This window comes from Miscanthus floridulus, chromosome 3 (assembly GCF_019320115.1).
Source record: "Miscanthus floridulus cultivar M001 chromosome 3, ASM1932011v1, whole genome shotgun sequence".
Lineage (NCBI taxonomy): Eukaryota > Viridiplantae > Streptophyta > Magnoliopsida > Poales > Poaceae > Miscanthus > Miscanthus floridulus.
The window spans coordinates 104,799,920-104,872,008 of NC_089582.1; the positions used below are offsets into that span (position 1 = coordinate 104,799,920).

Genomic DNA, 72,089 nt, shown 5'->3' on the forward strand with positions numbered 1-72,089 from the left:
GCAGCCTGATTTATTAAAGAAGTGTATCATCCTGAGTGGCTGGCAAACCTAGTGTTGATGCAAAAGTGATCTGCAAACACAAAGGGCTAATACCCGAATCGATATCCAAAGCGTGCCAGTCGATTTGACCTGCTAATCGACAAGGATGAAGACACGAACACTTTGGTCCTGACAACAGCGATACGCCCGGAAGTCACGGCCAAGAGGTGCTCACACGGAACTCGAGAATCGCCGAAGGTCGCACTGAAGCGATGCAGCTCGCCGAATCAATGAGAACTCGTAAAAAGGAAAAATATGCAAATTGACGAAGTCGCCGAAAAATAGGTAGATGCAAATAGGAGTAAAAAGTTGGTTTTGATATTGATTGATATTGTCTATTACATTGCCCCTTACTCCATATTTATACCCTGATCTAAAGAGACACAACCAAACACAACTAGGACACCAATCCCATATCTAAGGAAACACGTGACTCTTAAACGAATCATAACCTAACAAATATAGAAAAGGAAATCAACTCCTATCTATTTCCCTGTCCGCCTCAATTACGATGGAAATCTCACTGTCCTCCTTCCCATCGGCATATTCCCTGCTTCATCGGCAGTAGTCTTCAAGTCTTCCTTCATCGGCATACTCCCTGTTTCATCGGCAGTAGTCTTTAAGTCTTCCTTCATCGGCATACTCTCTGTTTCATCGGCAGTAGTCGTCAAGTCTTCCTTCATCGGCATCGACAACAACTCCTCCAACCTCATCGGCAACGCCCGAGTCCAAATCAACCTTTCCATCGATCATCACCAACTATCGGCAACCATTTTTACAAACTGGCTTTCATTGGCTATCAAAGTATTCAATAACTTTCCCCTTGCCGATTGGTCCACTCCGATTATTTTGACACGTGCAAAAAACGGTGTCAACACATGCCCCCCAATTTCGGAGTATAAAACCATTAATGCTCCGAAATTTACTCCAGATAACGCTTGCCTTTGCCCAATTACCGTAACTCATTCCCCAAGCCAAAACTTGATTTGTTATCAAATCCAATCAAATCTAATCTTGATCCACGCACTTCAGTAAATATCGCACAATCGCCAACCACTCTTGCCTCGATTGAGATACCAAAACAACAACCCATTGGCAAGATCTTAACATGATAATGCTGCCATTTTATGAATTAAAATATCATGTATCAATATCCCTTCCAAGTCATGATTACTTGTTATCAACTCATCTGTACAATCCCCTGATTATCGCGCGAATAGTTACCATATCCCCCTGCACCGCCTTGACCTATATGCGCGCGTCATAGAGATAAGTCCAAAATACCCTTATTCTGGCCGGCTTATAAATAGATTTCTCCGGAACCCTCATTCTCTATCTTCAGCCTCCAATCCTTGGCATTCTCTCTCTCCGGCGGCGACTCCGACGAACAACCGCGCGACCTCAACCAACAAGAACCCTTCTCCGGCGCTAACTTCAAGTTCTCGGCTCGTATCTCCACCTTCCTCAAGACAATGGCCATCAACTTCGACGTCCCCGCGGTTCGCTCCACTTCCACTACCTTTTACTTTGATCTTTTTGCAAATTTATTCAGTTGGTGATTTTTCCTTTCTTCTGTCTTCTGGATTCCATAACCTTAGGAACTGCGCAACAAATTAATTATCCCAACCGATCAGCCACACGTCCAATGCCTTGGACCAATGGGCAACCCAGATCCAACCGATCTGATCAACGCAGAGGTTAACAGAATCCCCTTCAGAGCCCAAAATTTCTCTCTGAACTTGTGGAAAGACACATTCCGATCTTGGCCCAAAACCACCAAAGGGTGGAAAGATTGGTATTTGAGGGTTAATAGATCGATGCAAGTATACTGGGCAGAACGAAAGTTAGACCAATGTATCAGGCTCTCTATTGCCGATATGCAGAAAAATGAATCAATGATAATTGCAGCTGCTTATTTCTGGTCAGATACGACCAATACTTTTATGTTTGGACATGGCCCAGCTACCCCTACCCTTGCCGATGTCCACATGCTTACTGGCTTGGACATCTCAACTGCCGATGAAGGCTCCATCTATGGTAGAAAGCCTGAATATAGAGTGAATACCCGTAACATCGGCGGTTGGACAGGATATATTCAAGAATACCAGAAAACCGGGACACCTAGCCAGAGGGAACATGCCACATTCCTGAATATGTGGTTAGAAAAATTTATCTTCTGTGGTCGATCAGTAGGACCAACCAACGCCTTCCTCCCTGCAGCTGAACTTCTGGCTAATGGCGTAAGGTTTCCTCTTGGCCGATACCTTCTGAGCTCCACTTATCATCTCCTTCACCAAGTGTCTCAGAAACTTCTGCTTGGCGAACCCATCGGCAACCTGGGAGGCCCGTGGTGGTTCATCAACATGTGGCTGAATGCCCATATGCACAAACGTTTGCAATGGGACTTTTTTGCTCAACAATTCCCACGAGAAATTGCCGAAGATTATGTGCTCGGGGATGATGAATCGGCAACACGCTCACCCCTCAATTTTGGTGAAGCCATAATTGTCCTTCCTGGAACAGAAGCCAACGAAGACCAAATCGGCAGATTCTTTCAAAGCTTCTATAATGGTCTTTCTCGTGATCATAGGGCCTGGGTGCCTTATATCGACGAAGAAAACAGATTCCCCCTTCTTTTCAACTTTGCCGATGACACTCTGAATCAAGATAATGAGCTCATGATGGCTATCATCACTCCCAGGGCAATTCCAGTAAACACATTCGGCAGCGGGAAAAACACCAACATTACATATGAATTTTACAACCCATCGGCAGTATCCCGCCAATTGGCTTTTGGGCAACTGCCAATCAAACTCTGCTTTGCCGATGTGATCAAACCCAGGGAAACAATCACCTGCGGAACAGACTGGAACAAGGTAGTACAACTTTCTCCTGATGCCGATACCATAGATGTTGATATATCCACCTGGACACCAATATCTTTCATCACCGAGTCATACAAGCAATGGTGGCGAGAGTGGAAAGAGCAACTGTTCGCGACTTCTGCTCACACATATCGGCACATGATCGATTCTGAATATGCTATCCCTGACGACGCGGTAAGTTTCTTTGAACTCCCTTCTGCTTTTCCTTTCATTTATCAATAACTGACTCCCTTGTAACAGGTTAACCACCCAGCACCATCGGTGAGCAAAAGTGGGAAACCCTTCAACCTCCGGCCTATTTCCCCAACATCGCCGATCGGCTACAACGCTCCCACCTTAGCCGCTTTGACCCACCAGAAGATTCGTACCAAGACCATCACTTCTAAGTCCAAATTGGCTATATCCAGGGCTACTCCATCGGCCGCTGCTACAACCTTGGTCAAAGCCTTTAAGGTAACAACCTTGTTTATTTTCACTTATGCCAATCACAAACTATATTAACCTTAATCATCAGGGGGTAAGAGCTGCTACTGGATCATCATCGGCAATTCCGCCGATATCAAGCACCACTCCTTCAGAGGTAGCTTCTTGACTTTACATTTTATCTGTTAAATATCATATCTCACACTTGTTTTACAGCAACAATTGGGTACATCGGCAAACGTACCAGATGCCCAAGCTTCACAACCAACAAGTGTCGATGCCCCCCAGCCGATCGTTGCCGATGTCCAAGCAAAGCGCAAAGCTTCAACAGATACTGAAGCACAGCCAAAACGACAAAGGTCTATGCCGATCCCTACATCTGCCCCAATGTCATCGGTCATCATACCTCAAGAGCCTACCACCGATGAAGTCACAGAGGATATCCCATCGGCAAGCTCAGTCGATCCACACGACATACTCCAGGTTGCTTCCTCCAGTCAAGCACAGGAAATTGCCTTGAAACAGGTAAACCGATCAACCTATCTGATTTTACAATACTCATACTTACCCCTGATTGATCTCCTTGTCTTTCTTTCAGGAACAAGATTCCCCGAACAGCCTATTTTCCTTTGCCATTGACATTTCTGACGACGATGGAGAGGAAACAAGTTCTTCCCTTGCACTGGGAACAATATCGGCAGAAACTAAATCCAAGTTGGAAACCCTCCTGAACTTGCTACAGCAAAGTACCGCCCAACTGGTAGATGACTCGGACCCCGCAAAGGCAATCTTCAAAACAATTCGTGGCCAGGTCCCTGCCGATGTTGAAGAAATACTCTTCCCAGCAGCTCATTTAGAAAGCCGTCAACTGCAATATCAACGGGCTGCTCAGCGCATTGCCGATAGAGCAGCTCAAGCTCAACTTAAAGGAGAGATGCTACAACTGAAACAAATCGCTGATGAGAAGCACAAGGGCATCGTCAACTTGCAGACTTCGGGTGCTGCACTTAAGCAGAAAATCTTGGATCTATCGGCAAGGAAGGCAGCTCTATTGGCTGAATTGAAAGAAATTGATGCAGCCTTAACTCATGCTCAACAAGAAGAAAGCCAGCTACCCAATGCCGTCAAAGCCCTTCAGCAAGAAAGAGATATCCAAGCTCGCAAAGCTTTAGCCATGAAGAAGAAACTCAAGCCTGTGGAGGGTGCTGCCGATGACGATATCAAAGAAATGGAAGAAGCCGACCAGATTCGCCTGCGTGCGATATTAGCTATTCAATCCTTGCTGAACGTGTAATCTTATTTATTGTATCGGCACTTTATGAGACATTGATACCCTTGCATAATTCTTAGCCGATAGTACTGTTATCGGCACTTATACTTTTATGCATCTGTCTAGATACTAGGGTAATATTTCTTTAAATATTTTCCATTTAACGCTCTGGGAAACACAACCCCTTCAAGGGTTTCTAAAATATATGCATTACCAGGAATAGACTGATTTATCCGATATGGACCTTCCCAATTAGGAGACCACTTTCCAAACTTTGAACTTTTAGTCCCAATCGGTAAAATCAATTTCCAGACCAGATCTCCATCGGCAAACTCTTTTACTTTCACCTTCTTGTCATACCATCTAGCTACTCTTTTCTTATTTTCTTCAATACTAACTAAAGCCCTTAACCGATGACCCGCCACATCTTCCAACTCATCTTTCATAAGAGTATTATACTCATCGGCTGTCAGCTGATTTTGAGAACGTATTCGTCTAGAGCCAACCTTAATTTCCCAAGGCAACACTGCGTCGTGTCCATATACTAACTGATAAGGCGTTACTTTGGTTGCACCATGGCATGACATCCGATATGACCACAAGGCTTCATTTAATACTGTATGCCACCTCCTAGGATTTTCTTCAATTTTGCGCTTAATGAGTTTGATGATCCCTTTGTTAGAAGCCTCAGCTTGACCATTAGCTTGAGCATAATATGGAGAAGAATTTAAAATTTTAATTCCCATACCTACAGCAAACTCATCAAATTCTCCTGATGTAAACATAGTACCCTGATCGGTAGTGATAGTCTGAGGAATACCAAATCGGTAAACAATATGCTCTTTCACAAAATCAATCATATTGACCGATGTCACCTTCTTTAAAGGAATTGCCTCAACCCACTTTGTGAAATAATCGGTAGCAACCAGAATAAATTTATGTCCTTTACTCGATGGCGGATAGATCTGACCAATGAGATCAATAGCCCATCCCCGGAACGGCCATGGTTTGATTATAGGATTCATAGCCGATGCAGGCGCTCTTTGAATATTACCAAACTTTTGACACCCCTGGCATCCCTTAAAATATTTAAAACAATCTTCAAGAATAGTCGGCCAATAGTACCCATTCCTTCTGATCATCCATTTCATCTTAAAAGCCGATTGATGTGCCCCACATACTCCTTCATGAATTTCACCCATCAAGCTTTTCGATTCATCATTGCTAACACATCTGAGTAAAACTCCATCTATAGTTCGATAATATAATTCATCATCGAGGAGCACATATTTGGTAGCTTGGAACCTTATACGTCTCTCGACCTTTCTACATGGATCCTTTAAATAATCGACAATCTCTTTCCTCCAGTCATCGGTATCAACTGCCGATGTTAGCACCTCCTGAATAGGCTGATACCCTGAAGCATGCTGAGCTAGTCGATTAGCTTCCTCATTATGCAATCGAGAGATATGTTCAAGACGAAAATCTCTAAACCCTTTCAACAATTGCAAACATCTTTCATAATACGGAATCAAAGCTTCACTTCGGCATTCATAAATCCCATCTAATTGATTTATAACTAGCATAGAATCGCCAAAGATTTCAACAACATCGGCACGTATCTCCTTCAGCAATTCTAACCCCTTTATCAAGGCTTGGTATTCAGCTTGATTATTTGTCGCTGTAGCAACAATCGGCAATGAAAACTCATACTTCTTTCCTTGAGGTGAAATTAACACAATGCCGATACCTGCTCCTTCACCACATGTGGACCCATCGAAGAAAAGTGTCCAGGGAGCAATCCCCAAAGAATCCACCGTATTACAATGCTGAGTGACAAAATCAGCCATCACTTGCCCTTTAACTGCCTTAGTTGATTTGTAGCGTAGCTCAAATTCTGATAATGCTAAAATCCATTTGCCGATTCTACCACTTAATATCGGCATCGACAGCATATACTTGACCACATCGTCTTTGCATATGACCATACACTCGGCAGATAACAAATAATGCCTTAATTTGACACAAGAAAAGTATAAGCACAGACACAATTTCTCGATAGCCGAATACCTCGTCTCAGCATCCACTAATCTTCTGCTCAAATAATAAACAACACGCTCCTTCCCTTCAAATTCTTGAATAAGAGCTGAACCGATAACTGTATCATCAGCTGACAAATACAACCTGAAAGGCTTCCCATGTTGAGGTGGAACTAGCACTGGAGGATTTGATAAATATTTCTTAATTTCATCAAGGGCTAATTGCTGTTCAACTCCCCATACAAATTCCTGATCAGCTTTTAATTTAAGTAGTGGGCTGAAAGCCTTGATCTTACCCGACAGATTAGATATGAATCTTCTAATGAAATTAATCTTACCGATCAAAGATTGCAATTCAATCTTATTGGCAGGAGCAATCACCTTGTTAATTGCATCAATAGACTTCCCACTGATTTCAATGCCCCGTTGATGCACCATAAAACCCAAGAATTGTCCTGCCGATACACCGAATGCACATTTATTAGGATTCATCTTCAATCCATGCCTCCTTGTGCACTCCAGTATCTTTCGCAGATCGGCTAAATGTGCTGTGATATCTCTAGACTTAATCACTACATCATCAATGTAGATCTCCACTAATGTGCCGATGTACTCATGAAAAATAAAGTTCATAGCCCTTTGATAAGTAGCACCGGCATTTTTCAAACCAAACGTCATGACTATCCACTCGAACAACCCCACATATCCTGGACATCTGAAAGCAGTCTTGGGAATATCCTCCTCAGCCATGAATATTTGATTGTAACCTGCATTACCATCCATGAAGCTAATAATTTGATGTCCAGCCGCAGCATCAATCAACAAATCAGCAATCGGCATTGGATAGCCATCCATCGGTGTGGCTTTGTTGAGATTCCTGAAATCAATACAAACACGAAGTTTTCCATTTTTCTTATAAACAGGAACCACATTAGAGATCCACTCTGCGTATCGACATTGCCGAATAAACTTTGCTTCAATTAATTTAGTTATTTCGGCCTTAATGTCAGGAAGTACATTAGGGTTGCATCGGCGCGCTGGCTGCTGATGTGGCCGAAATCCAGATTTGATAGGTAACCGATGTTCAACTATCGATCGGTCTAACCCAGGCATCTCAGTATAATCCCAAGCAAAACAATCTTTATATTCTTTTAACAAATCTGTTATTCGCTGCTTACACTTAGAATCTAACTTAGCACTAATAAAAGTAGGCCTTGACCTATCACCATCACCGATATCTACTTCTACTAAATCATCTGCCGATGTGAACCCTTGGCCTAATTTTCCATCATCGGCAAACCTATCCATTAAAACTCCTCTTCAGAACCGACTGCTTGGATCGGTGGAATTTCATAATCAGCAACTCTAAGGAACTCTTTTTCCCAAGCTTCTCCCGATATGCATTTAGTTCGCTCATAAGTATCTGATTCTGCCGATGCGATGATATAAGAAGAATCACCAGGGACGACCTCAATCTTATCCCCAATCCACTGTACGAGGCATTGATGCATTGTAGAAGGAACACAACAATTAGCATGAATCCAATCCCTCCCTAGAAGCAGATTATATGCACCCTTGCCGTTAATAACAAAGAACGTCGTTGGCAAGGTTTTGCTGCCGATGGTCAATTCAACGCACACTGCCCCTTTAGCCGGTGACACATTGCCTTCAAAATCTTTCAACATCATATCGGTTTTGGTCAAGTCTTGCTCTCCCCTACCAAGTTTCCGATACATCACGTAAGGCATAATATTAATCGCAGCCCCTCCATCAATAAGTACCTTAGACACAGGCTGCCCATCAACTCTGCCCTTCACAAATAAAGCTTTAAGATGCTGTCTCTCGTCATCGGTAGGTTTCTCAAAAACAGCCATCATTGGATCTAGTGTTAGCTGAGCCACTTGATTAGAGAGAACAACTTCTTCCTCATTATCAGATATTGCCAGAAACTCCATCGGCAACATGAATACCATATTAACATCTGCCGATGGACCCTTATTTTTGTGTTTTACCTGCCACTGCTGATGACCAGGCCTTTCATTGGAGGAATTTTCCTCCTGGTATAAATCCTCCTGACGCTCACGTTGCATCCTCCTTCTCTGCGTCTTTGTCAGACCCTCTGGGCACCATCGAGGAAACTTGGTCTTCCAAACCGGCTGATAACAAGTCCTAGTTGGTTCTACGCGACGTATATTAGGGTCCCTATAGAATTTTTCCTCATCGGGAACTCTTGCGTTTGCCATCTCCTCAAGCTCCTCTTGATTCCTTGGAAAATATCCAGCGCGTTTACCAAGCCTCTCATGTACACTAAGTCTGCCCCCCAGCCGATCATGCACTGATGCTCTGCCTCTGATCGGCTCGTTGATAGACAAACCCTGATTACCACGTTGAAACCTCCTTTCTGAACGATTGACTCCGTAATAACCATTACACTCAGGGCAATTTTCAACAGTTGGCAATTTAATACCTTCTTCCCAGCAATGGATGAAGAACGGACATCTCCAATGATCTTTATGTCGATTCCACTCTTCCTGACGTCTCATTTCTTGCTGTTGCCGATATCGGTCATTACGTTGATGCCAACCCTCCTGCTGCCTTCGATGAGTAATCACAATGCCAGGTCGAGGAGGTTTTTTGGAACTACTGCTTTCTCCTAGCAAACCCTTACTTTTTGCATCATCGGTAGTTATCCGATGTTGGGGGTCTACTGACGCGTTTTTCTCAGCAGCCTCTGACGTCAATACCTTGGTCTTTCCTTTGGCATCCAACATATTTGCTGGAAAAGGGTGTTGATCAATTTTCATCGGCTTCTGGGTCTTGGAAGTACCAAACTTAATTCTCCCAGATTCAATAGCCGATTGTAACTGTTGCCTGAATACCTTGCACTCATTTGTACTGTGTGAAGTTGCATTGTGCCATTTGCAGTACAAAATCTTCTTCAACTCTTCTGCCGATGGGATCACGTGATTAGGTGACAGCTTAATTTGGCCCTCTTGAAGCAGAAGATCAAATATTTTATCGGCCTTGGTGATATCAAAGGTAAACTTTTCTGGCTCTTTTTGACCAAAGGGACATGATATCGGCTTTTTATTCTTAACCCACTCAGCTAAGCCGATAACTGGTTCTTCATCAGAGTCAAAATCTCCTACTTCTTCAACAAATGATACCTTTTTACTCCAGTTCTTTTTAGGTTCAAAAACCCTAGTATCTTGATCAGAGATCCTTTGCACAAGATGACTGAGGCTTTCAAATTCCTGAGAAGCATATCTGTCCTTAAGATGTGGCAATAACCCCTGGAAAGCTAAATCGGCAAGCTGCCGATCATCCAGCACCAGGCTGTAGCACTTATTCTTTACATCTCGTAGCCTTTGTACAAAGCTCTCTACCGATTCATCATTACGCTGTCTCAATCTTACTAAATCGGTAAGCTTCTTTTCATGGATTCCAGCAAAGAAATACTTGTGGAATTGTTTTTCTAGATCAACCCAAGTAATAATAGAATTTGGTGGCAATGAAATGAACCATGTAAATGCTGATCCAGACAAAGATGATGAAAATAATCGAACTCTTAATTCATCTCTGTTAGCTGCCTCTCCACATTGAATAATGAAGCGATTGACATGTTCCATTGTTGATGTATCATCTTGCCCAGAGAATTTAGTGAAATCCGGTACCTTGTACCGATTTGGGAGAGGAATTAAATCGTATGCAGGAGGGTATGGAGTCCGATAAGAATAAGTATTGACCTTGGGCTTTATTCCAAACTGATCCTTCATAATCTCTGCTATCTTATCGGCCCAAAAAGCATCAGCCTCCTGCTGACGAACTGGTTGAATTTCTACAGGAGGTGCCTGCTGACATCCTTCCACATATCTTTGTGGCCCACGATCTCCAGCAATCGGCATATTTGCCGCTACTTGTGGTCCATTAACCTGTTGGAAAGGATTCATCGGCTGGGCTGCCGATGCTTGATTCTGGAAACCAGCTTGCATATGACCTTGTTGAATCCCTGCAACCTGCTGATTTCGCTGAACAGGTAACTGTCCTGACCAATCATTATTAGAACTCATCGGCACAAAACTTACCGATGGCTGGTAATTTGCTGATATTGTTGGATAATTATAACTGGTTTGAGGCATGAACTGAACCCCAGTTTGACTCATAGCAGGGGCTTTCTGCTGCATCGGCAGTACGCTCGCCGATGGACTTGAATTGAATGTTTGAATCATAGGCATCTGGAAACCTCCTGGAGTTGGTTGTACAGAAGTAGTTGCGGCATATTGAGGCACTTGAGCCATCGGCGAAACGGCCGATGATATAGGCGCTCTTCCTGCTGTATCAAATACTTGAGGTAATCTAGGATTGAAAGCAGACGACTCTGGAGGCATGCCATATCCCCACCAATTAGTAGGAATCTGGTTATTCTGAGACACAGGGCCTGACATAGCTGATGCCGATAGATCTGTATTAAGCTGAACTCGCCCTCCTAGTAACACCTGATCTGATTGTATCGGTGTAGATTGTATATTAGGTGAGCCTGCCAATACTGGAGGGGAAGTAACTTCTGTACCCACAACGGCCGAAGGAGCCGATGGAGTTTTGACAGATGCCGGCTCTGGTTGATGATAGGCAGGCCCAACGTAATGTGGTGCCGCTTGTCCTTCTTTGAGAGTTCGAACCACAGCATTATGAACAGTATTGGACAGCACATTGGAATGATTAATCAAAGCATGATTTACTGCAGAATTAACCATCTCTTGAAGTTTACCAGGATTGGAGTCAAAGGTAACCTGCCGAGGTAACGGCAAATCTTGCTTCTGGATGACTTGTCCACTCTTGTTCAAGCTAAACGACCTCAGACAAAGCTGCTTGTATTCTTCTACAGCCTTTTCCATAGCCTGCCTCTGTTCTTCCTTGAGATCTTCTTCTGATACTGCGATGATGTTCCCTGGATCGATCTCGGAATTGAACATATTGATTGATTTGTCCCACCGGGCGTGCCAAAAGATGTGTTGATGCAAAAGTGATCTGCAAACACAAAGGGCTAATACCCGAATCGATATCCAAAGCGTGCCAGTCGATTTGACCTGCTAATCGACAAGGATGAAGACACGAACACTTTGGTCCTGACAACAGCGATACGCCCGGAAGTCACGGCCAAGAGGTGCTCACACGGAACTCGAGAATCGCCGAAGGTCGCACTGAAGCGATGTAGCTCGCCGAATCAATGAGAACTCGTAAAAAGGAAAAATATGCAAATTGACGAAGTCGCCGAAAAATAGGTAGATGCAAATAGGAGTAAAAAGTTGGTTTTGATATTGATTGATATTGTCTATTACATTGCCCCTTACTCCATATTTATACCCTGATCTAAAGAGACACAACCAAACACAACTAGGACACCAATCCCATATCTAAGGAAACACGTGACTCTTAAACGAATCATAACCTAACAAATATAGAAAAGGAAATCAACTCCTATCTATTTCCCTGTCCGCCTCAATTACGATGGAAATCTCACTGTCCTCCTTCCCATCGGCATATTCCCTGCTTCATCGGCAGTAGTCTTCAAGTCTTCCTTCATCGGCATACTCCCTGTTTCATCGGCAGTAGTCTTTAAGTCTTCCTTCATCGGCATACTCCCTGTTTCATCGGCAGTAGTCGTCAAGTCTTCCTTCATCGGCATCGACAACAACTCCTCCAACCTCATCGGCAACGCCCGAGTCCAAATCAACCTTTCCATCGATCATCACCAACTATCGGCAACCATTTTTACAAACTGGCTTTCATTGGCTATCAAAGTATTCAATAACTTTCCCCTTGCCGATTGGTCCACTCCGATTATTTTGACACGTGCAAAAAACGGTGTCAACACCTAGTTCTTGTTCAAAAAAGAATAAAGAATGGAGAATGTGTGTTGATTACACTGATCTCAACAAACACTACCCTAAAGACCCCTTCGGTCCACCTCGGATAGACGAGGTTGTAGACTCCACCGCCGGCTGCGAACTCCTCTCCTTCCTCGACTATTACTCCGGCTATCACCAGATATCCCTCAAAGAGGATGACCCGGTCAAAACATCGTTCATCACGCCTTTTGGTGCGTATTGCTATACCACCATGTCTTTTGAACTCAAAAACATCGGGGCGACCTACCAAAGGGCCATCCAGATGTGCCTTGACCAACAAATAGGTTGTAACATCAAAGCTTACATCGACGATGTGTTTGTCAAATCCAAAACCACCGACAGTCTCATCGCCGACCTCAAAGAAACATTCGCCAACCTAAAAAGATACCGATGAAAGTTGAACCCTTCAAAGTGCATCTTTGGAGTTCCATCCGGCATACTCCTAGGCTACATTGTCAGCGCCCGTGGCATTGAACCCAACCCCGACAAGGTCTTTGTCATTACCAATATGAAATGGCCGACCTACGTAAAGGATATACAGAAGCTCACAGGGTTCATGGCTAGTCTCAGCCGCTTTACATCACACCTTGGCAAAAAGGGACTACCATTCTTCAAACTACTCAAGGCCTCTGAGCGCTTCTCCTGGTTGGAGGAAGCTGATACAGCCTTTGAGTAGCTCAAGTTGTTTTTAACGAAGCCCCCGATCATGACGACGCCTCAACTAGACGAAACCCTATTGATCTACATTGCCGCCACTTCTTGCGTCGTTAGCACAACTATCATCATCGAGCGCGAGGAAGTTGGACGCGCCTATAACTTACAACGTCTGGTCTACTTCATCAGTGAGGTTCTTAATGAGTCCAAAACTCGTTACCCTCATGTTTAGAAGTTGTTATACGCCATTTTGGTCATATCGCGCAAGCTCCGCCATTACTTCGAGTACTATAGGATCGCCGTGGTCACCGAATTCCCACTGGGGGACATCCTCCGTAAAAAAGAGGCCAATGGCCACATCATCAAGTGGGCAGTCGAGCTTGGCACTTATTCCATAGAATTCAGAAGCCGGCCTACCATTAAGTCGCAAGCACTGGCTGACTTCATCGTTGAGTGGACTGGGATCCAAGAGCCCATCCCCGCTGCTTGCCCTGAGCACTAGGTGATGTATTTCAATGGTGCCCTCAACCTCAATGGTGTTGGTGTTGGCATTTTATTCATTACTCCAATTAAGGACAAGCCCCGTTACGTCCTCTGAAATCATTTTCTAGCTTCCAACAAAGCCGCGGAGTATGAAGCATGTCTCCATGGACTTCGTATACCTGTCGAGCTTGGCGTCAAATGCCTCATGGTATATGGAGACTCCGTGCTGGTCATCAACCAAGTCAACAAAGATTGGTCCTGTTCTAGTAAGAAGATGGACGCATACTGTGCCAAGATCAGAAAACTCGAAGGAAAGTTCTACGGTATCGAGTACCACCACGTGGTATGAGACCAAAATCAGCTCGCCGACCACCTATCTAACATAGGCTCTTCTCGCACCATGATTCCGCCTGGGGTCTTCGTTCAAGACCTCTTTACACCATCTATTAAGGAAGAGAAGTAAGTTCAAGAAGTCCCCCCCCCGCCGAGCAGCTGGTACTTACAATACCTTTGCCGGTCATAGATTGGAGGGAACAGTTCATCAAGTTCCTCACCAGCATTGACGTACCCACCGATAAGACCAAAACTAAATGTCTCATCCGTCGCAGCAAGCATTACGTGCTTGTAGATAGGAAGTTGATGAGGAAAAGCGCCAAGGAAGGGATACTACAGAAATGCATCACCCAAGAAGAGGGTGCAAAATTCCTCCTTGAAATTCACTCTAGTTCCTGTGGCAATCACGTGGCCTCCAGAAACTTGGTCGATAAAGCTTTTCGAGCTAGTTTTTATTGGCCCATGGCCATCGCCGATGCAAAAGACCTCGTCCGACATTGTGAAGGATGTCAATTTTTTGCCAAGCAAATACATGTGCCGGTGCAGGAATTGCAAAATATCCTAGCTTCTTGGCCTTTTACATGCTGGGGACTGGACATGATTGGGCCTTTCAAGCCTATACCAGGTGGTTTTCGGTACGTATACGTCGCCATTGACAAGTTCTCCAAGTGGATTGAATACAAGCCGCTCATTTCGGCCACTGCAAAGAAGGCAGTTGAGCTCTTCAAAGATATCATCCATAGATTCTGTCTCCCGAATAGTATTATCACCGACCTCAGAACTACATTCACTGGTCACTATTTTTGGGACTTCTATGAAGACTGATGCATCTCTGTCAAATACATATCTGTTGCCCATCCTAGAGCCAATGGCCAGGTCGAACGGGCGAACGGCATGATCCTCGATGCCCTCAAAAAGAGACTATACCAGAAAGAGGAAAAGCATCTGGGCAGATGACTCAAAGAGCTCCCTCTATAGTTTGGGGACTATACACTTAAGCTAGTCGCAATACCGATGTATCTCCATATTTTTTGGTCTACGGCTCAGAGGCCATACTTCCTGTGGACATTGCCTTTCAAGCACCTAGGGTGGAGCATTATAATGAAGAGCAAGCCATAGCTGTTCAGACAGAGGACATCGATAGAGCTGAAGAGGAATGCCTGATCACTTGCATCTGCATAGCCAAATATCTAGAAGGCCTAAGAAGATACTACAATCGTAATATCAAATGTCATTCATTTGCGGTCGGCGACGTCGTTCTCCATAGAAAGTAGAAAACTAAAGGGATGCACAAGCTCTCCTCCCCCTGGGAAAGGCCTTACGTGGTCAAAGAGGTTACCCGACCAGGGTCTTACCGGCTATGTGACATGGAGGGAATCGATATCCCCAATTCATGGCACATCGAGCACCTTATATGTTTCTATCCTTGAAATGCACTAGATATGTACTCTTCACTCCATAATGAATAAAGTTTTTATCGCTATAATTTGTCTCCTTTATTTCTCCACTCTAGTTTAATCTCGGTTTACGATCACCAGCTCCAAGCTACACCTCAATAAACTCCAGCAATTATACGTGATCTCCATAAACGCTTTGCCCCGCTTCTCCATACTAAAATATCTTTAAGATATTCCGCCAACCATCGAGCAGCAAACGTTCAGCTCTATGTTCCTTGGAGAAAACCCTATCTATGATCTCTCTCTACACGTGCCATGGGCTCCAGCGCTCTATGTTATGGGTGGTCGGCAACGGTTCCTCGATCACGTCTATCTCTCCTACACGTGCATAGGCTCTAGCGCTCGACGTTATGGAATATAGGCTAGCCAAGGCCAAGAGCTCAGTAATGAACTAATTGCTCAGACGCTACTTATACCATGTATAAACACGTTAGGGTTAACAACATGTCGCTTTTTCATCACAAACGCTAGCAAGCCGCCTGAACATGCATATGTCATCTACTTACAACATTTATACAAATACACAAATGTTTGCTTAGGCCCTCATGCATCTAACTCCCCTTTCCAGTTGTTCCACACAGGTTCCACCCCACTTCGGCTATTGAGCTTGGCCATCACCATCTACCTTGCCGAATAGATTGACATCACCGGCCAGCCTCTTCGCCACGTCCTTCACCTCATCTTTCAGCTGCTCCTCCTTCGTTGCACTTGTCCCTCTGGCGAATTCGGCCCCTATCGCTCGAAGATTGATTGCAGGGTAGTGAGGCTAGACCATCGCCAGGGCATGCATCATGATGGAGATAGTGGTGTCTCGGTTGAAGCCTTTGAAGTTCTCCCACACCGCCTTGCACCTATCAATGATGGCATCCGGATAGGGCGGCCTATCGTTGGGCTAAGGAGCTACCTCCATATCGATACAGTCGAGCATCGGCCTGACTCCGGCCACCACGGCATCAAATTTTCCCCTCTAGATTTTTGCCTCCAACTCTAGCGCGTCGAACTACGCCTTGGTTTTTTGACGGTATTCTACAGACACCAAAAGGATTCATCAAACAAAGAAATCATATCATCAACACCCCAACCATGAAGGACTCACCTTCCAGATCCTCGGCCCATTTCTCTGCTTGCCTAGATTCTTTTTCCTTCTCCTCTTGGAGTTGACCGATGACTTGATGCAACCGGCCGAGCTCCACATCTTGCTCTACAAATGTAATGGTCGACGGCAACATCAAGACTGTTCAGCAATGCAAAGCAAATTCACCGATCCACAATGCCTTTCTTCTGTTTGGAGATGCTTTTTAGCTACTCGAAGGTGCGCTCCAGCTGCTCGGAGACGGACTTCAACTACTCGAATAAGGTGCCCTTTTGGTACTCTAGGTCCTTGGTGTTTGATTCAGCAAGATCCCTTTTGCACTAGGCCCTCTGGACGTTCTTCTCCATCAGTTTCATTACCTCCCTCAGTTTCTCGTTCTCCTCGACAAGGGGCTCCATCCTTTTGCATCAACTGCTGCCATTGTATGGTAGTCCGCGCTATGCCCTACAAAGCACCAAGATTATAAAAGACCATAGTCTCCAATGCCAAAGATAGACATCGCTGATGCAACACTAACCTCAATTTGCTTCATAGCTGTGCAAAGGGTGGACCGTAGCCTCTTCACCTTCTTGGTGGTGACCTCCTCTTCTATGACCACAATTTCCTCCCCTCGCTTGCGGAAGATGTGGACGGTCTAAGGTCATGATCCTCCACCCTCGATCTCCTTGGCCCCTCCTCTTCCTCCATAGCCGATGGGGCTCCCTGGGGGGCTCAGTGGCCGCACAGGGCGACCGACCACGCCCTGCGGCATCTTAGGGTGCGTCGCTTGCTCCTCCGACGCTACCGACCCCTGTGCCCCTAATTCCAGCGTAGCTCCCACTTCCACCTTCAAAGACTCGGTGGCTTTCACTATTGCTCCTGACATCTCTGTCGAATCACCCATCATTATCATCGATCATTCTCTGCCTCCAACTCCATCAGCAGTGGTGGTCAAATCCTCTACAAACCGACGAGCGCCCGTGGACTCTAGGACGGAGTCTGTCCGTAATGTTTCCATGCTGGGACTAGCCCCTGGCTACTCGCTAGTCTGTCCTGAAGGATTCAGATCCTCCATGTGCCCTGTTCTGCATCAGATTAGCTCATCGATCACCACCACTATAAAGATTGGATAGCCACCGATCCCAAAGCAAAGATACTTACACGTCAGCTTCCTGATGGATGATTCTAAATCGGCGCTGCCTCCCCGAGCTCCTAGGCCCTACTCTAGGGTGGACCTATGTGTCTTGGGCTGGTGGTCTTGTGGCCCCTGCCGTCGGTGTCTTCTCCGTTGTCTACCTCTTGGGGACTCAACGTTGGGCATCTGCTCCTCCCTTCGATCATACCTCTACGTGTGTTCTGTGCGATGACGTTTTGGTGCTTAGAGGGGGAGCTACCAGCGCCTCATCATCGTCCGACCACTCGGATATCACCGCACTCTATGTTTGAGCGGTCTGACTGCCACCAAATGAGATGTTGGCCAGCTCATGGGGGGCTACATCCGTCGTTCTCCTTTTCTTTCAAGCTAGCTCATTTTCTGCCGCCCTTTTCCCTTGAACTTTCTCCGATACCGGGGGGAACTCCGCTTTTGACCAGCACCTTCGCCTCCGTATTTAGACGAGGTGTTGATGGCACCTTTCTCCTGTTGAGTGGTTGGCCTGGCATCCACTGCCTCTGGCCATTCGCTCCTCGGCACACCCAAGAAATACACTGCCTGTTCCTGCCAATTGATTTTTCCACAAGCGAATTATTCTACTACTCAGCGCCGGCACAGGATAAGAAGCACCAGGAACAACAGTTGAGATTTTTACCTGAGGAGGTGAGTTTGTGCAGTTGAAGGGTTTTGGCTGCCCCAGCACGGTGTACGACACGTTTGGAGCAAATAGTGCAGTGGCCTGGTGTAGCACAACCTCCTTCGTAAGGTTCTTCGTCCTCTCTTAGGTGCCGTCAGTATCTCCTTTGAAGTCAAAGTCCACATGAGCCCTCTCCTTGCAGGGCTAGACGTGGCACAGTATGAAGTTCACCACCACCACCACTCTACTCATCTTCATGTCCCTCATTAGATTGAGGAGCTCCTTCACCTGTTCCATATCGGCATAGGTCGGTTTCTCTGACCAGCTCCTTTGATTCTCCGAAATCTAGTCGATATCACATTGGACGGTAGAATCAGTTTGCTTCATATAGAACCACCTGGCATTCCACCCCTTTAGCGAGGTATTCAGTGGCACATGAATGTATTCGCTTTCCATCCCATCATGGAGCTGTAGATACACACCGCCGACAACTTTGGAACCGCCCCCTCCTTTCTTCTTGAGCCAGAAAAAGTGTCGGAAGAGATTGAAATTGGGAAGAATACCAAGATAAACCTCACATAAGTGGATAAACACATAAATGTGCAAAATAGTGTTTAGATGAAGATTACATAAGCTCACTCCCCAATACTCCAACAGATCTCACAAGAAAGGGTGTACCAGAAGCCGTAATCCATGCCAGAAGTAATCTTTGAATACAACGAGTTCGTCGGTATGTGGCATCGGATAGGGCTCACCGTCGGCCGGATGTTATCCGGTAGTGACACGATCAGGAAGAACGCCCGCCTCCACCATCTCATTGAGCTTCGTATCCCCCATGAGTGACGGTACCCATTCCTTGTCACGGCTCAGATCTGGATCGGAACTAGTCCCTTTACGTAAGCTTTTTAGCCCTAGTGGCGGAGTGCGTGTGAATGCGAATGGGGGAGCGCGAGGGCGAGGAGGAAGATGAAGTGACGGAGTGACAAAGGTGGGAGCGTGGAGTATGGCGATGTAGTTATAAAGACACCCTCCTGACTTTTTGCATTCTAAGGGTTTTTGGGAAACCGCACCATGTTGATTTGCGCCCTTCGGAATTCCCCAAAGCGACGTGCTGGGCCATTATTTGGGCTTCCACGCAATTACGGCCCATATCTCCCTTTTTTGATGCAACTTGGTACTGCACATCGAATATTCTCCGACCTCTCTATAATACCATCAAGGCTCAGTAATTTCTACTATACAGTCATTACTCCGATTTTTCTCCACGATTTGAGTAATCGACACTTCTTGATTTATCCGAGATTCTCACTTGTGGCTCGGGGACTATGTCATCATTATGATTCGGTTTCTCATCATACTGGGGACTTTTTTCTGGTTACTGTTGTTTCTGACCCTGGCACCACGTGACCACGTCACCTACTGTTAGGCTCGGGTACTAAGTGGGCACACTTCACCTTGCGGTGAATGTGCGCTTTTTATTTTAAGGCTCAGCCCGTGGAGTGGTTGCCTATTTGGCTGGTCTTCTGTTTTTCTTCTACTTTCTGGACCCTGGCACCACGTGACCACATCGCCTACTGTTAGGCTTGGGGACTAAGTGGGCGCACTTCACCTTGCGGTGAGTCTATTTTTCTTTAATCTATTCATTGGAAGACTATGAGCCTGTGCCTCCCGAAGTTGAAGAAGATTATCTTCCTTTCTCGTGGTCGGACTCTAAGTGGGCACACTTGGTTCACGACAAGGAAATTTTCGATTTTGAACTTGAGCTCCTTACATCCTTCTGGCAAGCCTTACTTGGGTAAGCCCGGGCTCGGCCGAACAGTTAAGCTGGTCGGTTACGGTCCACAACTGCTCGATGACTCATTAGGGTGGTCGGACTATGAGTCTGACTACTCGACTTTGTTTACACCTGCTCGGATAAGCTCAAGACGGTGTTGCACAACGGATACAAGGCGCTCGGGGACTAGCTGTGGGGGGTATGACCCCGGATACCCACGGCGGACTACATGGGTTGTGCGGCCAGGGGTGGTCCAACCCACAAGATGAAGACTTACGGTGCACAGTGCTGCTCGACGTGTACCGTGAGACATCAAGGGCGATATCCTGAAGATACTACAAGATCTATTAGGATATGGCCGATCCCGTGATTCCTGTAATATGTTATTACTTACCGGTTATCTCCTAGATCTAACCGACTTGTAACCCTACTCCTCAGCTATATAAGGCGGGTAGGGGACTCCTAAAAACACACATAATATCATACGATAGCCAATACAAACCAACAGACTATAGGAGTAGGGTATTACGTCGTGCAGATGACTCGAACCTGTCTAACTCTTGTGTCTCTGTTGCCTTCTTGTCCTTGATTACGTGCACCTCTGCCGATTAATTTACCTTCGTGGGATACCCCTCGGAAGACTGCCGATGATATTCTGTCGACACTAGGACCTCTATAAATACCCCCTCTGACATGTACCGTACGATCATGAAATGAATACAACTTTATGTTTGTGTTCAACTTGATGCTTGTGTGAATAAGTTTCGCCCAACAATACTATTCCCTCTATTCTAAATTATAAAACGTTTTGGTTTTTCTAGATATCTAGATTTTGCTATGCACTTGATATACACTATGTCTAAATATATAGTAAAATCAATAAATCAAGAAAAAACAAAACACCATTTAATTTGGAAAGGAAGAAGTATTTAGGCCATGTTTGGATCCATAGAGTTAATAGTTTGCTGTTAATAATTAATTCCTTGGATTCAAACACGAATAGTTAAGCTAAGTGTTAGTTGAATGTCCAACTAACAACAATTTCACTAGTTGAACGAAACTAGCTAATAGCAGCTAATATTAGGTATGAACTATTAGCTAACTAAATATTAGCAGCTAACGGATCCAAATAGGACCTAGCAGCATCTAGCCAACAAAAGCTACAACCTATTATCCTGTTTAGATCCATAAAGTTAATAGTTAGCTGCTAATAATTAGCTACTTGATTTAAACAAGACTAGCTAATTGTTAGCTAAATACCTGATTAATAACTATTTCACTAAACTAAACTAGCTAATAACAACTAATATTAGGTATGAACTATTAGCTAACTAATTATTAGCTGCTAATGAATCTAAACATGGTCTTAATAGCAGCACCCATTGTTTAACAGCTGGCCAACACAAGCCTTCAGCAGCAAACAGCCGATGCCCTGTGCTATGCGGATGCAGCCAAGCCGCCGTATGTTTGCACCGCCCACAAAAGGCCATATTAAATGTTTCTTTTGCTTCGAAAAAAGATTCCTCTGCACACACAAACACACAAGTTTCTTAACCCGCCGGACGCGCCTACTGAATTTCACGCGGAATGCTCGTGAACTGATGCAACGAGAACAAGCAAAAGCCACACCTATGAATCCTTACCGACTTGGCTCGTGCTAAACCCCTCAGGATGCAACGATATCGTGAGTTCATCACGTCCACAGCTACTTAGAGAAACCCTTTGCCCCGTCGTTTGGCTGATAAACCATGACTAAAAATAATATTGACTGATTTATTATGAGAAAAAAATATTATTCGTTGATTAAAAAAATATGGCTTATAAGCCAGGCCAACGGTGCTTATCTAGGCCTTGTTTAGATGTCATCCAAATTCCAAGTTTTTTCACTCTCTCTCTATCACATCAATTTTTAGCCGCTTGCATGGAGTATTAAATATAGGTAAAAAAATAACTAATTGCACAGTTTAGTTCAAAATCACGAGATGAATCTTTTGAGCCTAGTTGGTCCACGATTAAACAATATTTATCAAATAAGACGAAAATACTACTATTCATCGGTTTGAAATTTTTTCGCAATCTAAACCAGGCCCTACATTGCGATCCTTCTTCCATCCATGCATCCCGTCCCGCGACAATAGAGCACCACCAGCCCGAGGCAAAAACCCTCCAACCTCTCTCCTATACCAATCTGAAAAACCCCGACGTTTTCGGATGCCGCACATTGCTACGCATCGCAACACCTGATTATAGTTCTGGGGTTGTGATTTCTGAAAACCCCCTGAAGTTTCGGATTAAGCGCGGTATTAAGCTTTCGCGTTCTTTTTTCTCCTTATTAAACTAGTTATATTTTGCGGAGAAAAGATAGCAGAATCTTGATCCACTATTGGGGAGCTGTGACATGGATCTGCGTGCCCCACTAACCAATTATCCCAAAACTTTATCTTCCATTATCCTATGGCGTCGTCGTCCTGACGCGGGGGCGGCGAGGAGGAGGCCGGAGTCATCAATAAACAATTGCGCCAGCCGGAGGCTCTCCCGTTCTATCGCATCGCCTCCACGAGCCTCATCAGTCCACGACCATCACCATCATCACCACCGCTCGCTGCAGCGGCCCACCGCACTCGGCCGCGACTCCGTCGTCGCGAGATCTAGCGCCGTCGTCGCGCCGCCAACGCCGCCGCCGACGCTGCTGCCTGAGATGCCGAGCCCGACGATCCGGAGGCTGGACGTGGCCTCGCCGGTGCCGGCGGACATCGACATCGCCAACTCCGTCGAGCCGCTCCCGATCGCCGATATCGCGGCGGAGCTCGGGCTCCGGCCCGAGCACTACGACCTCTACGGCAAGTACAAGGCCAAGGTACGTTCCTGATTGGGTCCCGACGGCCGGGTGTGGTTCGGTCGGATCTTGAGCGACCTTTCCTCTCTCATGTTCGCAGGTCTTGCTGTCGGTTTTGGATGAGCTCAAGGCGCAGCAGGACGGGTACTACGTCGTGGTGGGCGGCATCACGCCGACTCCCCTCGGGGAGGGCAAGTCCACCACCACCGTCGGGCTGTGTCAGGCTCTCGGCGCTTTCCTTGATAAAAAGGTGAGATGCTTACTGCTAATTTGCTTGACGGAGTCGTTTCACCAATGAGAAGATTAGCATTTTATTATGGGAGAAAATTTGTTACTGTACTGAATTGCTGTCTCAGTGCCGCCCTTAGCTGATGAATTCAGCCTTGAGGCGTGATGACCTGTTTTGATCCGTGGGTCTTGTAAGAAACTGAAACTGTTTGATGTAATTCTGGGCTGATTGTAGAATGCAATCTTGTTTGTTGCCACTTGTGCAGTGATTTTTGCCTTTACATTGGTTATGCTAGTACTAGGTACCTATTTCTCTGTTGCAATTAGGATGGAGTAGCATTCAGTAAGATTGATGTTATGCAAATGGTGTGATTTCGTTGAGTATGCTTTGTCGAAACAATTGGAACAATCTATTCATCTTGATCTGGATAGGATTTTGTTACTCTTTGAAATTTATTAAGGGAATATATGGCATCAAGTTGCATCAAGATCAGTACAGGTACTTTCGGAGAAAATATTAATTAAATATGCTCTTCTAAGTTCTCTGTATTTCATGGGGTTGTAAAAATTTCCAGAGCTTATATAGTATAATGACACCTTATGTATATGTATTTGCTTGCATGAGTTATATTCACTGATTTTCGCCGAACCTATTTGATGTGTTGAGTCCTTCAAGAAAACCCGTATCTTCAAAAAAATCATTTTCTTTGTATTATCTATCATTTACATTCCCTCCTTCCCGAAAAGAAGCTTGTTAGGAATGGCCATTGATTCCCTTGCTTTGGCCAGGTCCTATATTCGTTCCCCATCCCAAGGGCCTGAGGCAGGTTCGGAATAATAGCAACATGAATACTCGAGCGCCGGAGAATTAGACGGCCTACCCGAACCGACTTTTTATTTAGTGGGGAACATCGATGAAGCTAGCACGAAAGCTATAAACTTAGAAGAGGAGATCAAATTGAAGAAATGAAATTAAATCTTTATGTACTGACTCCTAAACGAATTATTTGGCATTGTGACCGCTTCTTAGTGAAAGGTAGGTTGTTAATGATACCGCTTAGTCAATATAGGTTAAATGCAACGACCAATTGACATATAGTACTAATAAAGAAGAGAAGGGGTTGTGCCAAACACGCCCCACCCAATAGGTGAATCTTTCAAAGTGTGGGAAATCTCCCCTTTCTTCAATCCTAGAATCGATGCCTAAGAAAAAGGGTATATCTATGATTCCGTCGAAAATCGATTTTACGGTATAGGCGCGCCTCCCCCTCTATGCCTTGCGGTAATTTATCCATTTTTACTTTTTTATGCTAATGTTGGTGACTGGAGATAACTTTCTTCAATTATTCCTGGGATGGGAGGGAGTAGGTCTTGCTTCATATTTGTTAATTCAAAACATAGGCCAACACGAATCATCACAGAGCATTGCATTGTCTAAGGGAGTAGGGTGAGTAAGCAGCGCCTACCAAGGCGTTCGAGCGACAAGAATTCTTTTCGTAGCCTTCCCTTCAATCAATGTTCAAGAAGGCGCTAGGCGGTTTCTAGGCGACGACCCACGGCCTAGAGCCTAAGCGAGCCTAGGCTAGCCTAGGCGTTTCAAGGCGTTTTTCTAGGCGTTTTCCTAATTTTGCATTCAGCATGTAAACTAACAAGTGAGTAAGTGACAGCTAACTAGCTGAGCTATGCATTCAGTCAATAGCTAACTAGCTAAGCTATACATTCAGTCCATCAGTCATTCAGTCAATCAGCTATACATTCAGAATTCAGGCAATCACAGATACATACATGTAGCCATCAAAGGATTCAGTCAAATAACAGAGGAGAGGAGCAGGCTTTAGATTCAGTCATTCAGAGGCTTCAGATTCAGTCATTCAGACCACTTCAAAGTTCAAAGAAAACAGAGGAGGAGAGCAGGGGAGGACAGACTGACCTGCTGGCTGCTGCCGCTTAGGGAGGAGACCAGCAGGGAGGGGACTGACCGGCGGGAGGGGCGCGTTCGGCGGGGAGGGGAGCGCCCGGCGGGAGGGGGCGTCCGGCGGGGAGGAGCGCGCCCGACGGGGAGGCGGGCGTCCGGCGGGGAGGAGTGCGCCCGACGGGGAGGCGGGCGCCCGGCGGGGAGGAGGGCATTCGGCGGGAGGAGCTCGTCCGGCGGGGAGGAGCTCATCCGGCGGGGATGGGAGCGCCTAGGGGTCCGCCTACCCCCATAGGCCAGGCGGGACCCCATCGCCCAGCGATTAGGCGCGCCTAGGCGGGGAGGAGGCGTCGCCTTTTTGATCCTTGCCTTCAATATGCCATCTTGTCTTGCGGCGCTCTATCCTTCCAAGTGAGCCCACTTCTAGTTTGGGGCTAAATCAAATTTTCTTAAGTTTGACTAAGTTTAAAGAAAATAGTATAAACACTCATGTCTCCAAATAGGTTTACTATGAAAATATATTCCATGATTAATCTAATGGAACTTATTCGATATCATAAATGTTAGTACTTTTCTGTATAGATTTAGCCAAACTTGAAATTGTTTGTCTTTTTTTAAAACGAGGGGTGCACTCTTTTTGTGACAGAGGGAGTAAGCAATAAGTATATAATAAAATACTGTTTGGCTTGCTTATCTGTCTTGTGTAAGCCTTTGAATCTTTTATTTACAATTCATGCAACCGATAAGCTGCAACTTTCTTTTGTGCTTCCATTATACTTCTAGTATTAAAAGACAATCATATGTGTGATAAAATAACTTCAGACTGTCTTGCAAGTTTCTGCTCCAAATCATGCGGAAGTAGTTTCATGTATCAATGTATTGTTTTTGTTGTAGGTTGTCACTTGCCTCCGTCAACCATCACAAGGGCCTACCTTTGGAATTAAGGGAGGTGCAGCTGGAGGTGGCTACAGCCAAGTTATACCCATGGATGAGTTCAATCTTCATCTGACAGGCGATATCCATGCAATTACGGCCGCAAACAATCTTCTTGCTGCTGCTATTGATACAAGGATCTTCCATGAAAATTCTCAGTCAGATAAAGGACTGTTCAACAGATTGTGTCCGGCAAACAAGGAAGGCAAGAGGCACTTTGCTGACGTAATGCTCAGACGTCTGATTAAGATGGGCATTTCAAAGACAGACCCCAATGAGCTTACACCAGATGAAATCAGGCGTTTTGCAAGGCTTGATATCGACCCTGAGTCCATTACATGGAGACGGGTGATGGATGTCAATGATCGTTTCCTGAGAAAAATCACTATTGGACAGGGCCCTGAAGAAAAAGGTATGTTGAGAGAAACAGGCTTTGACATATCAGTAGCTAGTGAGATAATGGCTGTATTAGCTCTTACAACTTCCCTCGCTGACATGAGAGAAAGGCTTGGAAGAATGGTTATAGGGAACAGCAAGTCAGGTGAGCCGATAACTGCTGATGATCTTGGTGTTGGAGGTGCGTTGACTGTCCTAATGAAAGATGCTATTCATCCCACCCTCATGCAAACTCTTGAAGGCACACCAGTTTTGGTACATGCTGGACCGTTTGCTAACATTGCTCATGGAAACTCTTCAATTGTTGCTGATAAGATTGCTTTGAAGTTGGTTGGGAAGGGTGGCTTTGTTGTTACAGAGGCAGGTTTTGGTGCTGATATTGGAACTGAGAAGTTCATGGACATCAAATGTAGGTATAGTGGATTGGTGCCGCAGTGTGCTATTATTGTGGCCACAATTAGAGCTCTTAAAATGCATGGAGGGGGGCCTGAGGTGGTGGCTGGAAAGCCCTTGGATCATGCATATGTGAGTGAAAATGTGGCCCTTGTTGAAGCTGGATGTGTAAATCTTGCTAAACATATATCAAACACGAGGAGTTATGGAGTTAATGTTGTAGTTGCAATCAACAAATTTGCATCAGATACTGAAGCAGAAATGAATGCGGTGCGTAATGCAGCTATGGCTGCTGGTGCTTTTGACGCTGTCGTCTGCACACACCATGCCCATGGTGGTAAAGGAGCGGTTAGTTCTCTTTCCCTACAATTTTTTTTAATTTAGTCAAGTATAGGTTAGTGGGAAGACATTTTGGCTTTTTATATACATAGCTTTTGCTATGCAACTATGTCTATATGCATAGTAAAATCAATGTATCCAGACTAGAAAAGCCAAAACGTCTTATAATTTGAAACGGAGATAGTATCTTTTGTAGCAACATAGCGCATATGATTGTTTCCTAAACAGGGACATATTTATAGCTCTTATTGTTTATGAAATATGTTACTGTATTTGTTATAATTATCCCTTCTAGTTCACTGTTGCCTAGAAAGTTATTCATTTTTTTTCTCACATGAACTCTTTATTTATTTCTTCAGTGCTAGAACAAGAACAGTTTGCATAACATAGTTGTAAGAATATAACCTGATCCTATTATACCATTTAATTTATTTTCAGGTCGAGCTTGGACTTGCTGTTCAACGAGCATGCGAAAGCCAGGCAGAACCTCTGAAGTTTTTGTATCCTATGGAATCTAGCATAAAGGAGAAGATTGAGTCAATTGCTAAGTTCTATGGTGCTAGTGGCGTTGAATACTCCGAACAGGTACTTTCTTGTAATCATGCTGTGTGTTTAATCTTTTTTTTTCTTTTTGGTGGTTATCGCATCACCTATATAAGATAAAGCAATCACGAGCCAAGATTAGCAGACACCTAGTTTATGATTTGAATCATGTCAACGTTCACCTGAGAGGCTGAGTTACATTCCAAGGAAAGCATAATCTAAAACAAAACTAAAAATCTTCTATAAAATTTTCCCCATTACTTTCTGCATCTAGAAAGATTATATGCACAGTGCACAAAGAATAGAACATTGCTTCACTCTGCTGACTTTTCTTCACCTCCCAACAGGCTGAGAAACAGATTGAGATGTACACCAAGCAAGGGTTCTCCAACCTCCCCATCTGCATGGCGAAGACCCAATACTCGTTCTCACACGTCCCATCCATGAAGGGCGCCCCGACCGGCTTTGTTCTACCCATAAGAGACGTGAGGGCCAGCATCGGAGCCGGGTTCATCTACCCGCTCGTCGGCACCATGAGCACGATGCCTGGCCTTCCCACAAGGCCCTGCTTCTACGAGATCGATGTCGACACCGCCACCGGGAAGGTCATGGGCCTGTCATGAACTGAATTCAAGTTCTGATGGTGCCGTTCGTATACCAGATTTGTTGCACATTCGTTGGAGCGTCATTGTGTAGTCATTCGGGGCAGTCCTGGAGTTGAATAATAATAGGGATAGCGATAGTGATAATAATAGCCGTTCCTGGCTTCCTGCAAGTGCAGTGCCGCTTCATGTTGCTTTGCTTTTGTAACCCGGAGACTGTAAATGTGGTCGAACCGTGCTGTTTAGACTCCCATGCCTCAAATCCTGCGTTCAGTTAATTGTAGTAGTTGTATTTTCGAAGGATTGTCTTTGAACCGATTGGTTAGTGATTGATAAAGTCAGTTCTGAGATTGCTGCCTGTTCAACCAAATCAGCACGCCAAGTGTTTTTTTTTTTTTTTTTTGAATGGCGCCAAGTGTTCGTTGGCCCAAGGACATAGGACTCTGCCTGCAGTGCGGCCCATAAATAAATAAAATAGCCAGCCAAATCGAGTTCATAGCGCGGCCCAGCATTTCCACTTGAGTCTAGGTCGCCGGTGTGGACCTTGTATTCATGGCAGGCCTCTTGGCCCATCTCGTTAGTTTGGTCCTCTGCGTTCAAATTTGTAGACAGAAATCTATATTCCACAGAAAAATCCAGGCATTTAGATTTCTGTCTAACATATATGCACATCATATTTTTTGCTCAAAAAAATATGCACGTCATGACCCTGTTCGCTGGTCTAAAATTTGGCTGAAACTAGCTGAAAAACACTGTTCCGACTGATTCCGGTTGAAAAAAAAACCGAATAAGCCAAATATGGGCTAAGCCGAACAGAGCCATTACAATTCAAATTCACATGTATTTTTATAGAAAAATCCACCATCAGATAATCGCTTGTAATTCTGCAGTCAGTAACACTGGTCACGGGCAGCAACGACCGCGGGGAATGGATAGTCCAGCACGGAAAAGCACCCTCCACAAGCCCTTGTAGGTACTGTACTACTCCGACGCGACAAGTCAACGAGCGAGTCGCCGACGCGGCACGGAACGAACGAACCACGGGAGCGGCTGGAGTCCGGCAAGAGAGTCAAGCCCTCGCCGCGAGGGCACCGGCAGCGCCTTTCCCTTCCCCCGGGGGAATTGACCTGAGCTCACATCACGTGGCTGCTGCTTGCCCTGTTTCCTCGAAGGAGAACAAACAGGTCTCACGTCTCAGTAGCTGTCACGAGCAGGATCGTGTTGCTGTCAATCCTACATGGAATTAGGAATGCCGGGGAGACGCTTTTCCCTCCACGACAGGTCGGTGCGTCCGGTGAGGGATCACCTGACTAGTCCAGCAGCTATGCAACGAAATTATTGGGCAGTCCACTGGAAAAAAAAAAAAAGGGGTACTAGCTTTTCCTGGAAGTTGAATCCGTCAGACAATGCCACTGTCAGGCAGTACTGTTCCATTTATGACGAAAGGTAATACTCTAGCGACTATTTGTTACTCCCTCTATTTCAAATTATAAATTAATTTGATTTTTTTTTGGCTGGTTCATAGCTTTTGCAACGCACCTATATAATCATTATATGATACATAAAAAATACATAATGACTCAATTTGAAACCGAGGAAGTAGATGAATTTAGTGCAGCATGAGGCAATCACCAACGGTAGTAGTAGTAGTAGTATTCAGATATCAAGAGGAGATAGAGAGGACATCAGTTACTTGACTGATCCAATCTCCTCTCACCTTTTCCACTGCGCTAAACTGATTCATCATACGTCGTGCATCTCAAATACTCCTGTAGGCAGTACTAGTTCAAAATAACCACTCTGAACCTGTTTAAAAACAATTTTATGGTCTTGCTTACCTGCACACACCGCAGTGGGCCAATGAGTAAGCATGCATCCCTAGTACTCATCAGACGACCGTGAGTACCTGTTGGAGCAGCAGCTGCTGCGTCGATATAAATAAACAAGAACTGCCGCGCCATCAGGCAAATCACCAATGGCAAACAGCTACAGCATGACAGCAAAATGTTTCAGTTTCAGATCTCATGCGCGGGCCGCCATCGATCATTGCTTGACGCGACGTGAATCCCTGAAGCACCGCCTGCCTTTCCGTCGCGCTGATGCGTTGGACCTACCATAACCCTGTGCTTCGCGCGCGGGTGTCGCGTGCCTAGCGATCTCCTGAATACCTGATGCTGCACTGCACGTACTGGGGACTGGTGGATGCATGGGCCAACCAGGTCGCCATTTTTCTGTGCATGGCAATGAGTGGACGCTCGCATGCTTTGCACTGGCATCATCACCGTCATCATTTTCAGTGATCCATCTATCTCGCTGCTCGTCGATCAACCACTGCTCTGTCACGTAGTACTTGTGTTTGGCGACTTGGCGTCATCATGCCGGTTGCCGGAGCACATTTTCCTTCAGAACGTTCCATTTGAACGGCGACGAAGTTTTGTCAAGCAACGGCACGTGTGGTTTCGTTCGATCTCTCCCTCGGCGAGTACTTTGACGTTCAATTTTCGGATGTCTAGAAACGGCGCTTACACGCCAAAGTTGACTGTCTGGCCACAAACGTGTTCCCCGTGTTGCAACGGAACCTAATAATGCTATAGAAATTAGATCAGACTCCATATCGTCGCTAGATGCAAGTTGTTCTAACTCGTATGTGTGTGCGTCATGAGTTCCGGTCACATACGAGATACACTAGACGCGACCCAATATGTATTGGGATCGGACTACGTATTCATCATACTCAGACACGAGTTATCCTAACTCGTATGAGTATTAGTCGTTAGTCTGGGTCGCATACGAGACACATAGGGCATGAGTGCGGTTTAGGAAGTATAAAAAAAAGCGGGAAGAAAGAAACTCCCCATTATCAGGATAGTTATGCGAGAGAGGTGCAAAAAAATGAACGAAGAGAAATTTTTGTAATATTATATAGGTATTGTCTGGGTTATAACTCCGGGGTGTCTCAATGCACCGATTAGTTAGCAGGCCACGAGGCCTGCAATGCGCTAGCTGGTGAAGGCCCGAATGGCCGAGGTCCAGGCAAGCCGAGCAAGCCAGGCTGGACGCTAGGACCGGGGTCGGGCACGACCTCTTCCTCCTGCCTTAGCCGCACGGTGTCCGAAAAGCATGACCTCACTGCCTTCACGGCCCCTGAAAGGGACGGGAAGAGGTCGAGCCTCGCCAGGTACATCTACTGTGGCAAGAGCATAGGCACGCATCACTGACCCCGCGACAACCGAGCGGACAGCAATCACCTCGGTCTGGTCAGATGCCAGCCCTGCGCCACAAAGATCGGACAAGACAACACCGCCTCGAGGCGGTGATGACAGGCACGATGACCATCGGCCAGATACGGGCCAACAAGACACATGAACGATCTCACCCACTACGAGATGGGAACCATGGCGGAGGCCTTGACTTAAAGGCCACCCGGGCCGACGAGAGCCACGACCCCAACGATCGAGATCGTGGCCCTCAGCCCCATGAAGCGACCAGGCGATCGACGACCTGGGGCGGCTACCAACTCCTGTACGATGCCCGGGGAAACCAGGTGATGGCAACGAAGGCCGTGATGGATACTGCGTCGCACCGGACAGCTGATGAGCCACCACCGTGTCTATAGTGTCGCCACGGCCAGCACAGTAGCACCACGTCACACCCTGCCGCGACGTGGCCTTAAGACCATGACGATAGCCACGACCGGACATGCACCACAAGATGGCATAGCTTGCAAGCCAAGTTAGCTAGGACTTCCTCAGGCTCATGATCGTTCGGTCGGGAGAACCTCCTGCTTTATGACTCCAAACGCTATATAAGGGCAAACAGGGTACCCTCTCCAGATATTCTGAATCCTCTACCATTCCAATCATTCACCATTATAGTATGGCTCCTGGAGCTTCTCTTCGGACAGCCTTTCGCCTAGCATAGGTCCTTCCACCTCTTCCAGCATTCTTACACTCCACAATGTAAGAACTTAAGAGCATTCAAGCGAGGAACACTGTCGGGTTCATAAACCCGGGGTCCCTCGCGGACCGGCTTCCCCGTAAGGGTGAAAGGTCCTAATGGCTAGAGGGGGGGTGAATAGCCTAATAAAATTTCTACAACAACACTTAACAAAATGGTTAGACAATTATGAGACAAAGCAAGTGTTGCACTAGCCTACTCAAAATACAAGCCACCTACCATAATTCTAGTTAGATAGTATCTATCCACACAATAGCTATGATACTACCCTATGTTAGTGTGCTCTCAAATGCTAACTAAAGAGCCACACCAATCAAGCAAATAAGCTCTCACGACTAGCTACACTAAAGAGCTTGACAACTAGTTTGCGGTAAATGTAAAGAGAGTGATCAAGAGGGTTATACCGCCTTGTCGAGGAAGAAACCAATCAATCACAAGGATGAATAACAATGAAGACCAATTACCTCAAAATCAAATGATGAACACAACAATTTTTTCCTGAGGTTCACTTGCTTGCCGGTAAGCTAGTCCTCGTTGTGGCGATTCACTCACTTAGAGGTTCACGCGCTAATTGGCTTCACACGCCAAACCCTCAATAGAGTGCCGCACAACCAACACAAGATGAGGATCACACAAGTCACGAGCAATCCACTAGAGTACCTTTTGGCTCTCCGCCGAGGAAAGGTCAAGAACCCCTCAGAATCACCACGATCGGAGCTGGAGACAATCACCACCCTCCGCTCAACGATCCTCGCTGCTCTAAGCCGTCTAGGTGGCAGCAACCACCAAGAGTAACAAACAAAATTTGTAGCGAAACACGAACACCAAGTGCCTCTAGATGCAATCACTCAAGCAATGCACTTGGATTCACTCCCAATCTCACAAAGATGATGAATCAATGATGGAGATGAGTGGGAGGGCTTTGGCTAAGCTCACAAGGTTGCTATGTCAAAGTAAAATGGCCAAAAGTAGAGCTTCAACCGGCCATGGGGCTTAAATAGAAGCCCCCACGAAATAGAGCCGTTGTACCCCTTCATTGGGCACAACGTGGGGTGACCGGACGCTCCGGTCGGATTGACTGGACGTTGGCCCTCATCGTCCGGTCACGTGATTCACGCCACGTGTCCCCTGCTTCAAATACTATTCGTCAGATTTCAACGGTCATCTACTGACCGGACGCTGCGCACAAACTGACCGAACATTGAGCCTCCAGCGTCTGGTCGTTTCCAGTAAGATTCCAGAAACGATATTTCACAACCGGACGTGTCCGGTCATGCTCGACCGGACACAGCCAGCGTTCGGTCACTCGTTGACTTCATTCTGCGCTGTCCATCAACACTACCGGACGCTGGACCTCAGCGTCCGGTTAGTCTGAGACCAACATCCGGTCGATGACCGATGCTAGTGTCTATGTTGCCACACTTGACCGGACGCGCTGGTCCCTCTAAGACCAGCGTCCGGTCACTCAGTGACCAACAAGACTAACTCCTTTTCACCTCTAACTTCTTCACCCTTGCTCAAATGTGCCAACCACCAAGTGTATCACCTTATGCACATGTGTTAGCATATTTTCACAAACATTTTCAAGGGTGTTAGCACTCCACTAGATCCTAAATGCAAATGCAATGAGTTAGAGCATCTAATGGCACTTTGACAACCGCATTTCGATACAAGTTTCACCCCTCTTAATAGTACGGCTATCAATCCTAAATGTGATTACACTCTCTAAGTGTCTTGATCACCAAAACAAAATAACTCCTATAAATTATACCTTTGCCTTGAGCTTTTTGTTTTTCTCTTTCTTCTTTCCAAGTCCAAGCACTTGATCATCGCCATGGCATCATCTTCATCATGCTATGATCTTCATTTGCTTCACGACTTGGAGTGTGCTACCTATCTCATGATCACTTGATAAACTAGGTTAGCACTTAGGGTTTCATCAATTCACCAAAACCAAACTAGAGCTTTCAATCTCCCCCTTTTTGGTAATTGATGACAACCCTTATACAAAGATATGAATTAAAATTCAATTGAATCCATGTTGCTTGTCTAAGCATATTTACCATGTGTAAAAGGATATGGACAAGTTTCATGAACTCCATATGGTAGCAATTGCTCCCCCTATATATGTGCTAAGAGTTTGGATTATAGCTTGCACATATGTTTAGATAGAAAATATAGGAGTCAATGTCTACCAAATGATGCTAAGGTATAAAAGATGGACCTTTGAAGCGTGATACCAATCAGAGTGCACCATTATACCATCCTAGCATCATGGTTAGCTAGATACCACTTGAAACTTTGATAGCTAGAAACCACTTGTAAAACTTTAAATATTTTGAAAAGATACCACTTGATATAAAGATACCACTTGGTAATATTTGGAAATGATACCACTTGTGAATAAACCTATGCATGCTAGATTTTCATTTCATCATTCAATCTTGCAATTAGCATACATCACACAAGCATGGATATTTTAAATTTAAAACTTGTGACATGCAAGCAAAACATATGAAATGCACATTCAAATGCACCATACAAGTTCATAAGCTTGCTCCCTCTACTTGTGTACTTAAGATTTTAATTGATCCTTTCCCTTTGTCATATCTTTTGTCATATCTTTATATCTTAGTTTTTCTCCCCCTATGTGAAGTACTCCCCCTTTCACTTATCTTTTCTCCCCTTTCACTATCTTTGTACAATATTCTCTCTCCCTTTGTCATTAATGACCACAAAGGTTTAAAATGTAGAAAGTACCACTTGTAGGGTTGAGATTATCAATGTCAATCAATGGGGTGAGGATTATATTCTTAAATTTGGTTCAAACTAGAATTATTTGCCAAAGATATTTAACTCGGTTTGATCCAAGGACAAGCTTCTTCACACCTCTAATTAAGGGTTATCTTGTACCATGTTGAGTTAAACACTTAAAGCTCATTTTCTAAATTAAACACTAGGTTTGCAAGCCCACAAACATGTCATATGCTACCACTAGATCAAGTCAAGTATAGAAGCAATAGTGGTACCATACAATCATCAAATTCATTTGATTTTCATGAATGAGCCTAATAAAATGTGAGAAATGACTAGATGCACTAATCATGTCCTTAGCAAGGATGTATGTCATTCCAATCAACTTTTATCTTAGATAGCTCGAAGGAGAGGCATGTCATAGTTGGGGGGTGCATCAACACATATTTGAGAAATCCAATATGTTCAACTTATTCCTTAGCTTGCAAAACCTTTTCTCATCCAATGGCTTGGTGAATATAACGGCAAGTTGATCTTCGATGCCCACACTCTCAATGCAAATGTCCCCTTTTTGTTGGTGATCTCTTATGAAATGGTGGTGGACATCTATATGCTTTATTCTTGCATGTTGAACCAGATTGTTGGTCAACTTGATTACACTCTTATTGTCACATAGCAATGGCACTTTCTTGAACTTGATTCCAAAGTCACTCAAAGTGGTCTTCATCCAAAGTATTTGTGCACAACAACTACCGGCGGATATGTATTCGGCTTCGACAGTTGATAATGCAACACTATTTTGCTTATTGGATGACAATGAAATAAGTGATCTTCCCAACAATTGATATGTGCCCAAGGTGCTCTTCCTTTCAACCTTACATCCCGCATAATCCGAGTCGGAGTAACCAACTAGCTCAAACTTTGCTCCTTTGGGATACCACAAACCAACATTTGGTGTATGCTTTAAGTATCTCAATATTCTCTTTGTAGCCTTTAAATGACTTTCTCTTGGTGGGGCTTAAAATCTTGCACACATACATATACTAAACATGGCATCCGGCCTTGATGCGGTCACATAGAGTAGGCTTCCAATTATAGACCGATATAATTTTTGATCTACCATATTTTCACTTGCATCACTATCCAAGTTGCCATTGGTTCTCATTAGTGTGCTAATGGTCTTACTATCACTCATGCCAAACTTCTTGATCATGTCCTTGATATACTTGTCTTGACTCAGAAATGTACCATTCTTCAATTGCTTGATTTGAAGACCAAGGAAGTAACTCAACTCTCCAATCATGGACATCTCAAACTCATTAGCCATCATCTTTCCAAACTCATCACAAAATCTTGATTGGTTGATCCAAATATGATGTCATCAACATAGATTTGCAACACAAACAAATCTTTTTCAATCTTCTTGATGAAGAGAGTGGTGTCAACCTTGCCTATCATGAACCCTTTAGAGAGTAGGAAGTCACTCAATCTCTCATACCATGCTCTAGGTGCTTGCTTCAAGCCATACAAAGCCTTCTTCAACTTGTACACATGGTTGGGCTTCTTATCATCTTCAAAACCGGGAGGTTGCTCAACATATACTTCTTCATTGATGTAGCCATTGAGAAATGCACTCTTAACATCCATTTGATAGAGCTTGATGTTGTGGGCATAAGCATAGGCTAGCAAGATTCTTATTGCTTCCAATCTAGCAACCGAGGCATATGTTTCTCCAAAGTCAAGACCTTCAACTTATGTATAGCCTTGTGCTACCAACATTGCTTTGTTCCTTACTACTATCCCATCTTGATCTTGCTTGTTTCTAAAGACCCATTTGGTTCCAATCACATTGTGTCCCTTTGGGCTTTCTACCAATTCCCATACTTGATTTCTTGTAAAATTATTCAATTCTTCATGCATAGCATTCACCCAATCAATATCCATCAATGCTTCATCTATCTTCTTTGGTTCAATGGATGACACAAATGAGAAGTGTTCACAAAATGAAGCCAATCTTGACCTTGTTTGAACACCTCTTGAAATATCACCAATCATAGTGTCCAATGGATGATCTCTTGCAACATTGGTTGGTTGGAGGATTGGAACTTGATTGCTTGCATTTGCTTGATCATTGGGTTAAGATGATGTACTAGCCACTTGATCTTGTTCATTATCATGAGATCCACTTGAACTAGCTTGATTTGTATCATCTTGCTTATTTGAGTTAGAGAGCACTTGTACTTGATCATCTTCATCATCATTTACTTGCCTCGGCCTCAATTCACCAATATCCATGTTCTTCATGGCATTTGAAAGTTAAATGCCTCTAACATCTTCTAAGTTCTCATTCTCTACTTGTAAACCCTTGGTTTTATCAAATTTAACATCATGAACTTCCTCAAGAGTACCATTATCTAAATTCCAAACTCTATATGCTTTGCTTGTAGTGGAGTAACCAAGTAGGAATCCTTCATCACATTTCTTATCAAACTTGTCCAATCTTGTACCTTTCTTCAAGATATAGCATTTACAACCAAAGACCCAAAAATATACAATGTTGGGCTTTCTATCATTCAAGAGCTCATATGGTGTCTTCTCTTTCAATCGATGACAATAGAGGCGATTGCTACAATAGCAAGCCGTGTTGATGGCTTCGGACAAAAAAGATTGACTCATATTGTACTCACTAAGCATAGATCTTGCCATATCAATGAGTGTTCTATTCTTCCTCTCAACAAGGCCATTTGACTGAGGTGTGTACTTGGCCGAGAATTGATGTCTAATTCCAAATTCATCACATAACTCATCAATTCTAGTATTCTTGAACTCACTACCATTATCACTTCTAACTATTTTGATGGTTGTTTCAAACTTATTATGAATGCCTTTGACAAATGATTTAAATATTACAAATACATCACTTTTGTCCACTAGAAAGAATACCCATGTGTATCTAGTGTAGTCATCCACTATCACAAATCAATATTTGTTTCCACCAATGCTAGTGTATTGTGTTGGTCCAAACAAATCCATATGCAATAACATAAATGCTTTACTAGTGCTCATCATGCTTTTCTTAGGATGGGTGTTTCCAACTTATTTGCCGGCTTGACAAGAGCTACAAAGCTTATTCTTCTCAAACACAACATCTTTCAAGCCTCTAACCAAGTCATGCTTAACCAATCTATTCAATTATTTTATTCCAACATGACCAAGCCTTCTATGTCATAACCAACCCATGCTAAACTTAGTGAATAAACATGTGGATAATTTAGCTTCACTAGCATTAAAATCAACCAAGTATAGATTCTCATATCTAAAGCCTTTGAAGATCAAATTAGAACCATCTACACTTATGATCTCTACATCATCTACCCCAATTATGCATTTGAATTTAAGATCACATAATTGAGCCATAGATAGCAAATTAAAGTTCAAGCTCTCTACTAGCAACACATTGGATATGCTCATGTCATTGGATATTGCAATCTTACCAAACCCTTTGACCTTGCATTTGCCATTATCACCAAATATGATACTATCATAACCATCGTTATCATTGGTGTTGATTGAGTTGAACATTCTTGCATCTCCGGTCATATGTTGAGTGCACCTACTATCAAGAACCCAATGCCTTCCTCTGGCTTTATAATTAACCTATAAAAGAAGATCAATTCTTTTTAGGTACCTAAACTTGCTTGGGTCCTTGAAGGTTAGTCACTAAGCTCTTTGGTACCCAAATGGCTTTCTTCTTTGAGCCCATCCATGGTTTACCAATGAACTTAGCCTTCACACCATTTGTACCCTTAGTAAGCATATAGCATGAATCAAGCTTTATAAAGGATACATTAGCTTGTGATTTCTTGTTCATGCATTTTTGCTCTACATGACCAACTTGCTTGCAACTAGTGCAAAATCGACCATTGTTCTTTACAAAACTAGTCTTGTGAGGAGCAAAGACCGCCTTGCCTTTCTTGAGGATGTAGCCCAATCCCTCTTTTGTAGAGAGAAGCTCTTTGGCTACCCAAGCACATAAGCAAGCGGTCCTCACCACTATAAGCCTTAGCTAAGGTGTGAGTGAGCTTGTTGACCTCCTTCTTGAGGTTCTCATTCTCAACCACTAGTGAGGCATCACAAGTGAGACCGTCACTACTAGATGAGGTGGAGGTGGAAGTACAAGAAGGGTTAATGGAAGCAATAATGATAGGCATTTATAATAATTCATCAATTATATCACAAGTTAAGCCTATATTGCAAGTTTTAACATGCTTCTTTTTATTTTACTCATTAAGCAAAGAAGAATGAGCTTTTTCAAGCTTTTTGTGAGCCTTGCCTAGTTTCTCATGGGCTTCCTCTAGCCTCTCATGAGTTGCTTTGAGATCATCAAGGGCTTGCTTAAGGGCTTTTACCTCCTTATTCAAGCTCTTGCATTCTCTTCTCTTAATGTCAAAATGTTCTTTAGCATCTTCTAGCATGTCAAACAATTCGTCTTTGGTAGGCTCATCACTATCACTATCATTTTCATTTTCATGTTCATTTTCATCATCATGTTCTTCATCACTTTTATCATCACAAGATTGTACCTTAGTGGCCTTAGCCATGAAGCATGATAAAGATTCAAAGAGAGAAGGCTTCTCATTGATAGCAATGCTTGCAAGAACCTTCTTCTTGGTGGTCTTGACATCATCACTATCATCATCATCATCACTTGATGAAGCATTGCTATCCCAAGTGACTATATATGAACCACCCTTCTTCTTCTTGAAGGCCATCTTGTCCTTCTTCTCTTTCTTTTCCTTCTTTTCCTTCTTCTTGTTCTTCTTGTTGTCATCATCATTGTCGCTATTGTATGGACATTGAGCAACAAGATGATCTTTGCTTCCACACTTGAAGCATCTTCTCGACTCTTCTTTATTCTTGGATGAAGACTTCTTTCTCCTAGCATGATAGCCCTTCTTCACCATAAACTTGCCAAATCTCTTGACAAAGAGAGCCATCTTCTCATCATCATCATCATCCCATGAATTATCATCTTCACTTGATGTTTCTTGCTTAGCTTTGCCCTTGGATGATGTGGCCTTGAATGCCATGCTCTTCTTCTTGTCATCCTTCTTCTCATCTTTCTTCTTCTTCTTTTCTTCCTTCTCCTCTTCATCTCTATAAGCATCGTCGGTCATAATATCTCCCAAAATTTGGTTTGATGTCATTATGTTCAAACCGATCCTTACTAGCAAGGTGACCAACATGCCAAATCTTGCAGGTAAACATCTCAAGAACTTATTTAAGAAGTCCTTATCCTCTATTTTCTCACCAAGTGCTTTGAGATCATTGACAATCACTTCCATCCGATGCAACATATCCGGCACACTCTTATCTTCCTTTATCTTGAAGCTTACAAACTTTTCTTTGAGAATATACGCCTTTGCACCCTTCACGGCTTGAGTGCCCTCAAATGACTCTTCCAACTTCTTCCATGCCTTATGAGCTCTCTCAATGTTCTTGATTTTCTCAAAGGTTCTCTCGTCCAAAGCATCATGGATGGCACTAAGAGCAATGTCATTGTTTTAGAGAAGTATTTCTTCGACGGCGGTGGGAACCTCTTTATCTTCTATCTCAATCTTTGTTTCTACCAATTTCCAAATCTTCATATTGATTGACTTGATATATGTTGTCATCTTAGCCTTCCAATAAGGATAATTTGAGCCATCAAATTAGGGTGGCTTCTTGGTGTTGTTGATTTGAGCAATTTTTACACCAAAGGTTGTTAAGCCTCAAATCACGGTGACTTCAGCTTTGATACCACTTGAAAGGTCCTAATGGCTAGAGGGGGGTTGAATAGCCTAATAAAATTTCTACAACAACACTTAACAAAATGGTTAGACAATTATAAGGCGAAGCAAGTGTTGCGCTAGCCTACTCAAAATGCAAACCACCTACCACAATTCTAGTTAGATAGTATCTATCCACATAATAGCTATGACACTACCCTATGTTAGTGTGCTCTCAAATGCTAACTAAAGAGCCACACCAATCAAGCAAACAAGCTTTCACGACTAGCTACACTAAAGAGCTTGACAACTAGTTTGCGGTAAATATAAAGAGAGTGATCAAGAGGGTTATACCGCCTTGTCGAGGAAGAAACCAATCAATCACAAGGATGAATAACAATGAAGACCAATTACCTCGAAATCAAATGATGAACACAATGATTTTTTCCCGAGGTTCACTTGCTTGCCGGCAAGCTAGTCCTCGTTGTGGTGATTCACTCACTTGGAGGTTCACGCGCTAATTGGTTTCATATGCCAAACCCTCAATAGGGTGCCACACAACCAACACAAGATGAGGATCACATAAGTCATGAGCAATTCACTAGAGTACCTTTTGGCTCTTTGCCGGGGAAAGGTCAAGAACCCCTCACAATCACCATGATCAGAGCCGAAGACAATCACCACTCTCCGCTCAACGATCCTCGCTACTTCAAGCCGTCTAGGTGGTGGCAACCACCAAGAGTAACAAGCAAAATCTGCAGCGAAACACGAACACCAAGTGTCTCTAGATGCAATCACTCAATCAATGCACTTGGATTCACTCCCAATCTCACAAAGATGATGAATCAATGATGGAGATAAGTGGGAGGGCTTTGGCTAAGCTCACAAGGTTGCTATGTCAATGTAAAATGGCCAAAAGTATGAGCTTCAACCGGCAATGGGGCTTAAATAGAAGTCCCCATGAAATAGAGCCGTTGTACTCCTTCACTGGGCATAACGTGGGGTGACCGAACGCTGGCCCTCAGCGTCCGGTCACGTGATTCACGCCACATGTCCCCAGCTTCAAATACTATTTGTCAGATTTCAACGGTCATCTGCTAATCGGACGCTTCACACAAACTGACCGGACACTGATCCTCCAGCGTCCAGCGTTTCCAGTAAGCTTCCAGAAATGATATTTCATGCTCGACCAGACACAGCTAGCGTCTGGTCACTCGTTGACTTCATTCTACGCTGTCCGTCAACACGACCGGACGCTGGACCTCAGCGTCCGATCATTCTGAGACCCAGCGTCCGGTCGATGACCGACACTGATGTCTACGCTGCCACACTTGATCGGACACGCTGGTCCCTCTGAGACCAGCGTTCGGTCACTCAGTGACCACCAAGACTAACTCCTTTTCACCTCTAACTTCTTTACCCTTGCTCAAATGTGCCAACCACCAAGTGTATCACCTTGTGTACATGTGTTAGCATATTTTCACAAACATTTTCAAGGGTGTTAGCACTCCACTAGATCCTAAATGCATATGCAATGAGTTAGAGCATCTAATGGCACTTTGACAACCACATTTCGATACGAGTTTCACCCCTCTTAATAGTATGGCTATCAATCCTAAATGTGATTACACTCTTTAAGTGTCTTGATCACCAAAACAAAATAGCTCCTACAAATTATATCTTTGCCTTGAGCTTTTTATTTTGCTCTTTCTTCTTTCCAAGTCCAAGCATTTGATCATCGCCATGGCATCATCTTCATCATGCTATGATCTTCATTTGCTTCACGACTTAGAGTGTGCTACCTATCTCATAATCACTTGATAAACTAGGTTAGCACTTAGGGTTTCATCAATTTGCCAAAACCAAACTAGAGCTTTCAAAGGGCTCGGCTCAAGCAGACAACACACAACTCTTGGGCTGGCCCAAATATCAGGCCAGAACGGCGATCTAATCACCGACTGAAAGGCCCGACTGAGGAGGAACGGCACCTACTTTCTGACTCTAGCCCACCTCTCCGACCAGAGTGCTCACTTCGGTCTCCAGTCACCGCCGAACGGCCACTCCGATCGGAAGGCCTGGCCGAAGCGCCACTTCTGACTCTGACCCCGCGTCTTCAACCGGGGTACGCAAAAACCCTGCTCGCTGCTCTTCTGCGACTGGCGCGACCAGAGCTGACTGGGACTAACTGATCGGAGACGCCTGCTCGGAAAGGATCAGGCAACGGACGGAGAAAGCAGGCAAGGAGCACAAGTCAAACCACGATACCAGGGACCATACCCTATACACCTGCAGGAACAGTACTCTACAACCGTCCTAACACAAACAGAGTTGTAGGCGTCTACATTTCCCCTACAATATTGTTGGCGCCATTAAACTCCCATACGGCAAGGCTTCTCCCACATGTCTCTAGCATCGACAGTATTGTGGGCGCCGGGATTTACCATGCCGAGTGCACATGGTGAAACTCCTCACATGCCTCTGGGTATCAACAGTATATGCAGGTACCGACATCTGCCATACCCAAACAAGAACGATGGAACCTCCCATATGCATTTGATATCCAATAGTGTTGTAGGCGCCTACCATCATCCTGTACCTATCGCCGTGGGCAACAAGGTTTAGAAGCATACGTACTCTTTCCCTCTCACTTGTAAGGCAATCCCCTTCATCTATAAAAGGGGATGCGCCCTCTCCCAAAAGACTCAGTTGATCCGAGTTGATCAAAGTCATTCCATTTTCACTATATCGATCAAGTTTACTAGTTCACAACCACAGGACCACCAGGTTCGGACCTTGAGCACACGCTTGAACATTTAGCTCATAGCGGAGCTTCTGTCGCTCTCGGTCCTTCCGACCGGAGCCGACCGGACCTCTTGTACCCCCATCTTTCTCCTTCTTATTTGTAACCCCACTGCAAACTTCGAGCACCTAGGCTCAGGAATAAAGTCACCGACCGACTCAAACTGAACGTAGGGTACGTTGCCTGAACCAGTATAAACCCTGTGTCATTGAGTAATAGACCACCTCCAATCACAATGTACGATAAAACTACAAATATTTACTTGTTGGTCACTTTCTGCACCGATAAACACGCACTCGATCATCTCTAAGACTGGACGTAGGGCTCCGGCCTAAACTAGTATAAATCGTCGTGTCTATTGGATGCCACCATCGTCTTTCTAAAGCAGCGCGGTAATCCTATAAGTTTACTAGTCTGGTTTACAAAACACCTATAGGTATAGACATATACGTAACAAAGACATGATATATTTTAATATGTCCCGAAACACCATATCATGGTACGTGTTAGATTTGGTTTGTATTAGCTAAATATAGAAAAAAAAATCATTAAAAATACAATGGAAAAAGAAAACTTGCCGGTGAAAAAATAAAAAAATAAAAAACAAATAGAAAATCGTGGAAAACTATGCCGTTGGAAAAAAATCAGAAAAAATCGAAACTACCGTGGAGTCACGGGAAACCTTTCCGTTCGAAAAAATTGGAAAACAAAAAAAAGGAAAAATGAAACTTGCTGGTGGAAAAAATTAGAAAAGAAAAAAAATGGAATTTATAGAAAACTACACCATCCATACTAAAATCAGAAGAAAAAAAATCAGGAACCACGCCAACTGTTCTGTTGAAAAAATAAAAATAAAAAAGAATCAGAAGTCACCATAAATTAGGATTAGCGGACTACAGGTTAAAAGCAAATTAGGAAACAGAAGTCACCTTGGTTTAGGATTAGAAGACTATAAAACGAATCAGAAATTATTGTTGATTAGCGGATGACGATAAAACTGCATCCGACTGCTACCATCTGTACAAGTAGTTAGGGAGAGGTAGTCAAAAAAATAATAAGATGAAGTTTTCATTCTTTAATATTAGGTGTATTAAATATATAATATAAATAGATATATAGATTAAAATCCCTCGTTTGTTTCAGCGTCCTTCTAGCTTCCCTTTATTTCAACAAGTGAAAGTCCGTCTAATAATAATAAACCAAAAAAATGCAAAAGGGTACGGTCCAGAGGTGTAGGGCCAAAAAAGGGAATAATATATAGCACATGCTGCGACAGAGGTACTCATCAGGTTAGCTCAGGTTGTTTAGGCGTCACTGGTAGAGAAACGATTTTTGATTCACTTCGAAATTTAACTTTAGTCCTAATATTTTTTATGCTAAGGACTAGAGAAACCTTTAGTCCTGGTTGGTAGCTTCAATCGGGACTAAAGGTCCCCTGCCCAATAACTACTGCGGCAGGCTTTTATTGCAGGGGACTTTTAGTCCCGGTTGGAGCTACCAACCGAAACTAAATGTTAACTTTTACTCCTGGTTGGTAATATCAATCGGGAGTAAAAGTCTACTTTCGGCTGAAGGCTCCGTCTGGGACTAGAAAGGGACCTTTAGTCCCGGTTGCTGTCTCCAACCGGGACTAAAGGTCCCCTCCTATATACAAGAACCATCCTGCCCGTTGAGCATGGGTGTCTTCTCCGTCCACACAGGTGATGAACTTGTGCAGCTTCTCATCTTCTCTCTCGTTACCATATGCTAATCTCTAGTTTTCCCCATCTGTGTAGATTTAAAATATATTTTTGGTCTTGTAGAAGCTGTGATCTCGTGGATGTGGAATCGGAAGCCACAACCGAGGCAAATCAATCAGCCAGGTGAAGATTCATCCATCTCGTGGTGGTGATTCATGCAGATCTAGTCTGTGCGGAAGAAAGTTCAGGCGCAGCAACCCCTGCAGCCGCCAGAGAAGGCATTTTCATTTTCCCCTTTTCATTGATTTTTGTAAGAATAAATTCATGTAGAGATGCGGTGAATCCATCTGGTTCTTGCTAGTTAGTGCTTCCTTTCTTTAGTATATATGGACAAATCATTGCAGGTGCTTCGTTTCTTTAATCTAGGCAAGATCGCTATCGAATAGACAATTTTTTTGTTAACTCATATATAGGAAATCTTCAGATTTGGCATGTGGTGTTAGAATTTTTTTGTTGTTGACAAAATTAGCTCATACGGTACATTTGTATTCCAAGCTATTTTAGTTTATTATATTACTAATTTCATCTTTCTTTTGAACATTTGCATGTGTTATTTTGACTATCTGATCATAAAGAATGGAAGGCAAGGACTGTCTCGTCGTGAAGAATGGAAGGCCGACTGTTGATTTTGCAGTGGTTGGCTGTTCATTTTGTAAAAGCTAGAAGCTGATAGTATATTGCTCTAGTGCTATTGTTTTAGTAAACATTACTAAGCTTCTCGTGTGCTTGTGATGATTATTCAAACATTTCCTAGTGATAATGTATACGGGGCATTTTGACTAACATGCGGCTACAATCCAAACAGCTACCACAACTTTTTATCTAACATTTATAACAATAAATCAAACAGCAGCCATATTATAACAAAAAAAATCAAACAACAGCTACCATATTATAACATTTATAACAAAAAAGAAAATCTTTAGTCTCGGTTGGTAATACCAACCGGGACTAAAGGGCTGACCCACGTGGCCAGGCCAGGAGGCCTCTTTAGCCCTGGTTGGTATTACCAACCGGGACTAAATGTGGACCTTTAGTCCCGGGCGAGAAACCGGGACGAAAGGAGAGGCCCTTTAGTCTCAGATTCGTATTTTTGGTTAGAAAACCGGGACTGAAGGGGTTTTTCAACCGGGAGTACAGCTTGTTTGCTTCTGTACTGGTGCGTGGAGGCTTGATTGCACGGCTGCACGCTGTCTCTGGTCTTAAACTAGTCCTCGCCTCCCTAATTTGTTTATTAGTCACGGGCAGATCAAAGCAATGATCGGGATTTGCACGGCCGATTATTAAACAAATCGGTCTCTGCTTTGGCCTAAAAAAATGATCTCTTTTCACCGAGAGGTACGTAAGCGTTGAAACAAAGTTAAGAACGACGTAGGTACGGTACTGGCCGGTTTTTTCTTCTACTCACCCATGCATGCATGCACAAGTAGTATGTTTCTTCTTAAGTTCATGGCACGTGAGCCGTGAGACGACAGAAAGTTCAGGCGACACCAGAGTTATACTCTAAGCTATAGTACATATGTAGTGTAGCTGGAGAATTTTAAGCTACTGCTCCCTCCGTTCACTAAAAAATGTAATTATGGGTTGTGTACCATTAAAAAAAGTTCGTGTTAGACCAAGTTTCTAGTCAGCAGTAATCATATCTTTGGCTCAAAATCAATTTATTATAAAAATACATTTCGTATTTAATCTAATGTTACTTATTTGATATCATAAGTATTGATACTTTTTTTATTTATAATTGGTCAAACTCAAGATACTAAAACATGGCACTATACTATAATTGCATTCTTTTCTGGACGGAGCCGGATACTTTGCAAAGTTTGGTGCATCTCAATCAACCTCAACTTGGCAGCTGAATACTTATCTGCTAGAGTTGTATTATCGTCAGGTCGGGCCGCGCAGCCTCCTGTCCCCTCCGTGTGTGTGCGCCGAATGCCGTGGCTGCTGATACATACTACATGCACAGTAATCGTCTGCATGCAGAAAGAGGGAGAAATGGTGGACCGATGCGATAAATCGCCCGCTTTGATCGACCACCGCATGCATGGACGGACGTGAGAAAGGGACGTCACGTCGGGCAGGCACATGAGCCACTCACGGTGTCCGGAAGAGGCAGGCCAGCACCAGCAGCAGATTGGGAGGCAGGCCAGGGGCAGGCAGCGGCAAGTGGGGCGGGGCAGCACAGCAGCAGGCAGGAGGAGGTGGCGAGCGGGGCCGAGACCGGGAGGGTCGCCGGTCTCGTCCTCGGCGGGCAATGCAAGGGGACACGACGCAACTTCCCCCATCAGCCTGCCTCCCAGGGGGAGGACGGGGACGGGTGCGTGCCGGCCGGCCCCAGCCAGCCCCCAGCTCGATCGGCCTCGTGAGTGAACTTAACCGGCCAGATGTGTTTGCTATGTGATGCTTCCCCGATCGATCGGTACGGTGCCACTCGATGTCGTGTCCTTGTTCCGTTTCCTGGGGCACTGATTATTGGTGCACAGCTGCACATTTCTTCTTTCTTTTTGCTCCGTCCGTGTGATGAGTTGGCATGATATGTGTTTGGCCGTTGGTACGAAATGAGACATGGTGCGACGCGACGACACCTTGCTAAATTATCTCTCAGTTGACTCTGGTCCCCGGACGACTACACGATATCCATAGCACCACGTGTACACGTACTAGACACTCATACCTGAATGGCTACAGGAGGTTGGTAAATACTGAGATTGACAAGATCGGCTTAGGTGTCTCATTTGCTATCACTAGCATATTGGCTACCACTGAACAAAAAAAAATCACAGAAACATTAGCACCGAAGAACGTAATGCTCAAGCCTACTAGTAGGTCAGTTCGCTGAGGTAGTCATTTTTCAACTGGTCTAAATTTTGAGTCGGAGACCGATGCTCGTACTCCTCGTAAATGTTCTGACTTTTTTCTTTCGACATTATATTGATGGCCCGCCAGAAAACTACTGATTAGATTTCAAACGAACTGGTTCTGAAGTTTGACTCACGAGTTTAGACGACACCAACAGGTAACTAATTTGGGTGGTGGCCGGTTGTCTGCAGAGGTCAACAGCATGCGAGGTGCGTGCTGTTTGCGAACATTTTAGAGAAAAGGAATGACTGGCCCCCAGGCCCCAGCCCTCACCAGAGACTGACCTTCTGCCGCATCATTGCCGAATCCTTAACAATCTCCAAAGCAAAAGGGGTGGAGACTGGAGAGCGAACTCGCCCGGCCGCCGACGCCGACCGCATGTGCTCGTAGGCTGACTGTGGGCATGCACAATAACTACTCTCCGGTGCTCGGCAGCGAGGTCCGTCCCTGCCCCCCTCCCGGGTCACCCGCGGCGGGGCTGCGACGGCTACCTCTGCGCCCTGGCGACGGGGTCAGCTCGAGGCGCGCGGGCATTGACGGAGGCGCATCGCATCGCATCCGGCCGTGGAGGAAAGATTTGCCGGGTCAGAGCTCGGATCGGATGCATCCATCGCACGGGCACGCAGGGCGGACTCTGCAAGGAGTAAATGGCTCCGCGCCAACGATCCCGTCGCTCTAGGCTGCGGTGCCCTGCCCTCGTAGTCACGACAGGGCGCTGGGAAATTGGGTGCCCGGTGCCCCGGCATTCATGAGCCATGACCTCCTCACCCAGGACTACGACTAGCGCGGTTTGGAAAACTGAGGGGGTGTTTAGATCCCTTCCGGTTTGGAAAATGAACACTGTAGCACTTTCGTTTGTATTTGACAAAAATTGTCCAATTATGGACTATTTAGGCTTAAAAGATTCGTCTCGTCAATTACGGGCAAACTGTGCAATTAGTTGTTCTTTTTACCTATATTTATTACTCCATGCATGTGCCGCAAGATTCGATGTGACGGGGAATCTTGAAAAATTTTGGATTTTGGGTGGGATCTAAACACCCCCTGACTGCTGTAGTACTACTGCAAGGTCAAAATCCCCGTTTCAAATCCTGCCGCCGTTTCGGAAGATATCATCGATTCTCTCTCTGTGTGTGTGTCACTGGTGCCATGTAGTGCTACACCTAGATCCATCCACCTATTTTTTTTTCTGCTAGTAGGACCTCGTTTAGATTGCAAGTTTTTTTACTATCTCTTCGTCACATTAAATTTTTGGACACAGATATAGAATATTAAATGTAGATAAAAAATAACTAATTACACAGTTTGATTGTAAATTACGAGACGAATCTTTTGAGTCTAGTTAAGCTATAATTGAACAATAATTGTCAAATACAAACGAAAGTGCTACAGTACCAAATACTGATTTTTAACCTCAATCTAAAGAAAGCCATGTTTTGATGGCAGTAGTTGTAGTAATTGGTTTCACAACAGGAAAACAGGATCCGAGGAAATAAAAGCTACCGAGAGTGCGAACTGGGAAGCGTCGAGCACTCATAGTGCAATCATGCTATCATTCATACTACGTGCTTTGTCCAGCTCCAGCACCGCTAGCAGATCGATCGGCAGATGGGATGGAGCACTACTAGTGGTAGCAGCAGGCAGTACTGCTATACGAGGACCACGCAACGTTTGTTTCCAGACCTTGGCAGGTCCACTGTTTGTGCATTGTGGTCGGGAGCACGAGCACAGGCAGAGACAGCCAACTGTCGCTGTCGGTGCTGCACTAGCATTATTTCTCAAAGATGCACATGGCAATTACTAGGGTTTATTTAGGAGCATTCATTTCGTTCTCTATTCATTCATACCCGAGTGTGTGTTCCGTAGAGATCATCAGAATCGGAAAATACCACTGAAAACCATCGAGCCCTCGTTTCCGTAACGGAGACCCCCCCCCCCCCCCCCCCCCCCCCTTTTTTTTTTTTTTGAGGAATAGATAGGCTTTCCACCACATTTCCACAAGAAGCCGCTGGTCGTATGCTGAAGAATACTAGAGCACTGGATGGCGCGTCATGATTTCACAAATCTGCGTGTGCAAACTCGCGAGACCAAACCGGTTTGCCACCTCGGAACCAACAGCGTTACTTCGTCAACAGTCAAAAGTGAGACCACTCATTTCGGCCCCGTTCGGCTTACCGGAAGCCGACTTATTTCAACAATTCAGCCACACCAATATTTATCGGCCAAAATTCAGCAAGATGGCAAGGCCTGTATTGACGCCAAGATGGCAAGGAAATCAAACATGATCGACGCTACTGAGGTTAATGAACTCTATTGCAGCAAATTTCTTTGTGCACCCCCGGCCGTCCGCAGTCCAATCCGACGGCCAGAAGATGCGCTACACCCTCGGATCCCTCTCCGGTAAACCAACCACCCATCGGCAATTCCACACACACAAAAAAAATCCCAAGAACCGCATGATTAAGTGAAAACAAAAGAAAAGGGAAGAAAAAAAAAGGTGAGCGTATTTACAACCAGATCCTCCTCCATCCATTCGCGTCGCCGGAGGTGAAGCAGAGGGCCTCACGAAGTCGCCGGCGCCTGCGGTTGCGGTTGCGCCTGGGCGGCCAGCGGGCGGTTGAGCGGGGACGAGAACAGAGCCGCGAACGACGAGGGCCTCTGCTGCTCCGGGGCAGACGACGCCGCAATGCCAGTCGCAGCAGGGGAGGGCGACGACGCGGGCGCCGCCAGTGCGGCGCCGGCAGGGGCGGCGGAGTTGGAGGCGACGCGCTCGCAGGACGGGCACATGGAGAGGGTGGTGGCCGGGAGGTGCATGTAGAAAGGGTGCACCGTCTTGAGCGCGCGGAGCTCGGCCAGCTCCTTCTGCAGCCGCCGGTTCTCCTCCGTCAGCGTCTCGCAGCAGCGCTTCAGGTACTCGCAGTCCACCTCCGTCTGCTTCAGCTTCGTCCTGCACGCGAGGCACCGGGTGTTATTATATATTTCAGTCGATGATTGCCGGGCTAATTAATCAAGACTATTCTTGACATGCGGATGCAACCGTGCGCGCACCTGGCTCTGCGGTTCTGGAACCACACCTCCACCTGGCGCGGCCGGAGGTTGAGCTGCTTCGCCAGCGCCAGCTTCTGCTTCTGCTTGCCACGGAACGCACGCACCAACGAACGTCAGGATCGAGATCGGCCGAGGAACCAAGACTTGATGATTTCTGCGTGATCGGTTGCTTACCGGGTTAAGCGTGGCGTGCTCCTTGAAGCTTTCCTCCAGGAACGCGGACTGCTCCTTGGAGAGGCGCAGCTTCTTGCGCGCCGAGCCGCCGTCGTCGTCGTCGCTGGCGCGGGAGCACGCGCGGTCGCCCCCGCCGGGCGCCACCTGGCCCTGCGCGGAGAAGTCCGTCGGGAACGAGCCCGCGCTGTCGTTGTTGGGCGACGCCGATGCCGCCGCCGCCGCGCCCGCCTCGTCCTGCTCCTCGTCCTCCTGCGCGGCGGCGGCACCGGCACCGGCCACGGACAGCGACGGCGCCCGGTTCACGTCGAAGCCACGCGTCGACGACGCCTCCAAATGATGCCCTGCCCAACGCGAATCGCCATTTCAGCGATCGATCTCGCCGCGCACGCGGAAAATAGAAGGGAAACAAACGAATAATCCAGGAAGCACAAAAATAAGGCGGCGACGGTGCATGCGTGTCAGGTATCACTCACGGTTGGTCTCGGACGACGGCGGCGGCCACGGGAGGCCGAGGCGGGGCACCAGGCAGGGCAGGAGCGTGAGTCGCACCGCCGGCTCCGGCGACGACCGGGCGCCGCACCTCCCCGTCCCGAACTCCAGCTCCCTCCTCGCGTCCCTGTCCCTCCTCCCCCCCTCCGCTTCCTCCTCATCCCTCCGCACTACGACGCCCATCCCAAGCCCAAGCACGAGGTTCCTCCCGGCATCCGCCATGGTCTGCCCCAAGCTGAGCCCCAACTCCATCCTTCCTGCCAGTGCCAGGGACCAGTAATGGAATCGTCGGGATGCGCCAGGCCTGCGTGCGGGGCTTTATAGCATAGCAGCAGCCGGAGGAATCGCCCGGCCCACGCCCCTCCTCCCTCCCTCCTTACGCCTGTGATAATGGCGGGTTTGACCAGTTGACCCGGCCGCACGTGACCCGGAAAAGGAGAGCTGGGTGGGGAAGTTGCATGCAATTCAAACATTTTCCAAGGGTCATTTCCTGAAAAGGCAAAGAGCTGGGTGGCATTGGCAGACGATAATAATGAGGTTAATCATTATTGTATCACTGGGTACGTATCTTTTCCCTTTTGTAAATGGCACCCGCAATCTTTACAAGAAAGCTGCCCATGCAGCAGCGCTGCTGTTGCTGCTGCCTGCTCTCTTTTTTTTAGTTTTTTCTTTGGCATTTGTGGCTCGTAGGCGTGTGTGTTGGAACTGTTTGTCTGTAAGATGTGTAGTAGTATAGAATTCTGGTACTAGTGGAGCCTGTTTGGATCCCATCAATTAAAATCAATATTTAGAGAATACTTCTCATTTCATTGCTAGATTACTTTCCAATTTCTCTAAATTCCTGAGAACCAAACAGGATAGAGTATTTTGTGAGTGAAGAAAATAGCACTTATGACTCCAAATAGATATATTTAAAAAAATTATTTCTTAACAAATCGCATGGTACTTATTTTTACCACAAATATCAATATCTTTTTTTTTGTAAATTTAATAAACTTAAAATAGTTTGACTTATGGCTAAGCTACAATTGTATTCGAAAGGAGTAGTAGGCAGCCGATAGCTCCGTGCATCTATTTTTAATAAAAATACATATACGTAAATATTAATGATGGATTTCATGTAGTATAGTGCTACTCGGGTTTGCTGGGCAGAAAATTAAACCCTTCTGAACGAGCGGAAATGATCGAATGTGATGTACCAGTACGTATAGAATAGAATTGTTCTGTGCTGCATTTGTCATCAACTCCTAGTAGCACGCAGGTATGTAGCAGCAGCTGCATTTCTCTCTCTCGGCCTGCATGGAAGCTCATGATGCCCATGCGTTGAAGCGAGCACGGGGCTAGAATTCTCTCTGCATGCAGGCATGATTACGGCCGGCCATCAATTCCTCATCCACCGCCATCCATCCTCATCATGTATGGTGAGGTGAGGCTGCCTTGCCTACCTGCGTGATATGAAGCAATCCTGTTGATGTGCCGTTCGCTCGCCGCATGATGGCGGCATACGGCCGGCCGGGGCAGCCAGCGTGTGGCCGAGGGCGACGAGGCCGGGCCGAGCCGAGCCAGGGAACCAAGCCACCAAGGGAGCATGCTGCCTGTCGTCCGCTTGCTCCTCCGTTCTTGCCAATGCCATGATGGCGGTGAGGATGGCCTGCGGTTGGGTGATGCGTGATGGATGGAATGGAATCATCCCTGTTTGTACGCGGAGGGTACCGTACCCCAGGCCGGGTCGGGTTACTTTCTCCGCGGAAAGTAACGGCTTTTCAGCCGGTTCGTCGAAATAGTATTTTTCTCTTACACAAATCAGCTAACGATATGAACCAGCGAACCGAAACTGTGCAAAGTAGGAATTATGCACACACGTCTCTCTCAACGACACGGCGGTACAATTGTGTTACGTTTGGGATGACTGTTTGACTCCGCAAAAGATGATATTTCTTTTCTTTTTGCCATGGAGAGAGACGGCATGTTCGCTGGGCTGGTTGGTGCTGGTTTACTGTGAGAGAAAAACACTGTTGGCTGGCTGGTTTAGGCTGGCTGAAAACAACAAGCGAACAGGCTAAGAGTATGTTCCGTTTATTGCAATTCCTGTAGATTATGTTTTTGATTGCGGCATGACGCAATTATTATCGAGGTAGTTTAAACATTCCAAAGAAATGATGTTGTATAAAAGCGTTTTTAGCTACGTTATCATAGAATCCGAGGTGTAGAGACATGATGAGTGCCCTTCAAAGTTTCAACCCAATTTAATGGCGACTCGATAATCTGCGTGGGGTCTATTTGGATTTTCATGGGCTAGTAGCTAGAAAATTAGTACTAGTCTACCCAAACAGGAGGACTAGATAGACTAATTTTTAGCCAAACTTTTGGCTAGCTGTTAGTTCATTAGCCAAATACAACTAGCTAACAAAGGTTAATAGTTCATTGCTACAAATATATGCAGCTTTTAGCCTGACGTCCAAACATGCATGGACTGGTATATGGTAATTTGAGCTATTTTTAGAGCCGGCTAATAATTAGTTTTAACCGATCTAAACAGACTCTTAGCTTCGGTGGATCGCACTGTCTTGGCATGAATTCATACTACAGTTGGTGGATTGTAGTTATTAGCGAGATATCCAAAGCAAATCACCGAATGATGATCTATCAAGTGCATTTAGTAAATTAAGAATCTGAGGTGTAGTACTATCCATCCACAAACTTCTAGAATTCCTGTCACATCGAATATTTGGACATATGCATAGAGTATTAAATATAAACTAATTACGAAACTAATTGCATAACTTATGACTAATTTACGAGACGAATCTTTTAAGCCTAATTAGTCCATGATTTGACAACATGGTGCTACAGTAAACATGTGCTAATGACATATTAATTAGGCTTAAAAATTTCGTCTCGGAAACTAACCTCCATCTATGTAATTGGTTTTATAATTAATCTATATTTAATGCTCCTTATTAGTATCTAAACATTCGATGTGACATAAATTTTATAAGCGACTAAAGAACCAAATACCCCTAAATTGATTGCTACGCCAGGATGTTCCCTGATGTATGACCAAAATATCTATGAGTGGGACTTGGCTCGCTAACGTTTAATGGTTTTAGTGTGGGACATGCTAAAATTCAGCTTCCTTTCAGACCTCGTCTATTGCATATATTTTATACTAAAATTATAATAAAAAATATTGAAGACCCCAAAAAATATTGTTGATATAAAAACTGTTGTCTAGGTCATTTGGAGACATGCACCACGATTTAGATACTAGCAAAACGATCTAATCTTCTAGTCCAAAACATAACACTAGACTACTGTTGAATAAAAGAACACATGCATGTAAACCTATCAATTGCTAGAACATGCGAGTGTAATCCACTACTAGCAAGATTACACATGAAACATCAAACACGCCATATGCAAGAAACTAACCATTAGAAACAGACTGATCTTGCTAGTTAACGGTAAAGATAGTTCTACGGATTCATTTGAATCCATCTACCAATAGGTGGGATCCAGAGGAGACCATGAATGACTTACCTTGATTCGATGAGTAGAGCACCGACTGACGACATGTTAGAGATACATGTCGCCCCGGATCCCATATCCAGTTATCGTACCTCTCGATAGCACGTGAGGCGTGTGAGAGGTTGATGGAGGTCATTTGTTCCCTTTCCCACGCGAGCACACACACAAGGAACAAGATACAGAGATACGTAAATGCACGGTGAAGGCAATTCTCTTTAGATTAGAATAGGCGTGCAAATGGGCTTCTTATATGCATGGAGCCTTTTGGGTCTAAGGACAATTTTAATGTACATTTTAAGAAGATAAGTTATATTTTACCATGACAGGTGCTAACTTATCACGTTTTGCTCCAGTGTTTAGTATAGTCTAGCACCCGAATGTGGGACCCACGAAGGGGATAAGATATTTCTTCATTTAGCTTTTCACCGCAACCTTTTCTTGCGAGCAGGTTTAGATTTGTAAGGAATACTATTTTTAACCGTAGCTCCAGGTGCTATAAACTTTGGCTATTGGTGCGATAGATGTCTAACTTGACGCCACCACTCCAATGTTTAGCTGCCCTAATATGTTGGAACCTCTTATAAAACAAAAATGTTAGAACCCATTTAATTCTCCTCAGGTCTTGTTTGGACGTTATCGGTGGATTGACGTGAATACCGACTAGTCGTCCAAACAAAAGACGTGATGGAGGGATTTAACCAATCAGGCACCGGCGATAGGTCTCACATTGGCGCCGTCGCAACTCTTCCGCCCGCTCTCTCGCCCGTGCTGCAGGACGGCGTCACGTGCCGCGGCCGCAGCGCGGTCGTTGCTGCTGCCCCCGCGTGCCTGCCAGGCACCCTCTCTTCGCTTCGGCCCACGGAGATTTCATCGGCGCGTGATGTGTAAGGTGCGTCCCCCCCCTCTCATTAACCGCGCGCGGCGTAGCGCGACGACGAGCGCATGCATGCAGGTCCGCTGGGGCGCTGCAGCTGACCTGTGTGCCACTGCCTCCTCCTATTTTGCCCCCGTCCCTACCCACGCTGCGAGTTGTGCGACGACGCTGGCCGCGAAGCCCACCGTGTCCGTGTCCAGCCGCCTCGAGTCTCACGTCACATGGAAGGCTGGTGGATGGATGAGCTTTACTGTCACTGTAGCTGTAACGTGTGGGAAGCCAGTCGTCTTAACTCCTCACGCACTGGTGGCCCTGCTGCTTCTAGCCAGCTAGCTAGGCTCGGTTTTAGCTGCGACCTGGGAGGGGCCTGGCCGTATGGTTACACGCAAACCCGGTGAGAAAACGTTGTGCTAGTAGAGCCAGGCTTCTTGGGAACGCGTACGAACACAACCGAAATTTCGTGTGTCCAGACTGGACCTGGACGGCAGGCCGTGTAAATGTGTGATCATGATTCACGAGAGTGCAGGAGCAGGTAGTCCTCGGATAGAGACGTTACTGTCTACTACACGGTACGTGTGACCGCATGAGTGGCCATACTTGTCAAGTTGTCAACAGTAGTGTACCATGATTTGTATCGATACAGTGTGCGTACGTACGTACGAATGTTTGTGGTTGTTCCCGACGCACGTATATAGACTGTAGACGCGTAGACATGAATGCACGCGAGGAGGCCACGATAGGGCGTGTACGTCGATGCGCCGTGCAGAGTCTCGATCGGGTACCGTTAGGTCTAGAAGACGATGGAGCGTACGTACGTAGTACTACGTTTACACGGTCGCTCGATCTGATGGGCCATAGAAACTTTGGACGAAGCTCATGAAGCATATTAAACGTGCTCGCTCGGTCGAGATCGTTTGAACGTGGTGAACGTTGCGAAAGCTAGGGCCCAGGGCGGCCATGCAAATGCACGGACCCTGCCGCGCGCGGCTGCCAAAGGCACGCCATGCCGGCAGCGGTACCGGTGGGGGGGTGGTGGTGGGGTTGGGCTATACGGCAATTATTGAAGTCATGCTGCAATCGACAGCTCTCACGCCGATCGATCGATCGATCGATTAGACACTTGGACGGGCACGGACGGACGTGGACTCGTGAGAGAGGGCACGCGGTCCGGATGAGACCAGAGACAGAGATCGCAATAGTCCAACGGGCTCAAGTGATCGATACCAGACCATACGTACCAGCGACGGGGCGGGGACAGGTGACGCATCGGGGCACGGCCACCGAAGCTGGGGCCCCTGGAGGTCGGAGCCTCGGAGTCGGAGGACGGCAACGCACGGTACGCGGGCCTCACCGTCACCGCTTCATTCGGCTCGTCTCGGGCGTCCGCGCGCGCGAGGGGTGAAGCGACAGTGGAAGACGGGAGCAGAGCTGCTGCGGCTGGCTCGTTCCGCCGAATCCTGGCACTGTTGTCGCTGCCGTGCGCGCGTCATGTGTGGCGTCGTTCACTGGCGCTGCTGGCCTGCAGCCGAGACGAGACGGGGCCGCGCGGTCCCGTCGCTGTTGCTTTTATTGGCAAGATCTTTTGGCCGCGATTCGCTCCCCGTTCAATCGACCGGCCGGACGGCCCGCCGGAGTGCCGGACAGGCGGCCAGCGGCAGCGCCGCAGCGGGCGGGTTCTCTCCCCGGTTACGGCGGACAGCGTAGTGCTCCTGCTAGGCGATGTTTGGATTGGGACTAAAGTTTACTCAACGTGGTATCAGGTATCTCCTACCACTAAAAATAAAGTGCGAATTTTTTTTTAAGTGATATTTGTTTTGGATCGTCCGTCTGCCCATGTCTACGATCCCACGACATCTTCCGTATGCTGCTTGATTGAATATTGCCTGTCATGTGACAGAGGAATTACAGTAAAATAGGAAGTAGAAAATTATTGTGCTATTCATATACACATTGTATGTTTGCATGCACCAACAAATATGACAACGAGTAAAATAAAAGAGAATTAACACAGAAGAAAAGAAAATTAAGACAAAAGGAACATCTTTGCATTTCTGAGAACCTTGCCAAATCTGTCTACATTTAATTACTTCCCCTCTTTGCATTTGTAAAAGGGATAATTTTTTCTCCTTTTATTTGGTTTCACGCTCACATGTTCCATCACCCTCGCTTGGTGTTCTTGCTGAAATTGCCCTTAGGTCTGTTACTTTTGAATTCTTTCCCCATATGCCCGTTCCCTAATCCATGGTCCATCGCGAGAGTAGACACCAGACACCATTTCTTGCATGAACCATAGATGATGTCATCTGTCTTCTATGGCTCAGCCTCCTAATCCCAAGAGAAGGTCTCTACCTCTCCTTGACTGGAGATCCGGCCTGTCAGAGGATCTCCTCGAGTCCATTGGGCAGCGTCTCGCGTCAGGCCACGACGCGGCGTCCTTCCGATCCGCTTGCTCCCCATGGCGCGCCGCCGTTCCGTTCGCGACCTTTGGGCCGCTCCTGCTGCTCCCGTTCGACCCCGACTCGGACTGCGTCGGCTTCTACTGCGTCCTGGAGAAGAAGGCCTTGTCCAAGACGCTGCCCGACGTGCGCGGCAAGGTGGCATGTGGCTCCTCGCATAGGTGGCTGGCGCTCATGGACGAGGCGGCGTCCGTGACGCTGCTGAATCCATTCGCCGGTGCCTGTGCCCTCCGCGTTGAGCTCCCGCCAGCAGGCGAACACCTTGCGACGGCGTCCTCCTCGAAACACGTGTCTAGGGTCCATGGCCGGTGGGTTCTCCATCCCACCAACGGCTACGGGGACGCAGATGCCACATGTAGAGCCATTAAGCTAGAAGACATGAGGGACGTGTTCTTCCGTGAGATCGTGCTCTCGGCACCGCCTGACGCCGCCGGGCGCGCATGCGTGGCCATGGCCATGCTTGGGTGCTCCACGGAGGTCGCGTTCTGCCGAGTTGGAGTCGACAGCGCATGGACGCTGCTCGACACTAAACTGGAGTTCTCCGTGGGGTCCATCGTCCGCTGCTAAGACAAGTTCTTAGCGATCGACTGCACTGGAGAAATCTCCGTCTACAGCAAGAACGCCGCCGGCGCTACTCCAACTGCGACGCTACTGCCATCACTGTCGCCACCTGCGGGGCTCTGCCACCACAGCTACCTGAAATCAAACGGTGAGCTGCACATTGTGGATGCTATGGTGAGCACATTCCACGAGACACAGAGCTTCACCTACAGCAGCACGATCTACAAGTGCAACCTCCACGACCGTACGCCGGAGTGGTCTAGGGTGAGAGACATCGGTGATCAGACACTGTTCGTGTCTAAACATTTCAATGAAAGCTTCAATAGAACACAGGTATCCAAGTACAAGGAGAATAAAATCTATATGTCTGAGCCATTATATGGGGATCCATACGACTTGGTCCATCGATTGAAGATCGTTGATATTGCTACCGGAGCATTCGAAGTGAAGCTCGTCCAGAAAAAGATGTAGGGTTCCGAGGCTGTAGGTTGGATTTGACCCAACCTCTGGAAGGATCATTGCAAGACATCAATCATCTCATAGCTTCGGATAATATCGCAAAGCTACTAAAAACTGTAACCATGCCCTCACCTCAAACATTGTTCAGATAAATGGATTACAATGAAAGAAATAGATATCGGAGATTTCTTTCTGCCAACATAAAACATTATCTTAGCCGCATCACGGAAATATCTATAAAGTAGAGTTTGTGAGTCTGCGACGCCGCACACTCCGTGACTGTGTTAAATTCATAAACTTTGCTTTTCGGATTAAATGTCACTTTAACATTGGTATTTAATTTTTACAGCATTGTTATCTGATCGTGCGATCCGTGTATTTTTAGTATAAATTATTAGTTATCCCGTAGCAACGTATGGGCACGCTACCTAGTTTGATACTAATTAGAAAGACTAAGGCTCCGTTCGGCTTACCCCATATTCGGCTTGTTCGGCTTATTTTTTCAGCCGGAATAGTGTTTTTCTCTCACAACAATTCAGTCAGAACAATGTTTTTCAGCCAGTTTTAGCTAAAATTCTACCAGCCGAACGGGGCCTAAACATGAACCTAATTAGACTTAATAGATTCCTCTCGTAAATTAGTCTCAATCTATACAATTAGTTTTGTAATTAGTCTGTGTTTAATACTCTATGCATGTGTCCAAACATTTAATGTAACTGGGACTAAATTGTAGTAGGGCAACAAAATAGGCAAAAGTCTATGTGGGGGTCGGCAGTGGGCATACTGTAGCCTGCATGATTGTAACACCTCGCCTCCAATCAATCAAGCACAAAAGGGTTTTGAACAAATTCTTGTACTTCTCCGGTGGCCGTATATAGGGTTTAGGGTTTATCGATTTGTTGCTACACAAGCCTTCGGTGTCAATGATAAAAAAAAAGAAGCCTTCATTAAAAATGGTTCGAGTTTACTCAGTTCTAGGATTATGTTTTCTTTTCGAAAATATACAAAACAATTATATATCTTTCTACCTATATCGATACTCTAATATTAAAAAAATAAAAATTTCTCACTTTTTTCCCTTCATTCAAACCATCCCACGGCACTTCACTCTCCTCTGTCTACAATTCACTCCTACTTTCCATACATTTTAATCTTCTCAAAATGAACATTCTTACAACCATTGACTAAATCATTCTTGATAAGTCTACCCAAATGTTTTATGCCAACATGTGCCACTCTTAGAAGGGGCCAGGCAAACGCTTTTGATTGGCCACCGAGCCCCTGCGCTCCCACGGGGCGGGCGTATGTGCCTCTCTAAGTGAAGCTCCATGAGTCACCCTCCGACTAAGAGTTGTTGGACGGGGGCTTACCGGTAGCTATGCCCGCTTTCACAGTCGATGTGGGTAACCGGGCTATAGGTACTCATCATGTCTTATCTATACTTAGTATTAAAGAGACAATTTTTTTTCTTTCATCCCTCACACTCTGTCGGGGACCAATACCAGGTTACCTGGAGAGGAGGAGCTAATAACCGTCAATATTGATTCATCCGAACAGTCAAGAGCGCGACTACAGCTCCAACCGACCCCTTAGGTGCGCAACTCTGCCTCACCCGACCCCTGAAGATTGGCTCTGCCTCGTCCGACACCGAGGCCACGGGCTCCGCCTCGCTTGACCCTTGAGGGTTGGCTCCGCCTCGCCGGACACCGAGGCCGCGGGCTCCGCCTCGCTTGACCCTTGGGTTTGGGCTCCGCCTCGCCCGAGCCTTGGGCTTGCACTCTGCCTTGCCCCGCCTCTTGGGAGGAACTCCGCCTCGCCCGACCCCGAGGCCCAGGGCTCCGTCTCACCTAACGAAGACCCATACCACCGCCGACCACCCTAGGTCCAAGCGTATGGGCTTGGGTCAAAGCTCTGACACCAGGGAGGTGACCGGCACACCCGGTATAACCCGTGGCTGTGATGGGCCATATCTGAGGATTCACATTAGGAACAACATCGGGTGAACCGGTGCTATTCAGCCTAACCCTCGTACGAACACTGATAATCACGTCAGTTCGCCACGACGTCCGCCAGGGTAGAGTGGAGCGCCAACACCAGGAGACGACGCTTGCGCATGGTGCCAGTGACGGACAGGGCCACAACATGAAGCTGTCTCTGTTGATGTCTATAGGGTCGGCGGGACCTGCATAGAAGAGAAGAAGGACCCGTTGATTCTGGGGGACTCCTCCTTCTGATTCTCCTTTTTCCCTCTGCTATAACCCCTGCTTTCCCTTGGCCTATAAAAGGGAAAGCTGGGCGTCCCATTAGGGGACATCGAACCAACTAGCCTCGACTCGAATCGAGCACACCACAACACATCGAGCCAACGATCGCAACACATCGCATCGAACCATCGGACTTGAATCTGATCGATCCACCAAACCCCGAACACGTAGCCGAGCATCGATCGAACTCTCGGCACCCATTCGTTTCTTCCATCAGAGACTTGGGACATGTCCTTCTCTCGACCATTTATAACCCCTACTATGAACTTTCAGTGCTAGTAACACGAGCAACAGCAACAAACTGGACATAGGGACATTCTACCTGAACCAGTATAAACCTCATGTCCTCTTAGCACACCATCCAAGCCAGACACGTAATATTAGAAATTTACTTGTTGGTGGCAACTCAAAACACCGACAGTTGGTGCGCCAGTTGGGGGCCCTTTGCGTGTCTCGACATCCACACCATCGGATGACTAATCGCAATGATAGCTGGGTCTCGGGCGCACACGTGTGCTTCGGAGACCCCGACTTCATTGTCACAACAGAAGGAGAATTGGCGATGGCTCTCACCGCCATCCAAACTCTCCACTCCACTGGCCTCGACATGATCGCCGAGGCGCTTAAGGAGCTGCAGCCGCTTGCACCGGAGGCCCACGGCCCCGAGAGCGACTAGCTCCTCGACTTCGACTACGGAAGGTTGGAGCACCAACTCGGCACCTTCCTAGGACCCTGACTGTCCTGGGAAGACCTATGCCACCTAACCTTCTCGTTCGGCAACATCATGGCATAGCTTGCCGGACAGGAGCCACTCTCTCTAGAATACCTCATCCGGAGCACCCCCGACAGTGCTCCCGTTCGGTCTCTGCAACGCTACAAAGACCGATGGCCACCTTGTGGCATGACGCACGCCTCTGTCCCCCGCAAATGACAAGTTCATGGGGATGGCTGAATATGTCGCGGAGTCTTTCCATGACCTCCTCACGGGAGAATCGGAGTCGCCCTCCAACTGCGACTCTAGCAGGGGGAGCCATCACCCCTCTCGTGAGTGTTTCATGACAAGTACCCCTGAGGGACATGTCAAAAGCATCCATGAAGAGGAGGCTACCCTGACGAATGACCTCGATGACGAGGTTGAGGGGGAGACAAGGGCCCCACCCCGCCTACAAATGGAGCAGCTAAAGGCCCAGCACCTATAGCTCGAGGAAGCATGACTCCTGCTCAAACAGGAACATGCAGAGCTCGATCGGGAGATGGAGCGACATAGAGACGATGGCCAACAATGTGAACCAAAGGATCATCCTAGACTATGAAGCCCTCCCACACTTTGCTTTGGTGAGCTAGAACATCGCTGCTGTGGCCGCCTTGCTCCATGGGCTTTCGGGGCCTATGACACTCGAGGATCATCGGGCCCACCATGAGATTCACATGTTGCTTGTGCGTGCGATGACGGTCTCAGCGATGCAAGCTCGACGCCAGCCAGCGCACACCCTCAGAGCGACCCAATAAGGATGCATTATTCCACTTGGCGCCATAGGGTGGCAGGCAGCGCACCATGGTCCTAGTGCATGAGCGTCTCGGCTATCTATGATGATCTAAGAGGGGGAGCTAGCCACAGCTATCACCCTCATTGTGGCGGACACTACTACAGCGGTGAGGACCGAAACCCGAGCCCCGGCCTGTAGGGACCTCAGGTCTTCGGTCGACACAACCTCAATGCCGCCTTCACACCACGGTACCAACCACCAACCAATATCTTGAAATACTCTAGGGAAATGAACCCTGAACTATAGCTTGAGGATTATCGACTTGCTTGCCAAGCTGGTGGAGCGGATAATGATGACTTCATTATTCGTAACCTTCCATTGTTCCTGGCCGATTCGACATGAATATGGTTGGAACATGTTTCACCCAATAGAGTCCAAAGTTGGGCGGACCTGAAAGAGATCTTCGTGGGGAACTTCCAGGGCATGTACAAGCGTCTTAGGAACCCATGAGATCTAAAAAACTGTCGACAAAAGGCTAGAGAAACCCACCGTGGGTACATTCAACGCTTCTCCGGGCAGTGCAACGAGCTGCCTAATGTCGCCAATGCCGACGTTATAGGAGATTTCCTATCTAGGACCACCTGCGAGTCCCTGGTTCACAAGCTAGGATGTATGGGCCCATGAACCACCAAGGAGCTCCTCGACATCGCCACCAGCCATGCCTCGAGCAAGGAGGCGAACGGAGCAATCTTTGACTGCCTCAAAGGCAAGGCAAAGCCCACGAAGACACTGGCGAAGGCCCCTCCAACCATCTCGTCAAGAAGAATAACAAGCAGCGACATGAGAGCTCGCTCGTGGCCATCGCTGAACGCAAGGGGGGTCGGAAGGCCACGTAGGGTACCCCATACCACTTCGAGAAGCTGCTCGAAGGGCCATGCCTAAACCATTCTTTCCCTATCAAGCACCTATACAAGGACTACGACCTCTTGAAGAGGTTCTTGCCCGGAGGCTCCGACAAGGAGGAGCATAGGAAGGAGCCTAGCTAGATGAAGTGCGCAACATCGCCCTCCTCTGCTTGGCCAAGTACCAGCAAGCATTGCGCCGATACCACAATCGCTGGGCGTGGGGTCAGGCCTTCAACGTCGGGGACCTAGTGCTCTGCTTCATCCAAAACAACAAGGACCATCATAAGTTCTCTCCGCCATGGGAGGGACCGTGCATTGTCATAGGGATACTCCGACCAGGCGCCTACAAGCTTAAGGCCATCAACAGTGAAGTTTTTGTCAATGCTTGGAACATCGAGCAGCTACATCACTGTTACCCTTAATATACGCACACTCTCTCTTATCAGTTTCATTATCAACTCCCTGATCTTTAGGTGACTCTCGTCCCTAGCAACGGCAAAGGGTCAGGCCTCACTCGAGGGCTAATAAGAGCATATCTATCTAGTAGACAGTCTCTATGTCCGATCCTTTCTCACGATTAAGACCCAGAAGTGATGTTTGCAGAAAGAAACACTGAGTAAAACTAGTCAACTATGAGAAACCTACTCGTCGATGGCTACGGCACCTTTGCTCACTAGCTTGATAGAGTTTTCTTTCCACACCCCGGGCTTTTTTGGCCTTAGTCACGAAAAGTGTCGGTACGCGTTTAAGAGTCTATCCGCCGGGCAAACATTCTCCATGCCCAACCCCGTCTCATGTTAAGACCTAGGAGCTAGGGTTTTTGGAACAAGCTCTGAGTATAACTGGTCAGACTGCGAGAAACCTATGCCTCGGTGGCTACGATGCCTTTGCTCACTAGCGTGATCAGAATTTGCTCACCCGCACCCCGAGCTTTACGACCGTAACAACAGAAAGGGTCAGAATGCACTAACCTTTTTTATACAAAAAGGGGAGAAGGGCTAAAAAGTTGTTGGGCTATAACAAAATTTAAGAGCTTGTCCATTTATTACAAGTTCACCGCCTGGCTTATCTGCGTAAATTCTTGCGTGGGATGTTGTCATCCCCTATCTTCGCAGGTAAGTCCTATCCCAGCGGGGCAATACATGTCGTCCGAACGGCTTAGCCGCTGTCGAGGGATGGGCAGGGAGCAGCAGGATGCCACACGCGGGTTATGTTGACCCCGTTGCAAATGACAGACCCAGATTCCGCTCGAACATATCCGGTAAGCGCTCCCCTAACCCGTCACACGTGCCATCGAGGTAATTCCTATGCCAGCGGGTCACCCCTACTTTACGCATATTAATTTCGCTATCAAGCTCCTAACCCCAAAAATGGCAAGGGGTCGGGACTCGCTCGGGGGTGGGCAAGAATATCTATTCGCTAGACATTCTTTATGCCTGACCCCTTCTCACATTAAAAAACTAGAAGCAAGGTGTGCAGAAACAAACTCTGAGAAAAATTGGTCAGACCGCTAGAAACCTATGCCCCAGCGGCTACGGCATTTCTGCTCACCAGCGTGATCAAAGTTTTTGTCCCTGCACCCCGAGCTTTAGCCTCCTCCCCCAGAAGGGTTTGGACGGGCCTACTTGTGGAATCTCCACCGAGGAGAGGCCTACAGGTCACCCAAGTTGATCGAACTGCTCAGGCCATTGTCGAGAGACGGGTAGGGAAAAACAGGATGCTCCATGTAGGTTACGCCAACTCCATCACGAACGATAGACTTGGACCCATCACTCGAGCCATCAAGGTGACTTTACCAACCCCCACTTTACTTTTCCAATACATGAACATTCATTCATCCATTCTCATGCATGCATTCATACATTCATTTATACATACATTTATCCATACATTCATCTCATACATCCAAGCATTGCATATGTAGTTATTACATCACAACGCTTCGCGTCGCGTTATGAAGCGGTAGTCATCACATTCGACACAAGCAGTGACCGACCGAGGTTCAAAGGCTGGCCCACGAAGGGCTTGAGGCCGCCTCACGTCAAACAGAGCTAGGGGAGAAAATTTTAGATGAACCCCAGTGGCCTTGCTTGACCCCGCTTAAAAGCGGACAGCGGCATCTAGACCTTTCTCGTTTGATCATAACCTCGAGCCAAGCCCATAGAATCTCCATCAAGGAGAGGCTAGTGGGCCACCCAAGCTAATCGAACGGCTCAGGGCATCTGCTGGGAGGCGGGTTAAGGAGCAGTGGAATGCCACATGAGGGCTACGTCGACCCCATCAGCGAATGACGGACTCGAATTCCACTCGGACGTGCCCGTTAGCGAGATCACCGAGCGCGACACTCGAGCCATCAAGGCAAGTGTCATTAGCTTAGCCCCTGCGGTTGCGGAAACTGAGGATAGGGTGACACATGAAATCTAGCCGACCCCTACCGACCCCCATGGGGCTCGGGGGCTCGAGCCACCCGACCCAAAATTAGGAGACTGGGGTTCGAAGGCTAGCCCACGAAGGGCCCAAGGTTGCCTCGCGTCAAACAAAGCCAGGGGAGAAAACATAGATGATCCCCAGAGGCCTTTGCCTGACCCGCTTAGAAGCAAACAGGGTCATCTCAACCTTCTTGTTCGATCCTAACCTCGAGCTGAGCCCATAGAATCCCTATTAAGGGATGGGCCACCTGAGTCGCCCTTTGGAATGACACAGGCATCTGCTGGGAGGCTGGTTAAGGAGCAGTGGAATGCCATATGAGGGCTATGTTGACCCCGTCACAAACGACGGACCCGGATTCCACTCGAACATGCCTGTTAGCGAGCTCACCGAGCGCGTCACTTGAGCCAACGAGGAAACTGACGTTAGCTTAACTGTGGGGGTATGACTCTAGATACCCACGACAGACTACATGGGCTATGGCCCTAGGGGTGGTCCAGCCCGCAAGACGAAGCCTTATAGAGCACGGCGCTGCTCAGCGCGCCCTACAAGACATCAGAAAGATATCCTGAAGATACTACAAGATCTGTTAGGATATATTTGATCTCATGATTCCTGTAATCTATTATTACCTTATGGTTATCTCCTAGATCTAACTAACTTATAACCCTGCCCCCAGACTATATAAGGCAGGCAGGGACCCTCTCAAAACACACACAATATCATACGAAGCCAATACAATCCAACAGGCCACAGGAGTAGGGTAATATGTCACGCTGATGGCCTGAACTTGTCTAACTCTTGTATCTCTGTTGCCTTCTTGTTCTTGATTACACACACCTCTGCCGATCAATCTAATTTTTTGGGATATCACTCGGAGGACTACCGACGATATTCTGTCAACATCAACCCCTCCGGTTGTGTAAACCTCAGACGGGGCGACGATCACAAACATGAGCCGACCCTTGACCGCACCCCCGCTATGCGCGGGGGCTCAGGGCAAGTTGAACTCACAAGGAGACCGAACGCGTGGTCATAGAACGATGGCTCAGAACCTAGGGAGGGGGTACGTGCGAAAACAAGAGACGTTTTCTCCTACTAATTTTGCTATCCTCTCCTCGATCTTTAGTGACACCCGATCCCAGCAACGGCAAGGGGTCAGATCTCACTCGGAGGCTGATAAGGGTATAAATACACCCTTTTTGAAACAATCGTCGCGCCCGACACCCTTCCTCATGTTAATCCTAATTGAAAGGTCTGTGGAAACGAACGACTGAGCAAGGCTAGTCAGACTACGAGAACCCTATGCCCCAGTGGCTATGGCACTCTTGCTTACTAGCATGATCAGAGTTTCCCTCCTACACCTTAGGCTCTACGGTCTTAACAAACGAAAGGGTTGGAACGCACCAAAACAAAAGAACAGACTTGGTCAAATGAAACAAAATGATGAGTTTGTTTAAACGATACACAAGGGTTGACACTTGTCCGTTGATTACAATAATGATCATTTGACCTATCTGACTAACTAGCCCCTCCTAGGGAGAACTATGTCTTATATCCTGTCGCCAGGTCCTACGAAAGGGGAGCCACCGCCGCTTCCATATCCTCTAGCTCATGGACTTCATAGCCAGGCACGAAGCCATGGGTCATTGCCTCTAGATCGATGTTGTCCCCATAGTGAGAATGAACAATCACGAAAGATTGATTGACCCTAGCACAAAGGGCATTCCTCTCGAGTTGGCCCAATCCCTTTTTGTAGAGAGAAGCTCTTTGGCTATCCAAGCATATAAGCAAGCGGTCCTCACCACCATAGGCCTTAGCCAAGGTGTGAGTGAGCTTATTGACCTCCTTCTTAAGGTTCTCATTCTCAACCATTAGTGAGGCATCACAAGTGAAACCATCACTACTAGATGAGGTGGAAGTAGAAGTGCTACACGAAGGATTAGTGGGAGCAACAATGATATGCATAGATAATGATTCATCAATTATATCACAAGTTAAGCCTATATTGTAAGTTTCAACATGCTTATTTTTATTTAGCTCATCAAGCAAAGAGGAATGAGCCTTTTCAAGTTTTTTGTGAGCCTTGCCAAGCTTCTCATGAGCTTCCTCTAGCCTCTCTGCATTGAGCTCATCAAAGGCTTGCTTAAGGGCTTTTAGTTCCTTATGCAAGCTTTTGCATTCTCTTCTCTTGATGTCAAAGTGTTCTTTAGCATCTTCTAGCATGTCAAATAGTTCATCCTTAGTAGGTTCATCATCATCACTATCATTTTCATTTTCATTATCATGTTCCTCATCACTTCTATCATCACAAATTTGTACCTTAGTGGCCTTAGCCATGAAGCATGATGGAGTGTCGAAGAGAGAAGGCTTCTCATTGATTGCAATGCTTGCAAGTGCCTTCTTCTTGGTGGTCTTGTCATCATCACTATCATCATCATCACTTGAGGAAGCATTACTATCCCAAGTGACCACATATGAACCACCATCTTCACTTGATGTATCTTGCCTTGCCTTGCCCTTGGATGATGTGGCCTTGAATGCCACACTCTTCTTCTTCTCATCCTTCTTCTCATCTTTCTTCTCCTTCTTTTCTTCCTTCTCATCATCATTTCTATATGTATCATCGGTCATTATATCTCCCAATACTTGGTTTGGTGTCATGATGTCCAAACCACTCCTCACTAGAATAGTGACCAATGTGCCAAATCTTGAAGGTAAGCATCTCAAGAACTTATGGGAGAAGTCCTTATCCTTCACCTCTTCTCCAAGTGCTTTGAGATCATTGACAAGCACTTGAAGCTTATGGAACATCTCTGGCACACTCTCATCCTCCTTCACCTTGAAGCTTGCAAACTTCTCTCTGAGAATGTATGCCTTTGCACCCTTCATGGCTTGAGTGCCCTCAAATGATTCTTCCAACTTCTTCCAAGCCTCATGAGCCATCTCAATATTCTTAATTTGCTCAAATGTTCTCTCATCAATTGCATCATGAATAGCACTTAGAGCAATGTCATTATTTTGGAGAAGCACTTCTTCGGCTATGGTGGGATTCTCCGGATCACCAATCTCAATTTTGTTTTTTACCACCTTCCACACTTTTCTATTGATTGACTTGATATGTGTGGTCATCTTTGATTTCTAATATGGATAATTTGTGCCATCAAATTAGGGTGGCTTCTTGGTGTTGTTGATTTGAGCCATTTTTACACCGAAGGTTGTTAAGCCTCAAATCACGGTAACCTTGGCTCTGATACCACTTGAAAGGTCCTAATGACTAGAGGGGGGGAGGTGAATAGCCTATTAAAATTCTACAACAACACTTAACAATCCAGTTAGACAATTATAAGGCGAAGCAAGTGTTACGCTAGCCCACTAAAAATGCAAGCCACCTACCATAATTCTATTTTATATAGTTTCTATCCACACAATAACTATGACACTACACTAAGTTAATGTGCTCTCAAAGGCTAACTAAAGAGACACACTAACCAAACTAACAAGCTCTCACAACTAGCTACACTAAAGAGCTTGACAACTAGTTTGCGGTAAAGTAAAGAGAGTGAGCAATTTGTTTATACTGCCGTGTCGAGGAAGGAGCCAATCAATCACAAGAATGAATACCAATGAAGACCAATCACCTCGAAATCAAAAGATGAACACAATGATTTTTTACTGAGGTTCACTTGCTTGTCAGCAAGCTACTCCTCGTTGTGGCGATTCACACACTTGGAGGTTCATGCGCTAATTAGCATCACACGCCAAACCCTTAATAGGGTGCCACACAACCAACATAAGATGAGGATCACATAAGCCACGAGCAATCCACTAGAGTACCTTTTGGCTCTCCACCGGGGAAAGGTCAAGAACCCCTCACAATCACCATAATCGGAGCCGGAGACAATCACCAACCTTCGCTCGATGATCCTTGCTGCTCCAAGTCATCTAGGTGGTGGCAACCACCAAGAGTAACAAGCGAACCCCATAGCGAAACATGAACACCAAGTGCCTCTAGATGCAAACACTCAAGCAATACACTTGGATTCTCTCCCAATCTCACAAAGATCATGAATCAATGATAGAGATGAGTAGGAGGGTTTTGGCTAAGCTCCCAAGGTTACTATATCAATGCAAATGGCCAAGAGAGTGAGTTTGAGCCGGCCATGGGGCTTAAATAGAAGCCCCCATGAAATAGAGCCGTTGTACCCCTTCACTAGGCACAACATGGGGTGACCGGACGCTCCAGTCAAATTGATCGGACGCTGGACCCCAGCGTCCGGTCATGCGATGCACGCCACCTATCCCCTCTCTTCAAATACTGAGCGCTCGATCTCAATGGTCAAGTGATGTCCGGACGCAGCTACTCAAAGTGATCGGATGCAGGACCCCCAGCGTCCGGTCATTTCCAGTAAGCATCCAGAGATGACTTTTTACGACCAGACGCGTTCGGTCATGCTCAACCAGACTCACCCAGCATCCGGTCACACAGTGACTCTTCTGTGCGCTGCCACATCAGCCGGACCAGACGCACCCTGTCAGTGTCCGGTCACCAAGTGACCCAGCGTCCGATCGAAGACCGACGCCAGCGTCTTTGTTGTATCATTGACTGGACGCACTGGTCCCACTGAGACCAGCGCCCGGTCACTTCATGACCAGTGTGACTAACTCTTTTTCAACTCTATCTTCTTTACCCTTGCTCAAATGTGCCAACTACCAAGTGTATCACCTTGTGCATATGTGTTAGCATATTTTCACAAACATTTTTAAGGTTGTTAGCACTCCACTAGATCCTAAATGCATATGCAATGAGTTAGAGCATCTAGTGGCACTTTGACAACTGCATTTCAACATGAGTTTCACCCCTCTTAATAGTGCGGCTACCGATCTTAAATGTGATCACACTCACTAAGTGTCTCGATCACCAAAACAAAATGGCTCCTACTATTTATACCTTTGCCTTGAGCCTTTTGTTTTTCTCTTTCTTCTTTTCCATTCCAAGCACTTGATCATCACTATGGCATCGCCATCTTCATGTCATGATCTTCATTTGCTTCACCACTTGGAATGTGCTACCTATCTCATGATTACTTGGTAAACTAGGTTAGCACTTAGGGTTTCATCAATTCACCAAAACCAAACTAGAGCTTTCACCTTCTAGAGCAGCTCGTCCCACTCCTTCCTAACCTTGGCGGCCTCCTTGTCTTCCCTCCGAGACCTCGTCGATAGG

At 46.1% G+C, this 72,089-nt stretch overlaps 3 protein-coding genes across 4 annotated transcripts; 2 read left to right on the forward strand and 1 right to left on the reverse strand.

Moving 5' to 3' along the window:
* The first annotated feature begins 22,357 nt into the window (after positions 1-22,357).
* LOC136541996 (formate--tetrahydrofolate ligase-like) lies at positions 22,358-28,660 on the forward strand. Its single transcript, XM_066534219.1, has 5 exons — positions 22,358-22,985; positions 23,065-23,214; positions 25,999-27,174; positions 27,604-27,750; positions 28,056-28,660. The coding sequence occupies exons 1-5, from the start codon at positions 22,527-22,529 to the stop codon at positions 28,329-28,331; spliced, it is 2,208 nt and encodes a 735-aa protein (XP_066390316.1). The 5' UTR covers positions 22,358-22,526; the 3' UTR covers positions 28,332-28,660.
* Positions 28,661-50,485: 21,825 nt separating this feature from the next.
* Positions 50,486-52,590, reverse strand: LOC136546335 (homeobox-leucine zipper protein HOX11-like). Of its 2 annotated transcripts, XM_066538309.1 has the most exons (4): positions 51,886-52,587; positions 51,413-51,753; positions 51,239-51,318; positions 50,618-51,137 (listed from the first exon to the last, which is right to left on the reverse strand). In XM_066538309.1, the coding sequence occupies exons 1-4, from the start codon at positions 52,151-52,153 to the stop codon at positions 50,753-50,755; spliced, it is 1,074 nt and encodes a 357-aa protein (XP_066394406.1). In that variant the 5' UTR covers positions 52,154-52,587; the 3' UTR covers positions 50,618-50,752. The 2 variants fall into 2 exon arrangements, with proteins under 2 accessions (XP_066394405.1, XP_066394406.1); XM_066538308.1 differs by lacking the exon at positions 51,239-51,318 and having other exon boundaries at positions 50,486-51,137; positions 51,886-52,590.
* Positions 52,591-58,615: 6,025 nt separating this feature from the next.
* Positions 58,616-59,791, forward strand: LOC136544159 (uncharacterized). The gene is made up of 2 exons (XM_066536412.1): positions 58,616-59,307; positions 59,374-59,791. Exons 1-2 carry the CDS (start codon positions 58,616-58,618, stop codon positions 59,789-59,791), a joined length of 1,110 nt encoding a protein of 369 aa, XP_066392509.1.
* Positions 59,792-72,089: the final 12,298 nt, after the last annotated feature.

Bases quoted from the DNA above. Each gene is read 5' to 3' on its own strand.
- LOC136541996 (XM_066534219.1), top strand. From the start codon at position 22,527: ATGGATCTGCGTGCCCCACTAACCAATTATCCCAAAACTTTATCTTCC. The intron at 22,986-23,064 runs GTACGTTCCTGA...TCATGTTCGCAG, and splicing joins ACGGCAAGTACAAGGCCAAG to GTCTTGCTGTCGGTTTTGGA. The intron at 27,175-27,603 runs GTTAGTTCTCTT...ATTTATTTTCAG, and splicing joins CCCATGGTGGTAAAGGAGCG to GTCGAGCTTGGACTTGCTGT.
- LOC136546335 (XM_066538308.1), bottom strand. From the start codon at position 52,153: ATGGAGTTGGGGCTCAGCTTGGGGCAGACCATGGCGGATGCCGGGAGG. The intron at 51,754-51,885 runs GTGAGTGATACC...CGCGTTGGGCAG, and splicing joins GCCGTCGTCCGAGACCAACC to GGCATCATTTGGAGGCGTCG. The intron at 51,138-51,412 runs GTAAGCAACCGA...CCTCGCGTGCAG, and splicing joins AGCACGCCACGCTTAACCCG to GACGAAGCTGAAGCAGACGG.
- LOC136544159 (XM_066536412.1), top strand. From the start codon at position 58,616: ATGGCTCAGCCTCCTAATCCCAAGAGAAGGTCTCTACCTCTCCTTGAC. The intron at 59,308-59,373 runs GTCCATCGTCCG...CTCCGTCTACAG, and splicing joins AAACTGGAGTTCTCCGTGGG to CAAGAACGCCGCCGGCGCTA.